At 44.1% G+C, this 72,089-nt stretch overlaps 2 protein-coding genes across 3 annotated transcripts; both read right to left on the bottom strand.

Moving 5' to 3' along the window:
* Nucleotides 1–12,775: 12,775 nt before the first annotated feature.
* BLOC1S5 (biogenesis of lysosomal organelles complex 1 subunit 5) lies at nt 12,776–43,840 on the bottom strand. The gene is made up of 5 exons (XM_004019141.6): nt 43,699–43,840; nt 42,807–42,889; nt 34,248–34,377; nt 28,153–28,211; nt 12,776–20,839 (listed from the first exon to the last, which is right to left on the bottom strand). Exons 1-5 carry the CDS (start codon nt 43,817–43,819, stop codon nt 20,660–20,662), a joined length of 573 nt encoding a protein of 190 aa, XP_004019190.2. The 5' UTR covers nt 43,820–43,840; the 3' UTR covers nt 12,776–20,659.
* Nucleotides 43,841–44,756: 916 nt separating this feature from the next.
* On the bottom strand, nt 44,757–69,100 carry EEF1E1 (eukaryotic translation elongation factor 1 epsilon 1). Of its 2 annotated transcripts, none has more exons than XM_042237500.2 (4): nt 68,994–69,100; nt 64,569–64,769; nt 60,122–60,217; nt 44,757–45,545 (listed from the first exon to the last, which is right to left on the bottom strand). In XM_042237500.2, exons 1-4 carry the CDS (start codon nt 69,078–69,080, stop codon nt 45,516–45,518), a joined length of 414 nt encoding a protein of 137 aa, XP_042093434.1. In that variant the 5' UTR covers nt 69,081–69,100; the 3' UTR covers nt 44,757–45,515. The 2 variants fall into 2 exon arrangements, with proteins under 2 accessions (XP_042093434.1, XP_004019189.2); XM_004019140.6 differs by lacking the exon at nt 44,757–45,545 and adding an exon at nt 53,851–55,125.
* Nucleotides 69,101–72,089: the final 2,989 nt, after the last annotated feature.

Below are 72,089 nucleotides of genomic sequence, written 5' to 3'. Positions count from 1 at the left end.
TTTGGTAGGTGAGGGAGGTCAGGGAGGGGAGGGAGGTCAGGGAGGGGAGGGAGGTCAGGGTCCCTCGAGGGGCAGCCATGGCTGGGGCATCGGCAGTGGGACAGGGTCCCCCAGCAGAGACGGTGGCACCGGGAGCCCCCCAGTGCTGCCAACCGTGCACGGTGCTGACCCGTGCCAGATCCCCCCTGTGCCCCCCATGGTGCCAAGCCCACTCTCTCCCCGTCCTCGAGCTCCCTGGCATTTGGGGCCCCTGCGGCTCCCAGCCTCCACCCTCTGCCCGGCAGCTGATGGCCCTCAGCCTCGGCTTCCAGCACTTTCCCCATCACCCCCCTCCTTCACCAGCCCAACCCCCGCTCAGGCAGGAGGGGGCTTCACCTCTCTTCAGCAGACATGTTGCTTGCACTGATTCTGTCTGGATTTCCTATCTGCTCCCTCTGCAAGGGACAGGCTTTAGAGACAGACAAGGTGTATGTGTGCATCTCACTCCAATTCTCTCTATATGAATTTTTAAAACATGTATGCAGTGGATACCGTATGTCAGAAACGGCTAAGTTCTTGGTCTCATTAGTTTACTCATCACACTAAATCTATGAGGCGGCTATTATTATTTCCCCCAGTTTACAGGTGGGAAAAAAAAAAAAAACAACTGAAGTTCCAAGACATTACGTACAGTCAGTCGTTTAGAGGAGAGGGGATACAAATTCCAAACTTCCAGGAATTCAGAGCCAATAAGCTTAACCACCATTTATTAGCAACCCTAACCTAGTTGCAGGAGCTTGAGCAAGCTTTGTAATCTCTCTAATCCTTAATACTCTCATGTGTACACAGGGATATAAATGTCCACTTGGCAGGATTAATGACATTACATACATGAAGCTACTGTCTAAAGAGTCTGGCGTTCAGAAGAGGCTCCTCAATGTTTTTCCCACTTCTCTTTTCTGGCCAAAAACACTGCCCTCATCTTTTACATCCTGCCTCTTCCATGAAGGCTCCTTGGAAGGTGGAACGAACTGTCAGCCCACCGTGGTCTCTCCCTCATGCACAACCCAAGAGGTCTAAAATTTAGTTCTGAATTGTTTTGCAACCACTTTGAGTAAGGTAGCTTTTGTTTTTCCACCGGAAGTTTGTATAAGCAGCAGCACCATTATACTTCACTTCCATCTTCTGTTCTTCGAAAAGTAAGCTGTAAGAACTAAATAAACGTGGACTGGGTGAGTGATGCAGCTCCCAGATCCAGTCCAAAATAGATTTTTGCTTTAGAAACATTTCATTCTATATTTTGAAGTAATTATTAAAAAGGTATTACGGTAAAAGCAAATTCATAACCGCTCCTTTACCCAGCATGGTAACAGCGAACTGAAAACAAGGCGCAAGCTGGAATTTAACCGTGATCTACCTTACGGAACTGCTGCATTACCAAGGAGATCACGGGGATACTAGAAAACATTAATGGCATCCATCCCTAAATGTATATGGCAGCCGTTAGGATTTAGGTGTTTCGATGTGTTGATTACTCACAGCTGGTTGTTAGAAAGACGATGGAGGTAACTGGGATTTATACAATGGCCTAATGGTTGCGCTGAGCCAGTCCTGGGAGTGAGAACAGGAACGCCTCCTCTGACACAGACGAGAGCCAAACGCCAGGGCAACTGACTCAAGACTCCAGACACAGTCTGTTCTCCATAAGCTCCTGAACTGCGCCGAAGACCACTGGACCTGGCCCAGCAGACGCCACGGGAGGGACAGGGTGCCAAGACCTTGCCTAGTCCTCTTCCACCCGCCCGATTGACCTCACCAGGACCCGGAACCGCACGGCCTGCCGCCCACCGGCCACCCCGTCCGGGCATGAGCCCTCGTCACTTAGCTTCATCACACTCCTCGCTAGGCATTCTGAGTGTCACCTGCTACCTCTTTAATGAAACCAACTGACCCATTTCCACCTGGAGTTTCTCAATTTCAGTCTCTGGACTTGAACAGAGCTTTCAGGAGTCCAAAGGAGACAGGTCCACAGCGTGGACACGTGCACCACTGGGAGCCAGGTGGAGGCTGCCAACAACACCGTCCAGCCAAGTGAGGTCAGGCAAAGTGGAAGGATGTTTTAAAGGAAGAAAGTCTCAGGTGAGCTACTTCCACTATTTCCAAAGAATCAACCAATTTCTGATATGGTCAGAAAAAAAAAAAAAAAACATTTTAAATGCTGGTTTCACACTGTGTTTTTAAAAGTTACATATTTCGTTAGAGAAAAAAGTCAAACACTTTTGACTCAATGTATCTGAATGAAAGGGGACTTCCCTGGTTGCTTAGTGGTAAAGAAACTGCCTGCAAGTGCAGGAGGTGCGGGTTCAACCCCTGGGTCGGCAAGATCCCCTGGAGAAGGAAATGCAGCCTGCTCCAGCCTTTTTGCCACGAAATCCCATCAGAGGAGCCTGGCGGGCTGCTGTCCACAGGGTCGCAAAGAGTTGGACACGACCGAGAGACTGAACAACAACAATAATTTGAAAAGACACTCAATAAATCCCTAATATTCCAGGCAGGGAGAATACTTAGGAAACCCAACCAACCAGACTGAATATAGCCTACCTTTCTGTGACAAACTTCTGAAGACAGCCTCTACAACTTCCCTGAGTCCTCAGCGGCTCAAGTTTCTCTTCTTCTGCTGCCGCTCTGGGGATACTTGCACACAGTATATTACACCTTTTATTTAGTAACGAGGTGTGTCAGTACAAACATTCAGATGCAATTCAAGGCAGTTAACCCCCTGAAGTGTCCAAATACCTCTCAACTGGCATCATCCAGGATCACCATCCAAATGACTGTGCCCAGTTTTGTCTCAGGACATGAAGAAGAAAACCTGTGTGTGTATCCCTGATGTAATGTGTTGCAAAGGTTTCTTTCAGATGAGAATTCCAGAAGGCATGGTCTGAATATTCATCTCAATTGCTAACTTTTGCCATGAATATCATTAGGCTACATCGGCGATGCCCTCATGGTTAAGGATCACAGAGAAAACAGCTCTTGTTATGAGTATTTATCAATCAACTGTGGTGTTGGAGAAGACTCTTGAGAGTCCCTTGGACTGCAACGAGATCAAACAAGTCAATCCTAAAGGAAATCAACCTTGACTACTCATTGGAAGGACTGATGCTGAAGCTGAAGCTCCAGTATTTTGGCCATCTGATGTGAAGAGCTGACTCACTGGTAAAGACTCTGATGCTGGGAAAGATTAAAGGAGAAAGCGGCTGCAGAGGATGAGAGGGTTAGATAGCATCCCTGACTCAATGGACATCAATTTGAGACAACTCCAGGAGATAGCAGAGGACAGAGGAGCCTGGCACACCGTAGTCCCTGGGGTTGTAAAGAATCAGACACAACTTAGCAACCAAACAATAATCACCACCAATCTCTATTCAAGAAAAAGGAACCAAAGGGTTGAGAAAGCTCTCACAATACCATAAATTGTATTACACTGATTCTTTCTAGAGAATATACATTTCTTATGTAGAAAGTCTGAAACAACTGTCTCAAATTCTCTTTAGGAGCAAAGGGAAACAATGTCATTAAACAAGTGTAGTTCCAGGAACTGCAGGTCCTCTCTGGGATGGTTCCCGTAAATGGACAACAAATAGTCCAAGGCCATCCCCACACAAGTACAGGGTTCCTGGAGCAAAGATAAGCAGCTCACTGGGCCAGAGCCCCTCTCAGTAACGCCAAGTGGGTAGGAACTCATTTCTGCTGGTCACTGGGCTCCCGTCAAGGAAACTGAATTGTCACACCTTCATTCACAACACCGTCTCATGGAATTATTTTTTCCGGATTCCTTGGGAAGTTAAAGTATTTGAGAAGAATATCAGGAACTGTTGTTTCAGCCTGTTTTGTGAGTAGATAATTGCCTTCCAACTCCATTACTGCAGGAAATGATGTGTGTGGCATTGTTCCTAGTTGGGGGGAGCGCTGTGCTTTAGCCAGACCGATACATGCTTATTAATCAAAGCAAGAGCGTGCAGCCCGTCACTTCGATGAACTCAGACTTTTTGAATCTGGTCTCTAGATAAGAAGCTGGCCCCAGACAACCTACCCACATACCAGTAACATTCTTTTGAAAGGGTGTAAGCAAAACTTGTTTTGAGAAATGAAGAAATTTCACCAATATTACTAAATGTGGTAACGAGTAACTCCAGTACATTAAGTGCTATCAAAATGGGTTCGGCAGAGACCTATTTGCAAGGCTAGAGTTTTCCCCTCATCTGAGTCCGAATCAAGACCAGCCTGGGAACTAGAAGTCAAACACGTTTCATCCTGAGAAGTCCCTTTGAGTCCATGGAATATATTAGCTGGTCTTCCTGAAATGTGACATCATTTGTGGTACCAGCTGTTACGGGTGTGCCATGTAAGGATTTACAAAACCAGTATTCCTTTGGCTTTAATACGTATTTTGGGATCACACAAAGTAGTCTAATCGAGCTAAATACTCCAAGGGGAACTGCTATGGACTTCACTTGAGGAAGCTTAAACCACTTATGATCTTGACCGATCAACCTTTTTACGGGTGGATTACAAAGAGTAATCTCCTAGTGGACATCTAGAACCGATGGTGATGATAATAAAACTTATAAAAGCAAATATTAAACACAGCACTTACACGTCAGGCTCTGTTTAAAATATGTGATGAAAGTTAACCAATGAATCCCTGGAACAAAGCGGGTAGGTTTTGGTACTTTTACTACTGATATTTTAACAGGTGAGGATACTGAGACAGGGAGGTTAGGTAACTTGCCCGTGGTCACCTAGTTACCACGCAGCAGAGGCAGAATCTGAGCTGACGGTGAATACTCGGACCCCTCAACTATCCCAGCGCTCATGATTCTCAGACTCTTCTGATTCAGCTATGATAAAAGGATCGTACCTCCGAGATGATTATTTGGACGGTTAATGATATGACAAGTACTGAACATTTTAGCAGTATAAATATTTTTTAATAGAAACATCACAGTTCTATTACAATTCAATTTTAGTTTTCAATAGCTGCTACAGAAAGATTTTAGCTTTCCTTGGAACAGTATGCCACAGTGCCATATAAGGCACATGAATGAAGAGGAACCCATCTCTATGGAACATCTATGCTTGGCACCGTCATTCAAAAGTTTAAGGATCTTTAAATGATTTTAAAAAATCCATTACCAAATGTAGAATTAAGCTCTTAAGAAATACCTCAGCTGCTTCATGTTACACTTTTAAAAACCCAGATGTAAATAAATCCAGGTGAAAGGGTGCTAGACTACAGCATACCCACCCACCCACTGGTCCATTCACTGGTTCAATGAATAAGTCCCACATGCCTGGATTACATATGGGAACACAGAATGGATAAGCAACCAAGCTTCCTGCCCTCAGGACTCGTGTTCTAGTCAGGGAAACACTAGGTCCGAAGGGAAGGTGCTATTTTCCAGAGTGGTCGGGGAAGACCTCTCAGGGGAGCGGGGAGGCGTATGAACAGAGAGCTAAGCAGAGCGGTGAGGGAGCTGGTAGGATCTGTGGACACAGCATGTCAGGCAGGGCGCCCAGGTCAGATGTGTCTGAAGGACAGAGAGAACCGCGGTGTGGCCCGAGGGGACTCGGCGAGGCGCGCGGGGAGGGAGACGAGCCGTGACACCGACAGGACCCCGGCAGCCACGGGTCGGGGCTCTGGGTTTCACTGCGAGCGAGAGGGTGTCAGCAGAGGGTTTAAGGAGGCGGGGGGGAGGGGGGCAGATCCGGTTCGTGCCTTCTGAATGATCCACGGCTGCAGCGAGAAAAACGGACTGGGTGGGGCTGGGGCAGGGAGGGCCGGCAGGGAGCAGCGGCGCAGGGGTGGCGGGGGCTGCCGAGAGCAGGGCTGCCGCGGGAGCCGGGAGAGCTGCGGTCACGGCGAGGACACGCAGCGAAGGTGGGCTCCCCGGCGACAGAGCAGGAGCCGCGCAGCGAGGCAGAGCCGACGGGCGAGCTGCTGGGTCGGGCGTGGGGTCAGGGGGAAGAACCCAAGTCCAGACTTTGCTTCACGCAACTGGATGAACAGTTGACGCTGCACACAGCGATGGGAAGCCTGGGGGAGCAGGCGGGAGAGGAACAGGGGTCAGGAGGTTCAGGCACTGGAGCCTGACAGACATCCTGGATTCCTAACTGGAGATGCAGACCAGGCAGTGAATCTGTGAGGGCGAAGTCAGGCCGCAGGTACAAGCTGGGGCGTTGACAGAATCAGGGCCTGGCTGCGGGGCAGACAGCAGGCTGGAGACCTGACGGAGGCACGGCAACGGTCTGAGAGCAGAGGGGTCCACACAGCGGGGGGGGCAGGGCGGCACTGCGTCCACCAGGATGCCCAGGGGAGAGGGACCCCCGAGGAGGAGGGAGGGGTCACCTGCTGACCGAAGGAGGGGGACAGAGGACAGAGCAGGGATCTGGCCCGATGGCGGCTGCTTGGGGTGCTGACAAGAGTGGGGTCAGTGGAGGGGGGGACTGGGAGGGGTGCGGGGCTGGGCTCAGGAGGAAGGCAGGGAAGGGAAGAGCAGACAGCACCGAACATCCAGAGTCCTCCTGGGCATTTCATTCTGAGCATGAGCAGGTGGACCGAGCCGCAGCTAAAGGCAGGGCCAGCGTGGGGCCTGGGGGAGGCTTTTCCAGCTTAGGGGTCAGTTCCAGTACATTTGTAATATGTTAATGATTCTGCATGAGCTGTAAGTTTGCATCTTTTCATCTTCTGAAAAATTAAAGAAAATTAATTTGAGTCTAACTAATGTTTGAAACATGCATTTTTTCCTTCTGTACACATTCAATCAAACTCTTAAAGATTCACTGGGCACCTAGGTTTGGCTCAGCCAGTCCATCAGCTGCTTCAACCATGAATATTGCCTCTTACTTTTGGACTTGCTGTAACCTTGAGTTTTCTTTTCCCAAACACTTAAAGAGGAACTTGCCCTTTTCTTTACTAAAACTGAAACCAGATGTTCCCAGGCAGGCACAGGTACAGTGCCCGCCTTCCCCTCGGGGAGCTCTCTCCCTGCGGTCCCCACCAGATACCTGAGGTTGAGGGCCAGGTCCTTCCTTAATTCCCGCCACTCAGCTGACATCATCTTGCAACATTCTAAAGATTGGGGGTCACAAAACAGAAATAGTCACAAAAGTAAAATATAACCAGGTCAGCTGGTTTATAAAGCATAACTCACGCATCTTTGACCCTGGGCCTCCTATGAAGATGACACCCTGACCACCTCCATGGCACAAGGTCATCTGCAGCCTGCAGCCACTAAGAATGCTACCAAGTGCGCTGAGACTTCTGAAATTCCACGAGAGTGGGGGGTGGGGGAGGGAAGCACCGGGGGCGAGAGAGGTTCTCACACCCACCTGGTCCCAAGAATCACCGTGCCTTCCACACTCCAGGGTGGTCTCACTCTGTGCTTCTCATCAGCCACCCCCATGAGATGGTAAGACCATGAACCCAAGATTAACACGAGAGACCCAGGCAAACCGCGTGTGTCTGGTGCAGAAAAGAGGAAGGCGCCTTGCTCTCCTCCTTGGACCGGAGACACCACGGGGGGCCCGGGATCTCCACCCAGAGATTCACTCACGTCTGTGAAGGGGAGATCTGCTGGGGCAAGAGAGAAGGAAAGAAAAGAACCGAAAACAGAGCCTTCGGGCTGCTCACCCCAGCCCTCTGTCACTCCTCCAGCCCCAGTGCGAGCTGGTGGGCAGCCAACCTCACGGCCAACTTGGCAGCTCACAGCATGTCCCACCTTAGAGAACCAGGGCACTAACGCCGTGGGAGCTTTTGGAATCTGCAGATGGAGACCCCTTTCTCCAGCAGTGGGTTTAAAGAATTACCACCGTCCCGTGAGAATGTTAGACATGTGTCTGTGGGCGGTGGTGAGAAGGAATTCTTTCATCTTACTTCTTATCCACAACAAATCACTGAAAAAAAACTTCAAAATCTCTTCAGCACCAGACCAGAAACTGAGCCTTCACTGGGGAATGGGATGGAGAACCCTGTTTTGAAGCAGTAAGTGTAACAGCAAGGAGAGAAGACAGGAGAGAGGCCACAGGGGGAACCAGGAAGGGTGGGGCCTCAGCCTCAGAAGCCTCCCTTCAGCAACAAAGGGGTTCTGCCTTCCCCATTTGGCCACCTCTGAAGGGGTTCTGCCTCCTCCCCTGGCCACGATGCTTCCAGAGCTACGTGCCAGCTCCCACGAGGTGAGACTCAGATATATTTCTCAAAAAAAAAAAAACAACATTCAGTACAGCGGCTGATCCCTAGCTTATGGTGAAGGTGAAGTCGCTCAGTGGCGTCCAACTCTTTGCGACCCCGTGGACGGTAACCTACTAGGCTTCTCCATCCATGGGATTCTCCAGACAAGAACACTGGAGTGGACTGCCATTTCCTTCTCCAGGAGATCTTCCCAACCCAGGGATCAAACCCAGGCCTCTCGCATTGGAGGCAGACGCTTTAACCTCTGATCCGCCAGGGAAGCCGCCATGCTTACAACATGACGTATTACTGGTTCTGTGGCTGGTACTGTGACATTTTGAGACTGTGACACAGTCTTTGTGGGCTAGAACAGCCTAATCACTACCTATATCACTGCTTCTATCGAAGATTCATTCCAAGTTCCAAGTAGATGACCTAAATTTTTAAAGGAAAAAGGGTCGTCAGGAGTCATTGTTCTTTCTCAGGGAGATAAAACGTCAAGTTTCGACTTTCACAGTACGCGGTTTATCTTAGAAGCTTCCCTAAGAGAAAGAGCAAATATTATAAGCTAGGTGACGACAAAGCAGAAACCTGATGATGTAGGCTAAAAATATTAGAACATGTTCGTCCAGTCTTTATCTTCATAGTCAACCGCTGTGAAACAAACGTGAACAGAAATAGCAAGGGCAATCCAAATCTCCCTTAATCAAACTCATCACTGAGCCTGATACTATGGAGAGAACTTTCCTTTTTTAAACACACAGCACAAGTCCTAAGCATGGGATATGAAACAGCATGAAACACGTTCTTTGTTCTTGAACAATTTAATCTTCTGGGAAAGGAAATGGGAAATCCTTAAATAGGCGTAGCTGCCTACTAAAAGCCCATAGTATTTTCTCACTGATTACACAAAAGCAAAATATTTATCTAAGGCAAAGATATCTTTTTGATATCTTAACATCTTTTTGATCTTAATAATAATGATGGTGTTCTCAAAAGCAAAAAAAAAAAACCAGTAACTTTAGTCACTTGAACTGATTATGAACACATGTTAAAAAAAGCAACAGGGCAGATAATCTAAATTTTATTGTTGAAAGAAATATAAACAGTATATACACATACCTATATATGGATGTTAAAAATTCCCATGATCTTAAATTCCAAACCAAGCTCTTCATCACTATCCCTGCCCTGTCTAGACTAGGAATTGCTATTTTCAGCTTCGTTCTCAAAAACCCACGTGCTGGGTAGCAATTTCCCCTATCAGTCACACAACTGACTCTACAGAGCAACCTTCCTGTCACGTGGTAGTCTAATTAAACTACAGGGTGAACACAAATTAATAAAGTCGCAAATGTGAAAACTAAGTGACATTAAGTCTGTAAATTTAGCGATGGAAGCAGAATTAAAATTTAGATCTTTTGACTCTCAAAGCCAGTGAACTTTCCAATTTTCAGTTTTATCTGATGTTTTCAACATCAAAGATGTCTGTTAATTATCACTGGAATCTGCCAGTATTTTCATCTGTATTTTTGATAAACAAGGGCAGAAACCAAGCTTTATTAGTTTTTTTTTTTTAATCCCTACCATTTATATAGGAATATAAAGTGACTGGATCACATGTGCTTCATAAATGCTTACTGAACTAAACCAAACCAGATATTCTGCCCTTTTTTCATTCTCTAAACCCTACTAAATTCGAATTTTATCTTTAATCCTAATGATTCTCTGACAGTAACGTACACAGATAGTTCCTAGTAGGAATTCCCTGATTTTAAGCATAAACTGCTCGCTTATAGGGCACGGTCTTCGCTGTGATACTGTGTAATATTATAGTCCTGGTCTTTCTATTTCATTATTACATGTGCACAACTAGATTGCAAATCCCATTAAGATGGAGTGCCACTATTGACTACAGCTCTCTCTGAATACAACCAGACGTAGTACAATGCTTCAGTGAGTAAATGTGTATAAATTCTACCTTGGATCCCATCAAAGTGTCAGCTGCTTACTCGTGTCTGACTCTTTTTGACCCCGTGGACTATGGCCTGGTAGGCTCCTCTATCCATGGAATTCTCCAGGCAAGAACACTGGAGTGAGCTGCCATTTCCTTCTCCAGGGGATCTTCCCAACCCAGGGATTGAACCACAGTCTCCTGCATTGCAGGCAGATTCTTTACAGTCTGAGCCCCCAGGGAAGCTCTTGGTTTCCATACTTAGTAGGAAAAAGATACCCTGACAACTAGCTCTTTAATTCTTATTATTATTTTTCACCAATTACCATATTTTTGTCTCTAGAAACTTCATATTAGTTACATAATTTAAAGATCTGCATGTATTAAATATGAAGAAAATAAGAAAAAAATACAGTTCTCAAAAGTACTACTAACTCTCCAGAGATACTGTACATACTTTCCAAAATTTTGACATCTTTGCTTATATTTATTATTTCTTACACATCTTTATACACAGACGGTATGCACCCATCTACACAGAAGTGCTGAGAGAGGGGAAAAGAAAAAAAAACAAAACTGTCACCATAGTGACACCTGCTGGTTTTTAGCTGTAAATTTTGGATCCTAAGTAAAAAATAGATTCCTCAGCATCAACATTTTTCTTAGTAAAGTTAAATGCTGTTTTCCATTTTAATAATTTACTAGATATATAATTAAAAACAAATTTAGTCTATACACAATCGACCACATCAGGTTTCTGTTTGTGTGTGAGACCACAATGTCACTGTAATTTTATGAACTACTTTTCTAAAAAAGATACATCTCCCAAAAAGGTGCTTAGGCACTTCAGAGTACCGAAACTTAAAAAAAAAAAAAAAAGATTTAACTTGTGGTTTTCTATTAAAATCTCTACAAATTCTATTTTAAGGGACTACATTATAGTAAGCCTTAGAAACATTTACAAAATTATTTCTCTGCAGAATTATAATTTTAGCAATACTCTCATTAAAGAATCTGATCTATGAAAAAGAAAAATTTTAACAATCTAGCTATCACTGAGATATAACATTGTATTAGTTTAAGGCATACAATATGATGATTTGACGTGTGTCTATCAGGAAATGATGACAATGTCGAGTTAACATCATATCACAGTTACTATTTTTTTCCTTGTGATGAGAACCACTCAGCACTTTTCAAATACACGATGCAGCATTGCTAACTAGTCACCACGCTCTACATTACACCCAAAACTTGTAACTCGGTATTTTGTGACCTTTGATCCACCTTATCCATCCCTATACTCCTGCTGCTGGCAATCATCAACCTGTTCTTTTCTATGAAGTTTTTGTTTCAGGTTCTAAATATAAGTGAGATCATTTAGTGTCTTTCTCTGACTTATTTCACTCAGCATAATACCCTCAAGGTCCATCCATATTGTCATAAATGGCAAGACTTCTCATGGCTGAATAATATTCCATTGTGTGCGTTTATACACACACATCAGTTTCTTTATTCATTCATCCACTGATGGGACACTTAGGTGGTTGTTCTCAGCGTACATATCTTTCATCTCTTTACACTTATTCCTAGGTTTTTTACTCTTTCTGATGCAACTGTAAATGAGATTTTCTTAAATATTTTTAGATTATTTTATTTTTGGCTGTGCTGGGTCTTCATTGCTGTGGGCGGGCCTTCTTCAGTTGCAGAGCGCGGCGGCTGTTCTCTAGCTGTGGGGCACAGATGTCTCACTGCGGTGGTTTCTCTAGCAGACTCTAGGTGTGTGGGCTTCAGCAGCTGTGGCGCACAGGCTTAGCTGCTCCACCGAATGTGGGATCTTCCAGACCAGGAATCGAACCTGTGCATGTCCCCTGCACTGGCAGACGGAATCTTTACCACTGAGCCACCAGGGAAACCCCCTTAATTTTTGATGGTTCATTGTTAGTGAACAGAAACAGCAGAATTTTTGCATGCTGATTTTATATCCAGCAAGTTAACTCCGTTTATTACTTCTAAAAATTATTTTTCATGGAGTCTGTGAGAGGTAATATCACAGAAAAAGTAAAACTCTTATTTGCAGATGACACTGACTTCTATTATAGTTGAATTTTTCACTCATAAATCGTGTTAACACTTCTATGGAGATTAACTTTTCCATGCCCGCCTGATTTCAACTAGAACTGATTTAAGTTTGGGGAGGAAAACAATTACTCCAAAGGAACAAATGAAGCCCCATATTCTCCATTCACTTTAATTTTTTAAAGGCGTAGTACTTCCTGTGTTGGCTGCAAAGTGGATCTGCTGGCCCCAGACACATCGCAAGGGGCTGGACCGCACACTCAGCCCTTTTGCTTTAAATGTTAGACCTCTTTCATCCGGTGATGGGCCATGTACTGGTCTCTTTTGAGTGGCATTCCTATTATATTCCAGCCTAGGGTGCAACCTGACCATCCAGCAAATAGTGACATAGTTCTTTCTTAAAATAATTCAGCATATTTTAGAAGACTCAAATTCACATTCAGGAATTCCCTGCTTTCTGGAAGCTCACTTCATGCTGTTTGTCATGGTGCGTACGTGGGTTGGAAAAAATTTCCAGATATGAGACAGAATGTGAGAAGAGAGTTTATTAGAGTCGGAGACACTGTTAGAACAGCAGGCGGGCTCATGGGAGAGCCGACCCCTTTCGAGGGCTAGTAGCCAATGTTTATAGCCTCGAGACAGAGAAAACTCCTTCTGGAAGGGTGGCATTAGGTGATGGGTTAGGATGCTATGGGGTGGGTAACAGGGTGGTACTTCACCTAATACGGCGTCAGGAAACTGGTGGGTTTAGATCTAGAGGCTCAAGGCAACAGTTGCTATGGCAATGGGTCAGTTCCAGAGATGTTTGTCCCAAGACCTTGGTATAGGGTGCCACGTTCTTCACTTTCACAAGACATATATTAGTACTTGTTTTTGCTAACCAAAAGAAATCCAAAGAGGGTTTTCATTTTTATGAAAAAAGGTAGAAAACACATAGCTTTCAGCGTTGATCTTACAAATTGTTATAGAGGCAGCGTGTACCGAGTAGCTCCTTCACTCAGCATCTCAGCATTAAGCTGCCACAGCTTTCAACTCTGTCTGGGAGCACTTGGGTTTTATCTCGATTTATCTATATTTTGTGCGTCCATTAGCAAGATGTGCTCTAACATCACTGCTTCTTCACTCTATGCCATCTGGCTTACAAAAGGCTGCACAGTAGGGAAGAGCCGTACTGACGTCTTAAGTGTTTGTAGTACTTGAGGTGTTCTTTAAAAAAATACAACTATGTAATTTCGAAGAAAAATTGGGGGACACATCTGTACCATGGATTTTATTACTTTAGGAATTTTTTTCATTAAAAAAATTATTGGTATATAGTTGATTTACAGTGTGTTAGTTTCTGCTATATAGCAAAAAGTGAATCAGTTAATACGTATTAAGGAGTTTTTTTCTTTGAACCATAAAAGTACTGTTTATCTGATGTGTTGCTGCCGGTTCAACATTAGGTGAGCACAACACTAAATTCCCTATATTTCTACCGTCTTACTCTTTCTCTAAAAACAAAGTGAGCACATCTGTTTACAAGGATGAAGTAAGATTACATTATGTAAGGCACTTAAAAAGTACACTATAAGCTGTGTTATACAGATCTAAGTATTGTATTTACTTACCATAAATTGATTTTGACTATTTCCACAGTTTGAATCCTGACTTTAGTGTAATTATTAATTTATTGCTCTGTTGAGTGCATCATGTTTGAAAACCTACATTATTTTCCTCGTTTATGGAACACAAATATGAAAATATCAGAGAAAATACGGCTTTGCTAAGGCAGACAGGCAAGTCACAAGAAAACATGGTTTTAGCAGTTAAAAAAATAAGAACAAGAAAGAGCAGGCAGTAAGTGACATGACTAATTACCATCTGCCGGAGAAGACTCATGAGTCTCTTGGACTGCAAGGAGATCCAACCAGTCCATCCTAAAGGAGACCAGTCCTGGGTGTTCACTGGAAGGACTGATGCTGAGGCTGAAGCTCCAGTACTTTGGCCACCTCATGAGAAGAGCTGACTCATTGGAAAAGACTCCGATGCTGGCAGGGATTGGGGGCAGGAGGAAAAGGGGACGACCGAGGATGAGATGGCTGGATGGCATCACTGACTTGATGCACGTGAATCTGAGTGAACTCCGGGAGTTGGTGATGGACAGGGAGGCCTGGCGTGCTGCGATTCATGCGGTCACAAAGAGTTGGACACGACTGAGTGACTGAACCACACTGATTCACTGTGTGACTTTGAGTTACACTAAGTCAATAAAATATTAATCTCTGCATTTAATTGGAGTTCAAAATTAATGAAATAATTGTAAAACCTTTCTGAAGGACTAAAAAAAGCAGGCTACTAAAAATGCATTCTCTATGATGATCTAGCTTCAAACAGTTTGACTGAATTAACATTTAAAATATTTTTTCTGATATTTTTCATCCCGAGATAAAGACTTACAGCTGTAAAATGACAGAAAAGAGGCCCGAGGGTACAATTTCAGAAAAGGCAGTCATTACGCCAAATTACAAAGCAATAAAACCCTCTGCCTTTTAATTTGCAATGGCAACCAAAACCCAATGTATTGAAACATACGTACTGCAGAAGACAGTTCAAGAAGTAAACAGAAGTGTTCAGACTGAAAAACCTATGTGTGACAGAAGCAAAAAGGAGAATTCAAAATGTACACTGGAGGCCTCCGTGATGTCTCCAGATTTTCATGGAGCTTTGGGGTTAACACTACAAATCTAGTACTTCTATCTACATACTTATAACAGGGACCTGGCACATTTTCACAAACTACAATAATGTCCTAAAAAGAAAAAAAAAAAATTCCAAAGTGAAGTACTCAGGTAAGAGTCATGCAGGTTCAAAACAAACCTACTATGCTCGTATCCGCTTTTATTAGCTCACAAATAGTAAGGAGAATTCAACAGAACAGAAACAGCCGCATTAGCTCACAGACAACAAGAGACCTAACAGTAATAAAAAGAAACTACCAAATAGAAAACCTCAGGCACAATGACTGAAAGAAAAGATGCCATCCTTTATACTAGAATATGGACATGGTGTTTTAGGAGGGAAATTTGAACATAATAAAATCAACGTATACCTATCTAACAGGCCATTTCTTTTTTTCTGGTAACTTTATTTTTTGACATTTCTAACTTTTTGCTTTGTACTGGGGTATAGCCGATTAACGAACAATGCTGTGATATTTCCCGGTGAACAGCGAAGGGATTCAGCCATACAGATACACGTATCCCTCCTTAAACTCCCCTCCCATCCAGGCTGCCACTTACCACTGGGAGGCGTTTCCTGCGCTGTATCGTAGGTCCCTGTGGTTATCCATTTTAAATAAAGACGTGTCACACACTATTTCTAACTACTGAACACCTGAAATGCTAGAAAAAATTTTAACTGTATATATATATATTTTAATATATATGGCTGAGTTCATGGCAAATTAATGAAACAACTGAAGGCAGACTGGGAAAAGGTGAAATGCCCTAAGACAGTATGGCTGCGGAACTGGTGACTGTCCCAGGTCCCACCCCTGGCGCCTAGAAGGACCCAAGTTTTAAGGACTACACCTGCACGGGGGCAGGAATCATTGCCTGGGACTGTGCTGGTCTGCTCAGGCCACCGTAACACAACTCCACAGATGGGCAGCAGACACGCAAGAAAATTATTTTCACATGGTTCTGGAGGCAAGAAGTCCACGATCAAGGTGCCAGGAAATTCTGTCCCATTGAGACCTCTTTTCCTAGTTCGAAGACAGCCGCCCTCTCTGCTGTGACCGTTTATGACCACATGACTGTGTGCACAGGAAGAGAGGGTCTCTTCTAAGAACACAGGTTCCGTCAGATCAGGGCCCCACCCTTCTGACCCCACTCAACCTTAATTACCTCCGTATAAGCTCCATCTCCAAATACAGATGCACTGGGGGCTGGGGCTTGAACATATGAATTCAGGGACACGGCTCAGTCCGCAGCAGGGACTGAGTGACTCCCCAAAGGGCACCTCTCAGGGAGTGAGCGAGGAAAACACTGCAAGTTACTCGTCTGTGTTCCAAGTGGAGACATGAAAGATGAAAAAAGTCTCTAGCCACGTCTTATCACAGCCTGACACTGTTGTACGTCTGAGGAGGAAATTCACAAGGCTTTTGAGTGTTGGTGAGCGCCCATATACACTGAAGGACAGCGAGGGAGCAGGGGGAAACCCAAGGGGAACTCTGACTCTGAAGTGGTCCAGGGCTAGTAGGGCCAAAAGGAACAAAATGGAGGTGCTAGAAAAAAAAAAGTTAAACAAACATAGCAAACTTCCCTGTTGGAATGTATCAAAAATTCCCCTAAATGGAGTTCAGAGGAATGCCAATTCACAATGAAAATTCACTGATCACATCAGAAAACAAGTCATATACTTATTTCAGACAAAACAAACTATAGATTCAGATCCACAAAAAAGGATAAAAATATTGAAATTATATACAGAATGTAAACATTGAAATTATATACAGAACATTTAATATGTTAAAAGAAAAGAAAAAGAGAAAATAGAGGAACTACCCCAAATGACCTAGAAAGTTTGAGGAAGAACCAAACAACATTTCTGGAAATGAAAAAATATAATCACAATTAAAAATGATAGATAGGTTAAGGAGAGGACACAATTAGTGAACTGGACAATGGATGTAACGAAATTATCTAGTGTTCAACACAGAGATAATGAGATAGAAAAATATGAAACAGAGATTATGAGATATAAAGAACAGAGTGAGATGGTGAAACTTAAGTCTAATTTGATTTCCTAAAGGAGAGAATTGAGAAAATGCAAGGTATATTACTCAAAGAGGTAAAAGCTGAAAATTTTTCATAATTCATGAAAAGCACCAATTCTCAGATTCAAGAAGCTCAGTGAATCTGAGTAGATTAATAAAAAGAAATCCACAGCAGACAGGTTGTAGTTTAATGACATTTGATTGCAGAATGTCAGAGAGAAAGAACTTAAACATAACCTGAACGGGAAGACTCACTGCCTAACAAAGGAATACTGATCAACTGACAAGTGTCATTTCAGAAGCAACAATGGAAGCAAGACAACGGTGGAACAGTATTATTATAGGATGAAAGAAAATAACTGCCAATCTAGATTGTATACCCAGCTAACTTTCAAGGGTAATAAAACGGTAAACTTACAGGTAAATTTAAACAAATACTGACGGTATATAATAACTATTTTGGAATTAAACTGAGATGAAACTAAAATTCCAGAGACTTATAAATTAAGGGAAGGCAATCAGATTTTGTTAAAAGTCTGATGTTCAGCATAAGAGTGAAAATATAAAACTTTAGATTCTGTTAACTAGGCAAACTAAAATTCACGGTAAGCATTAAAAAGACAAAATTTTAGTTTTACCTTTTAAACTAGCAGAGAAAAAGTAAATGGAACAACAAAGAACTCAGTGCGGAAGATGGGGGCGGGGACACCCAAGGGCAGAGAGGTAACAAACGGCAGAACAAAAGCCACAACAGGATGGTATAAACAGACCCTAGAACGTCCGCAGTTCCTACAGACGTGAGCCGATGAACGTCTCCAGCTAAACGACAGACAGACAGAAAACAAAAACACCCAGTCAGCTTTCAGTGGGTGCATGAAAACACATCATAAAGGTCTGACTGAAGAACAGAGAAACACACCGTACCAACACCAGCTGGTGTGGCCTATACAAATATTCCCTTCAGCAACATGAGATTTTAAGGCAACAGAAAATGATATAAAAACATTGTTAGAGATAGAAGCTGTGACAACAAGTGTCGTGGAAGATAAACAGTTCTAAACTTGTAATATACTGAATAACAGAGTTTCAGAATATATAGAACAAAAAACTAACGTAATTACAGAGAGAAATTAGAAAATCCATTAGAACAGAAAATTTTAACCTCTTAGGATCTGAAAGATCGAGAAGAAGAAAATTAAAATAGAGACAATTTGGCCAATACAATTAACAGTTTGGTCCACTGAACACCCAACAACTGGAAATATGCGTACTTTCAAGCACTAACACGACGTTTACAAAAACTGACCTTATTTTAGGTCAGATGGCAAATCTCAACAAATTGGAATATTTCAGTCTTATATGAATCTATTTTTGGACCACAGTCCAATGAAAGCAGAAATCAATAAGAACAGAACTGAAAAGTCTACATTAGCAAATTAAAAAAAAAAAAAATCCACATATGCAGTTTAAAAAAAAGAAATCATGACGAAAAATAAAAGAAGTTAGAATTTTAAAACAAACATTTGTACAGCACTTTATATTGACAAAACATTATTTCATTTGCTCATTAGAAAGTAATCCTGTGAGCCACTCAGAAGCTATATTCTCTGCTAGACAGCGTAACAGCAGAAATGCTGTTTATTATGTAACTACTAAAGCAAAATTTTATATACAAATAAAATACATATCAAAAGTGATTTAGAAACTCAAATATAAGTGAAAGTGTTCACTACTAAAAATATTAAAAGGAAAGAGAACCAACCATCTCTTTTAGAAGGTATATTAAATAGCTAAGAAAGTTACAAAGAAGAAATAGAGCATCAAAGTTTAAAGCTCAAAAAGTTCATAAAGTCATTTTGGTTTAAGAAGGCCCTCAGATCCTCATATAATATATACAAACTCATATGGTAAAGTCTTCATTATTCACACGAGATGAATGAACAAGGTCAAAAATCTGTGCACAAGTGGAGGCATCGTTACTGCTCACACACACGGTCCTGGTTTCCTGGTTCCAGCCTCTGTTCAGTGGTGCACTGGCAATTAATAGCTCTTCTGAAACTGCCTAGAGTACAAAGGGAATTTTCATTTAGGGTTCCCCTCCCTTTTCATGTGCAGGATATTTTTGGAAGTATGTTTTCTTTTTCCATCCACTGAAAAGAGAATTAAGAAAATTCCAACATGCCTGCGTGTCAGCAAGTACTCTTTTTGGTCCAGGTACCAGAGGATGATGGATGAGCTTGTCAAGCCTACAGTAGCGGACAGAGGGAGTTGGCAGAAGTTCTGTGTTATTGAAAGAAATCTCAAATACTTATTTCATCTCCTCTATTAACTTTAATCACATTTTCAACATGCAGCCAAGAATGAAGCTTTGACAGTAAGCCATAAATTTACACAGGCAGGCATTGTCACTTTTCTGCAGGAGCGAAACTAAGATAACACAAGCGAGCTGGGTATTTTCTTTCTTGTGCCTTTCTTCACTGAAGAGCAATGGAAAAACACCTGAAAGTTCTATCCATACCTCACATTCATTTGCCATAAATCTCTTGAAATTATTGCATATAATTCTGCTTGGTTCATGGTAAATAAAAAAAAAATCTATTTAGTTCCTCAATTAGACTGTTAAATGCAGACTTTTAAAGATCACAGTGATGACAGAATTGGTACATGTTTCATCATAATACACCTGCTTATGAGAACAGACGTTCAACACTAAAAAGGATTTACATTTAACATGGATCATTTGCCGTGTGGGCAAATACTTCTGGTTTACTCAGAGCCAGATCTTTATACGGTTCCAGAGGGAGGCCTTGGCAGAATTTGCTGATTACTCATTAAATGGCTGAAACATGTAGAGACATTATTTATCTTACAAAGCTTACCCACAGCAAAAACAGACGTAAAAATGAGGTAAAGACTATGGGCAAGATTATGGTTCTTGGAAAGGTTAAAAGTCAACCGTGTTTCTGGTAAGCTTTTCCTTGTAAGCATGTTTTAAACAAAGCTGAAAACATGAAGTGTTGGAAGGCCACAATCTTAACAAGCATGTCTTGTTGTCCAGAGAAAACAGCATTATACCACTTCTCCCAACAAGCCGCTCAGAGACCAGCGTGGCCCCATGTCACAGCAGAGACGCGGTTCTGACGCTCCTCTCTCTTCAATACGATCTCTGCTCCCGGGACAGCTGTTTCTGTCTGCATTACTCACGGAATAACACGGTATACCTTCCTTCACGAGCCAAGGAGGCCACGACAGGCAGACACCATCTCTGCCTTCTGAGCCGATAAACCAGTATCAACCTGCCGAAGGATGAATTAAATTGCTTCCCCAAGAAGCCTGTACTTACAGTTAGTTCTCTGAGAAAACCAATGGAAGTAACATTGGCCCACATCACCCGCGAGCACGTGGACACCGCTTTCCTCCAACTCCTTCCCCTTCGGATGATCATTTAGAGGCACTTGAAACTGGAAAGACGTGGCACTCCTCTAGGAAACAGGGAAGACTCCAGGAGAGGGCTCCGCCTTCCGCCAGAGGAGTGCCGTCGAATATATTGCTAAGCTTGAAGCGGAGGCTAAATGGTTTGGTGGGAGGTGTTTCTGGGGGGGGCAGGGGATGTCAGTTTCTTCTCGTTCGTTCGTCGCTGCCGCGGCCCGCGTTCTCAGAAGGCTGAGAGCCTCGCCAGGCCCCGCTCCATCTCGGCGTACTGCGCTCGCAGCTTCTCCACGGCCTTCCTGTGCTCCTCGTCCACTTCCGCCTGCTTGCTGCGCTGCTCTGTCATGAAATCCTCCCACTGCGTCACGTGCTGTTTCTCACGAGCTATTAAAAGGTCACTATGAATCTGGGAAAGGAAAAGTTGAAAGTCACGTGACATTTTTTAGACAGTTATTTTGCCATGCAGGGAGACAAAAATAATTTTATCTCTTGACATTTGCTCACTGCAGCATGACAATCAGCTTGTAAGTCGCAATGATAAAACTCCCCTAACAGTTTTAATGTCCAACAAGAAAACAACATATCAGATACATCTAAGGCTTCTCTTACTATGCCTAAACGTGGGCATTCACATTTCTGAAATTTCAAAAATATCTAATATTTTAAACAACAGATCCAAACGCAATCCAAGTAAATTTACATACCTCTATTTCTCAAATTCCATTTAACTGCATATAATTTAAAATTAAAGAATATATGCCAAAAGAATCACTGTTGCAAGAAATTAAAATGCATGTCTTACACAAAATATCTTTTAGACACATTTAAAAGAACCACAGATTATTAATCAGTGGGCAAGAACTCAAGCAATCTCTTTAAGTTCAGTTCCAATTCTTAAACCAAATAAACACCAAAAGTATCTGGATCAAATATCTTAAGTTCATTTTGAGATGTTCCTTACTATTTCTGGATGAGGACACTTGATGTTCTTCATGGCCACTGAGCTCCTAAATCACACATGCAAAGGCAGGACTCGCTGACACCCAAACCTACTCCTTTTCTATCACAAATGCAAATCAGATCATTTCAGGGAAGTTTTTACACAGATGGCTCAAAGTCTTACATACACACACATACACAAAGCTATTGCAAGAGTATTTTTCTGCCAATCTGATCCAAAGTTCACCAAGGCTTTCCAAGTAGAAAGAGGTCAGGAGTGAATCTGAAGTTTCAGTTAGAGTGAAACAACCCCCTCAAGTATGCCCCTCGACCCACGGGGTCTGAGCAGTGGACTGTGGTGCAGAGAAACCAGGGTTGGGGTTTGCCGATCCCATGCATTGGGGAAACAGGTTAGACAAAAGGCAAAACATGACTTTTTAACCTTTCAGCTTCAGAGGTGGTCATTCTTCAAAAGATAAATAAAACATTAAGAGTTCATTAAATTCTTTTCACGGAATTTTGGCAAAACTATTATATTCTAAGAGAAAAGCCATAGTCAGATAAGAAAAATGCAAATAAACTTTATCAAAATGATACCCTGGCATTAGCTGGAAATTAATTTCTAATAAGCACAGAGCATACTAACTAACCCTGCATGCTCAGAAGCAGGTTGAAAAGTATTCTAAGCTGACAGGAGTGAAGGCCATCTCTCCCAGCTGTCAGGAAATGCAGTATGCCTAGCTACGACTTCCCGACTTCCCGACAGGGAGCCCAACTGCTCCTCCACCTGAAGCAGCAAAGATGCCCCCAAGCACATCTCAATAGGAGCTCGGCTCCTGGCCTAACAAGCCTGTGACTCTGTTTACAGTTAAAAAGGACTCTCCCAAATAAGGGACAGGGTGGGTTGGAGGCAGGCTCACGAGGGAGGGGATATATGTATACTTATGGCTGATTCATGTTGTAGTACGGCAGAACCAACAGAACATTGTAAAGCAATTATCCTCCAATTAAGGTCTCCCCTGTGGCTCAAACCGTAAAGAATCTGCCTGCAATGCAGGAGACCCAGGTTTGATCTCTGGGTTCGGGAATATGCTCTGGAGAAGGGAATTGCAACCCACTCCAGTACTCTTGGCTGGAGAATCCCATGGACAGAGGAGCCTGGCGGGCTGCAGTCCACGGGGTTGCAGAGAGTGGGACATGACTGGGTGACTCACACTACTGCTACCCTCCAATTAAAAATAAAAAAAAAATTAAAAAAAAAAGGAACAATCTTGTAAACAGTGAGCTAACTTCAGACGACCATCTCCTGCGCGCAGTAATTCTGCTTTTAAGGTCAAATAAAGGGACTCTGTGTCAGTCTGAAACAAGGATTCCTTTAGCTGAAACACTCTTGAAGAATCATAATCTCATCTGCCCTTATGCTCAACAGATTCACACACAACCAACAGAAGAACGCAATATAGGAATCAAACTATTTACCTGTAATAAGTAGTTAAAATTACCTGTAATAGGTAATTATGGTTTGCAGTTAAAATTTCTAGCAGCTACCAAAAATGTGCATCTTAAATTATACATTCAAAAGTTGATGTTCATGGTGGTGGGAGTAATTAGTATTTTTGGCGAGCAATCTGCAAAAATCTATCAAAACAGAAAGTGTAAATATTTATGGCTCAGTAATTTCTCTTGGATTAGCATTTCCCCTTCATTTTTATTAAAGAAGTATTACAGAGCGTAGAAACAAATTCAAACACAAGAATATGAAGGGACAGTCCCCCTCCTCTACCCCACATGCACATCAAATCCATTTCCTTTTTTCTAGTGCTGTTACTAGTCAGATGGCTACACTTGTAGACTTTTTCCTATGTTGATACAAACATTTACTTAATAACAAAAGGGTCATATCACACGTGCTGGTCTGCAGGTACAATTTTTCAGTAATGATACAATCCATACTAATGGCGCACCCAGCAGGAGCAGGGAGAGCTCTGCCTGAGCAGAGGCAACAAGAGGGCGCCCTGTCCGAGCAAAGTTTACATCAGTGACACACACAACAGAGACACTGGATTTCCTTATCACCAGGCACTGGCAGCACTGAGTAAGGTCAGTGACACAGGACTCCTCACCCCCAAATCCTTCTTTGGTCTAAGTTCTAAACAATTGCTGAGGTTACAGCTGAAGTTCAGTAATACCCAAGTTTCAAACTAAGACAGTTTCATTGTTTACCCTTTAATAATAAACTCTGAAGTTAATTTAAGGGACTTCCAGTTTCAGAGCCAATCCTGGACAAACTGAGTCGCCTACACACGTTCATTTCCAAAGTAAACTCCAAGCAGTTCAGAATCATGTCACACGCTCTCCTCAGATGCTCAGCCCCTCTAGCCCCTGGGCTATTCAATATTCTTGCGTTCAAAAAAAAAAAAAAAAAAAAAGACAGCAGAGCAATTGCAGAAATAAAGCCTGAATTAGTTCAAATCTAGAATTCTACACGACAATGTTTACCTAAGTTCACATACTTTTACTCTGTACTTAAAATTTTTACCCTGTGGAGACTGGGACCCACTACAATAGTTTCCAAAGAAATAAAGATAGTATTGCAATTTCTAGAATTTACTGTGAAATGTGCTTTTAATGAATCTCTTCCAGACTTATGTTTAATACTTCCCCAAACTATGTATGTGTGTATTTTATCACAATTTAAAAAACGTCAAGTTTTGGGGTGGGTGGGGTTCCCAAATGAAATCAACTGCATACTCAAAGATGTAGACATGTTTGTTTTCTCAAGGTAAAAGAAAACCCCATTTTAAAAGAAAATAAAGGAAAAGTTTACTAAGGAGCTGTAACTCGGTACTAAAAGTAATCAGCTGTAAAGGTTTGTTTCTTTCTACAACACAGAAATAGTAATAATAACCCAGCTTCCTTATGTCCCCTTGGAGATAAATGTGAAGTCAGTCCTAAAGGCAAACTGTGTCCAGGACCAGGTCTATAAAAGAAGTGATGGACACATAAACATTTTTGCACGCTTTACTCTAAGTTGGTAATTCTCACCTGGGGGGTGACTCTGACACTCCTGTCTTCTGTCCCCCAGATTTTTGGTTATTACAATGCAGGTTGGGGGGAAGGGGTTATACTGGCATCTGGGGGGTAGCGGCCAGGGATGTGCTAAACATCCTACATAGACTCTACAACAGAGATTTATCTGCTCCAAAATCTCAACAGTGCAGAGAGTGAAAAGCCTGGGTCTAAGGGAAAACTCTGAATAAACCAACGGCTGTCTAAAAGGTTCTTTGGAATATCTGTAAGCAATACATGTGCCTTTAATCTTACATATGCCTTATGCAGATAAATGAGAAAGTATTAACTGTCAGAATAACAAGTGCAGTTATTTTCAGTACTTAAAACACTATGTACGGTCACCCTGAGGGATCTATGGGGTGCTGATTCCAGGACCCTCACGGATACCAAAGTCCGCAGATGCTCAAGGCCCTTAGAGAAATGGTACAGGACACAGCATGTAATCCGTACGTAATCTTTTCACACATTTAAAGTCATCTCCAGGTTATGCATAATACCTCATACAATGCAAACGCTACGCAAGTACAACGTAAGTGCTATAGAAACAGCGGCCGGCATGTGGCAAATTCAAGTTCTGCTTTTTAGAACTTTCTGGAATTTAAAAAATATCCATTTAAAACATTCTGGTTGAATTGAGAACCAGTGGATACAGACAGCCTAGTGTACTAACCCACTACCTGCCCTCTCCAAACTCTATCAAGAGAAATATGTAAGCCATACTACCTCGCTGCTCTCGTAACAAAACAAGAAGACAGACTAAATCTAGTAAGTACTTGTGGACAAGATGAATCAAAGGATTCACATTCACTTTACTATTATCTCTAGTCTGACTGAACAGAACTTCAAAGGTGACGCTCGTGCATGAACCTCAGTGTAGACGAGCTTTCGACGGCTTATTTAAGTCACTGAACTTTATCAGCCACGTGTATTTTCATTTCACTACTCTTATTGGCGGCAACTTGCGTTAGTTACTAGTTTTTAAGGCCGATGTCAAATAGCTGGGGAATGCGCATTGGTTGTTCGGAGTGTACTTTTAGGTATCAATTGTGGGAAATGTGACTTGGATGAATGACATTTATCATGATTTACTTCCCACAGAATTCCACAAATTGTCTCGATATGAAAGCAGTGACGATTAAAGGCAATGGTCCATTTTATCCCATTACTACTCCCATCTTTCTTGTTCTGAGAGCCATTCAAATACACAAAATGCAGCCAAGGGAATAAGCAAGGCACGGTTCACGTTAGACTGTAAAATGCAGCTAGAGGTCAATTTTGCTTGGTACAGACTTGCTAGATGAGAAATTAAGCCTCACTTCTCTGTCTTGTATATATGTAGTCCCAAACCTCTGCCACACACAGTTTTGGCAAAACCAGGTATAACGGTTGAAAAAGAAAAAGACTTTAAGGATCCGTATTTCAAATGCTCTGCTAACTAGATAAGTACAAATAAAGATATTTCAATGTATTCTAAAATCCTGATTTTTAATGTGTATTCCATTTTAAAAGACAGTTCAATGACAATCTCTGAGATAATACCTATACTTAAGAAGAAAATCCCCAAGGGCTTTACTATTTCTTGAGGCTCTTTTTTTTTAAACCAAGGGACAGTATCTTTTAATTTAGAAAATTATCAACAGGCAGGATTCTCAAGAACTTCACCAACTCTACAGACCACAACAGGGCTCTTATCCACAGAGTGACTGCCTGCATCTTAACCAAAGGATCGAGCTGCTGGGGGAAAAATGCCACCTGACATTTGGAGAGTAACACTATTTCACATAAATTACACAATACAATGTATCAGGTACAGAAACCATCAATCCACCCCGTGAGAACAACCAGCATTTGTGTTGAAGCTCAAGGGCTTACCCAAGGGCATATGGTTAGCTAACAAAGGCAAGCACCTAAAAATAGAAGATACTATGTATTTTTTTTCCCCAATCTGGTAATTTGCCTCCTTAGACACTGTTAATACACCAAATGTGAAAAAAGTTCAAAGAATCAAGAAGAACCATCCATCCCCAATATAATTTAATTTTAGGTTAGTTCTGCTCAAGAATGGCAAGAATTGCCATTTTATCAAAAATCAGAATTGCTCTGAGAATGTCTTAGAAACGAAGATCAATAACGAGTGCGCAGTCACATTAAAAAAAAGACCCTCTTTCGTTTTTATTTTGAAAGCCCTGAGAACTGCGTATGCTACAGCCAGGGCTCTATCACAGTCTCCCCGATTCTCAAACACAAACACGTCCCCGGTGCTTCCGCAACAAACTGCTTCACGTCTCACACCTGGTTCTCCGCACTCCTCTCCGCAAAGACCCACGTGGATACTTCACGCGCCAGCTCCCTGGACCCCTGACCTCTCCCATCCACTGCTTCGCTCCCCCCGTCCCATCCTACAGTATCTTTCTTCCCATCTTCCATCACTCGCATTCCTACACACGGGTCAAGGTTGGGCTGGGGCACCCCCATACTCCTAGTAAATACACTTTTTGCCCGGACCATGCACAGTTCCCCACAACGTTACGACAGGTCTCAACTTGATCCTACACTATATTAGTGTCACTGGTTTGGGATTCCTAGATCTTTAGCTTCTGTGTGTACAAAGCGCCTTAAACTAAAATCTTTCAGCCCCAATGGCACCTAGTCAAGTAGAGACCAGAGCAATACCTGTGGTCCAGCCGGGCCCCGCCCACCCCCGCCATGCTCTCTGGATACCGGGCGGTACGACGTCCTGACCCGCCCAGCCAGCATGGCCCTGCCAGGTCACAGGTGTGCTGGCGAGAGCCCGGCTTCCCCTTGGCCCACTGGGATCCTGTTCCTCCCAGGCAGCCTTCCCACCTGGCTTAATCATCAAGTCCTTTTGGTAAGGCTTGATTCATCAAACTGCTGAATCTTTAAACTTCGTATCAACATTAAGAGTTGAACAGTAAGTTGAGAAATTTAAACCTGGGCAAGGTTCTTTTTTTTTTTTTTTTTTGCAGTGGCAGATCCATACCATTATCATGGATTAACCAACCACACACTGCAGAGAAATGGAGACAGTAATACTTGCTGATATACTACATGCAAAAAGGCAGTATTTTCCATATTTCTTAACAAGTATATTTCTACTGGCTTAGAGTAATAAATAAATTATAAAAATTCTTTAACTGAAAACACCAAAGTATCACGGGAACTTAAATGCTTGTTTTTTTCCACACCTGAATTTAGTTAAGATATAATTTAAATAAGCAAAGCACTACCCAGCAAGCGATTCACACACTCTCAGATTAGTCATTAAGGAGCCAGTCCACAGGCAGGAATGCCTCCTTCTCTAGAAAAAATATACATCATACACTCAAGGCTTCAGGCTCAAAGACTGCTGTTTCCAAGCTGGTGGGTATTTTCTGGTCCATGTAAAAGTCCTATTCTTTCTCCTCCTAGAGAGAAATCCATTTTCAGGGAAAAGATGGAAATGTTGAAAAGGGAAAAAAAGAAGTCTGCAATCTGAATTATAAAAATACAGAGTGCAACTATGTGACTTCACTGACTCAGCACATCTTCAATGAATCAGCCATTTTTTAATCTTTAAAAATCACTGCACGAAAGAAAACAAATTCAGAGGTGTGTGGTTTTTTTTTTTTAACCCAAAGTAACTGCTAATAATATGATGATAAAAGCCCTGGAGTTACAGGCTCCACTATCCAAAGGTTCCACTTTTACCTTTTTTCGCTCCTGTTCCCTCTGCTGGAGTCTACAGACGGTGTCAGTAGCTGCTTGCACTGAAATAAAACAGACAGTGGATTTTCAGTCACCAGCCCTTACTCAAGGGGAGACTTATCTGGATTAAAAAACAAAAGAACAAACAAAAAAACATTTGGATTGTCTTAGATCTCAAGAAACTACACCAAAAAAGCTGGTTTTGTTCATGGCTCGGTGGCTAAAAAGTGAAAAAAAAAAGAAAGGATTTGGAATGGCATAATGAGAACCACTATCATTTGTGAGCCAAGGACATTTAGTACCAATTTCGATGACAAGTCATCAACAACCTCAAGATTCTCTGAAAAGATATAAAACACCTGATAAACGTATTATTCCCTTCCGATGGAGGCAGCCTTTACAGCGTCTCCGATTCGTCCACTCCCTCTCTCCTTTTCCTCATCCGTCCTGCTGCTCCCTTGCAGGCAGGACGTGATAGATACCCAGAGAGCTCCAACGACCCTCTGCTAGTCTTCTCGCCTCCTCTCCCATCCTTTCACTCACCCTGGCTGCCACTGCCAGACCCAGGCTTCTCTGGCCTGCTTGCTCTCGAGTCAGTTCCCTTTTCAATGAATTGCAACAGCTGGTAATAATTACTGCAGCTAATTGCTGAGTATGACTGTGCCCAGAGCTGTGCTAAGTACTATCCATGTTTCACTCCTCTCCACTTTCCTACTAGGTGAGGATCACTGTCCCATTTTATAGATTTTTGGCATCTATAAAAAAACTGAGGTGTGAAGAAGTGAAATGTCCGTAATGGCAGTAACGTGACTAACAGACACAGACAGCAGGACCTAAAATCAGACCCCGACTCTGCAGACTCAGCTCTCACCTTCAACACTCTACCCCTCTTATGGTTTCACTAAGGACAGTGGTCCATCACGCCAAACCTCTTCATTTCCCAGACCCATTTTATTTCTGCACACACGTTTCACTTACTTCGCTGGCTGGCGTGCAGGCTGAGAGTCAGCCTCCGTCAGTTGCACCTAGAGCTGAGCTCTTATGCCCTGTGTAACTGCTCCGGGGCGTGTCTGCTTCCTCACTCACTCAGCCGTTTGTTAGGTGACTTCCTGAGCACCTACTAGGTGCTACCGCTGCTGCTCCTCACCTCTCAGAATCTTAGTTCCTCATTTGTGAAATGAATGTAGCGACTGGTGAGAGGACTTAAGAGCTGACAGGAGAAACAGGTAACAAAGCAGACAGCATGCTTAAAACCCACGGAGATTAATAGTAAAAGCCACTCGGAGCAGAGGTTCTTGCACATAGTGAGCAGTCAAGAAAGTTACTGCTACTATTATCCTACACCCTGGCCTACACCCTGGCCTCTCCCTAGGCAAAGTGCTTTCCTTATTCTTCTCCTCTAGTTATAATGTTTACGTTTCAAAAGCCTACTCCCACGTTTAGGCCCTTCATAGAGCCCTCCAGATGAATCCCTTCCCTATGTGGATTTACTCTTATTTGAAATTCTTTTATTAGGCAGGTGTATATCCTACCACGTGACCTTGCATTGCCTCAAACAGAGGCTTCCCCAGCTGTTTCACAAGTACACCTTCCACCCACCCTGAGCCAGCCCCAGGGAGCTCAGAGCTCTGTGCAGGGCAGGCGCCGGGACTTCCTTCAAAAGAATGTTAGGCCCCTCCCTGGGAGAGCATGGCCAAAGAGGAGGATGCCACTGTTAAAAAGTCAAGTTTTTATCAGTAGCCATTTGTTCTAGTCAAATCAAAGATAACACTGAAGTACTAAGAGTGAAGGTTCCCAATCATTGTTCTAATAGGAAAGCTGAAAACAAAACAGGAGTTGATTAGATCTGCCTTCTTTCTGTGGTATATTAATATTATATCATCTCTCCTGAGCAGTGGTTCCATCATTTCCTGTCCCCCCCCCACCCCTGGTTCTGAACATAACTTTAAAAAAATCCATTTTATGGACTTTGGGTGCTTCATCGTTTTCTGGGCTTAATCTAAGAGTTACAGGAACGTGACATTTATTTTGCCGTTTAAAAACTTAATTAGAACGCATCTGACGAAGGCACACTTTTCTTATCACAATTATCCTTGTACTTAGAATATCCATCTGTAGAAATCTCAGTCTCTGAAGTAATGTATTTTTTAACTTTTCATCCACATAACCAAAAAAAAAGGTTTGCTTTCCGAATTTAAGGAAACCTGCTTCCCTAAAATCTAAGAAAACTACCTTAGAAGTGACTACACTTTTCTTTTCCCTTTCCTCACAAGTCGAGATTCCACGAGGAAAAGGCTCATTTCCCTAACCTTTCCCGTCTCTTCTACTCCACGTTTAGGTTGTTCCTAATTCAGCAGAAACAGGAACAGACTCTATGAAGAACCGAGACGCCTCACCCCACCCCGAGAAAGAGAAAGTGGGTTGACAAAATTCTTAGAACTCTAACACGCTTTAATTTGCAGAGAAACAGAGCAGGGGAGTAGGGAGAAAGGGATTCAATATGGGAGAGGCAGGTAAGAGAACGCATCCATCCTAAAAGAAAGCCTCGGCATTCTCCACAGATGCCAAGAAAAATAATCATACGAGTTTATTAAAAGACATCAGACACACGGCATGAAAAGTGAGACCACAGAGCTAAGGAAACAAACAGAACGATAATCACATCATTATAGATCTAAAAACCAACCAAAACAGAGAAACTGAAGGAACCATGCTGAAGCTGAAGCTCCAGTACTGTGGCCACCTCATGCGAAGAGCTGACTCACTGGAAAAGACTGATGCTGGGAGGGATTGGGGGCAGGAGGAGAAGGGGACCACAGAGGATGAGATGGCTGGATGGTATCACTGACTCGATGGACGTGAGTCTGAGTGAACTCCGGGAGATGGTGATGGACAGGGAGGCCTGGCGTGCTGCCATTCATGGGGTCACAAAGAGTCGGACATGACTGAGCGACTGAACTGAACTGAAGACTAAACAGTTGGCAGCATTATTACTGCAGAACGGAAAGCAAATACTGTAAAGCCTCACTTGTAAACAAAGTTAGGGGTCACAACTGAGAGGCTGGAGGGGGAGAAGCAGAGGGAAGGGTGAGGTCCTGAGCCTCCCCGCCCCTGGCACCTAATTCGGAAACAACGGCGCTCTAACTTCTGCCCGTCTTTTAATCATTGTTTTTCTCTGAGTGATCTTTCAGTAACAACTCTCTCTTACAACAAAGAAACAATTATTTTAATGTATTTCCTTCAGTTTTACTTGAGATTCTGTTCTGCTAAATTCAAGTAAAATTTAAAAATTAATACCGTAACTTAAAAATTGCCCGAGCCCATTCTTACCAAAAGTTCTCTTCTGCCCCCCACACCTTCTCAACTATTCATTCAGTTAACACCTCCACTCAGCCTTCTATTTTGATACATATATACACAAAGATGTCGGCATGATAATTCACCAAAGTTAAAAACCAACGGTTATCTTTAGATAATTAAACTGATTTATTGCTTTCTTCTTTTTCTTTTCTTATTTCTACTTTCTTGTTACTTAGACATATATCCATGTGTTTAAATAATGAAAAATAAAGTTTTAAAAAGAGAGAGGAAGGCAGGCAGGGAGAGAAAATTCTTTTACTATGGCCTTGTTAGTTAACTTAAATTGAGACACACCCTAGAGACCTTCTGTCCTTACCCTCTCAAAAGGAGGCCTGGTTCCTGATTCTAAGCAAGAACAGACACTCAGCAGTGTCTTTGGGATGGAGAAACGTAAAGGCTGTGTCCTGATGACAGGGTGCTGCGTGGGTCACTCTCCCCGCTTACACATCCTCCCAGAGCCCAGGGACTTTCCGGGGTTAAAATTTCCAGAAGCCACCAGTGATTCTTGGCTCTGTCAGCCCTGCTCACCCAATGCTAAGACGCTTGGCTAGGATTCTGTAACCGGCTCCATGCCAACAGTCCAGGATGCGCCCCCCCACCCCCCAATGCCCTCCTGTAGCTCAGTTCCACGCACAGTGTTAGACCAACAGCTGAAGGTCCGCACACCAAGTTTTGGGAGTCTCAGCTGACCGAGTGCCCAACTCAGCTCTCAGATGTGCAGAGCTAAGACAGGCCTGACGGGCACAAGACAAAACTCCACCGTCACTAACCTTGTAGCTTGACTCTAATTTACTTAGATGAGAGTATAACCCATAGATAAACACAAGTCAGCATCGCGGCTTAAAATGTCAACTTTTCAAACATGAAATTCCCCAGGAACAGCAGCTGGGCCCAGGCCAATTTTTAAAAAACTATGCTGGCTCTAAAAGCAAACGATTATCTCCATTATACCTGTGACGTTCGTGATAAGAGATACAAGGCCATCTTTAGGCTGGAGCCTACTGGGGAAGCCATTCCTGTTTCTAGCAGCAGCAGTACCCCCAAGGCCGCTGTGTGATTCTAATGCTAAAACTTTCATTATCGCCTCACGTTTTAATTCTTCCTTTTAGGAAAATTCATTTACTGTCTGGATTCCCTGTGACCTCTAAACACTTTGCTATTTCATTGTGAAGACTATGCTTAAAAAAAAAATTTTTTTTTAATTTACTTTTGGCTGTGCTGGATCTTTACTGATGCACGTGGGCTTTCTCCAGCTGCAGCGAGTGGGGGCTGCTCTCTAGTTGTGGTGTGCAGGCCTCCATTGTGATAGCTCCTTTTGGTGTGGAGCACGGACGCTGGAGTGTGCAGGCTCAGCAGCTGCAACACAGGAATGGAGCTGCCCCAGGGATCGTGGGCCAGGGACCGAACCTGTGTCCCCTGCACTGGCAGACAGAGTCTTAACCACTGGGCCACCAGGGCAGTCCCAAGACTATGCTTTTAACATGAGGCTTCCCATCAGAAACAGCAATGACCCAGGAATTAAACGGATTGAAAAATCCGTTCATAGTTTTTTTTTTTAAAAAAAAACTAATTATAATCCCACTTATTTTTATATACTCAAAGTGTATAAAAGGAAAGTTACAGCGCATCTCAAAAGCATACACAGGCATTCTGATCAATAAATCTGAGTTTTATTTCCAGTGTAATGTCTACGACAGCTTCTCAAGGTTAAGGAATTGACTGTATGAAGGAGCAAGGGCACGTCTGCAGCGACATAGAAAGCCCGAGATCAGGTTTAGACTCTTCCCTCTTCCACTCAGAGAAACCACGTCGCCCGGTCCTCTGAGCATCCGAGAGCGCAGACTCACCGGGACTTGCACACATATCCTCGTGTAACTCGGTCATTAACCAAGCCCTCCCACCTTTCCCCTCACAGGCCACTATGTCACCAGCCTTCGCTTTCTTAAAAAAAAATAACAAAAAAAACTTGTTTATTTGGCTGCACCAGGTCTCAGCTGTGGCATGCGAACTCTTAGTTGCGGTGTGTGGGATCTCTTAATAGCTCCCTGTCTAGGGATGGAACCCAGGCCCCTGCGATGGGAGCTCGGAGTCTCAGCCACTGGGCCTCCAGGAAAGCCCTGGTGCTTCCCTTCTCCCCTAGAAAGACGCTGCTTTGTTTTCCGCCCCTCATTATTTTCGAGCACCCTCTGTCCCTGGACAAACTGAAAAGCATCAATGTGGGTTTGAGGGGAAGCCCCGAGTTTCTTCTAACACCTCTAATTTTAAACTCAGTTACTCATAAAACTCCTTTGATTTTGTAATTTGATGTTTAAAAAATATTCTTTTTAGCAAACATCCTTCCACATTAAAACATTTGGCTTAATGCAAAAAGTGATAAAACACAAACATTTACGACTTTTTTTTTTTTAAGTTAAAAACTCTGGTATCCTGCTTGGCAATGAAGCTTGATTCCATACCCTAATTCCTGGCCATCAGACATTTTCTTGCAGATACATTTTTTAAGGTACAAAAAGGTTTCAATTTTCTTACACCCTGGAAGGGAAATCCTGCACGCCCACCTTGCTGGGGAGGCTGATGCTCTGAACATCAAGGGCGGCACACACCAGTCACCTGACTTCTGAAGCTGGGCGGCTTCCCTCTCGCATCTCCACCTCCCACCAAACATCCTGGGAAATCCGTTTGGGCAGAGTGTACGTTATGAAATAAAGCAATATTGAAAAAAAAAACCACTGGCTTACATCTCTGGAGAACTTGGTTTAAGCTGTCTTGCATTGTTGCTCTACACGTCGGAAGAGTATGTTCATTTGTCTCATGGATCATATTCTTCAGATTTTCAAGAACTCGCATTTCCCGAAGACCACGTTTTTCCTTTTAAAAGAAAAGTACATATTGTGCCTTAAATCTTAGCAATTACTTTCTGAGACTTCCACCCAAGTTCTGGTTGCTATGTTACTACTTATTACTGAAATTCATATAGCCTTCTTCTAATTATTTGGCGATGACTGAGGTCACAACCTGGAGGTATTTTTTTTTTAATTATGAAATGCTTCAAAAGTTGCAAATATGAGTCATATTTTCATACCAATGTTTAAAAATGGGCGTAAGAAACACTAAAAGAATAAGAAGAGAGACCTAGATTCCATGCATTTCATCTGTGGCAAAGAAATTATCAGACTTTAAATTACATTTTGTTGTTATCATCATAAAGCTTCTATTATTATGCTCTGATTGCACTTCACTCAAATAAAAGTGTATGGAAAAAGTAGTAACGTGGGTTCTTCCCTGTGTAGACGAGAGTTATCACTCAGGGCCGGAGACCACCTTACAAAGGCCTGCCTGCATGGCTGGCCTTTGTGGGGACTGGGAATTTGACCAGTCAACAGCCACCAAGCAGGTAACACTTCCCGTGAATGACAAGACACCTCCCTCCTTCCAGGAGTCCAGAACTCTGATATGTGCCAGGCAGAGGCTGTCTGCTTGTTGGGTCCCCAGTAAGAACCCTGGACCCCCAGGCTCAGATGAGCTTCCCTGGAAGACAACACATCACATGTTGTCACAACCCACTCCCAGGGGAGTGAAGCGTGCCTCGTATGACTCCGCCGGGTGAGACACCCTTGGAAGCTTCTGCTTGGCTTCCTCTAGACGCCTCCCCAGGCACCTGTTCCCTTTGCGAGTCTGCTCTGCCTCCTTCAGCCACGATAAACCTCGGGCACCAGCCTGCTGATTAGTGCTGGTGAACTGATGCACTTGGGGGTGGTCCTGGGACCCGGAGTCCAGCCGCAGCTTCAGAAAGCTGAGCTTAACCCACCTTCCCACTTGGGTGGGCTCGACTGAGTGACTCGCTTCCAGAGAATAAAGCGGGGAATGAGAAAAACATAGACTTCAGGGTGGAGCCAACAAAGGTGACCTCGTGAGTGACGTCATGACGACGGCATGCACCTCCCGAGGTGACGTGACCAGAAGGACGTGCTCCCTCGACGGGACGCCTTCCCAGAGTGTGTCAGCCCCGTCTAATCCTAAGGAAAACATCAGACAGACCCAGACGGGCCACACTCTGCAGGATACTGGCCAGAACTCAAGACTGTCAAGATCAAGAGAAACAAGGAAAGCCCAAAAAACTGTCACAGACCAAAGCGGACTAGAGAGACATGACGATTAAAAGCAGCGTGCTGCCCTGGATCAGGTCCCGGGACAGGAAGAGCGCTGTAATGGAAAACCGGTGAAGTGTGCGCGAAGTCTGGCGTTTCATTAGCAGTAATGTTCTGGTGTCAGTTTCTTAGTTTTTACCGATGTAGCACAGTAATTAGTATAAAAGATTAATAATGGGAGAAAGTGGGTGAGGGGTACATGAGAACTCTGCGCTGTATTAGTAAGTTTACTGTAAATCTTAAAATACAATGCAAAAAGTTCACTGAAAATGAAGCGTGGTAAATGTGATTATGAGGAAATAATGGTATAGTAGTTACTAGAGGTTTTGTTTTGAACCAGCTGGGGTAAGATATTTTACTCTAATTTTAAACTTATACAGAAGTTGAGAGGGAATGAAAGAATGAAGCTTGGTTTCTGATGTATAACACCCCATAAAGTTACAGATCTGGTGAACTTTTCTCAAATTGAAACTGATAACAAGTGCTCATATAATGTGCTTAAGACAGCACCTGGCACAAAACACTTAAAAATGTTAGCAATTATTCAGGGTATTAGTACAGTTATTATATTTTTACATTAAAGACGTAATAGTATCAGAGAGGAAATGAGAGACTGATGTAATATTTAAATTTTTCTTTCCTTCAAATAATAGTCCCACAAGTCCTAAAACCATACTGTGTATATATATACATATATATAAATTTATGTCATATGGGGGATAGACTTTTTCCTCATATTTAATAATGTGAGATACTTTTACACCCTAAACCAAAATGAGAGATCAGATGTCAAGTGAAGTTTTACTTTGTCCTGCCTTTCAAGGGATTTTCTCTTTAATAAATCAACATCCAAATGCATCAACATGAACCTTCCCAACTCTTCTCATCACTGCACCTATCTGAACAATCTCTTTTCCTCCCTCCAATCTAACCCACATTTTGCCTCCACTCTTTCTGTGTTTCTCTAGCATCTATGCATCTATGTTTCTTTCTCAGGTCAAACATCAGCCCCTCTTCTGAAAAGTTCCCTCCCAACTCAGTTGAGAGCTGTTCCCTCATGAGATCTCAATCACTGTGCTGAGTTTATCATCATAATCTCATCATCACAATCTGCTCTCTGCAGCTGGTAAACCCCTGGAGGAAGAGACTGTTTCTTATTTCTGTTTGCGTATCTGCTGAGGCAGACAGTTCTGGATCCGTTCCCCTCGTCTCTCTTCCTCTGAACACGCAAGTACCATTTGGTGGTGATCACCAAGCATTCCTGGAGTCACTGCTGCGGCAGTGTGCCTGCTCGGTCATGTTCAACTCTTTGCAACCTCAAGGACTGTAACCCACCAGGCTCCTCTCACCCTGGGAACTTTCCAGGCAAGACCACTGCAGTGGGCTGCCATTTCCTCCGCCAGGGAATCTCTCCCACCCAGGGATCGAACCTGTGTTTCTTGCATCTCCTATGTTAGCAGGTGGATTCCTTACCACTGAGCCACCTGGGAAGCATTTGGTGGTAAAGGTGCCTGTAGAACAGATACCACTAGCCGCTTCCCACTTGCCTTCCCTTCTGCTGCAAGAAACACACACGTGACCGCTGGCCTCCTGAAGCCACCCTGTGAGCAGCCCTGCTGGAGGAAAGGCTGAGGTCGCGGGGCTCTGGCCGCTGTGGAAGGAAAGGAGAGCCACTCTCTTCAGGGGTCTGTCCCTAGGAACCAAATATCTTCCTTTAGACACAGTCGGGTACATTCGGGAACTCTTGAGTAAAACAGAGACTGAAGCTTGCTGAAGGTGAAGCAAGGAGCTGGCGCAGGACTGCAGGTCATGAACTGTGACCTGCATGGGCCTCCCCTCTCAGAGGTCTGGCACCTCCTTACTCGCTGAGACCACCAGGCGGATGTGCACCCGAGGGGCCCCGCCGGGATCTCTGTTCACAGCACTGACTGGAATCGGGGGAATGAAAGTGCTGTGCCAAGTCAGGAGCAAGACAGTCAAGGGTCCTGAAACACGAGCAAACACAAAAAGAGGGCCTGCAGTATTATAGCAGGACGCCAAGAACTGAAGCAACGCTGCCACCGTGTGGCACTTACTCCTTTCTTTTGGAGACAAAATTTTATCAAGAACAAGATCATTGTTGCCGGGTGCATTAACTTTTAAAAATACAAAAACTACAAACAAGCTTCCCTTTAAACGTGAGTCAGTTTGCTTCAAGTGAACCACATTTAAATGGCCTAGAGAAGACGAAACTCAAGGAACCATGTTCGACGTCATGTAATAATCTAATGGAAAAAAATCTGAAGAACAATGTGTGTGCGCGTAACTCAATCCCTTTGCCGTGTGCCTGAAACACTGTTAATGACTGTACTTCAATAAATTAAAAAAAAAAAAAAAAAAGATGGGAAACTTCCAGGAAGCTCTGACAGCGCTCCTCACCCTTCCTCCTGGCTCAGCTGTGTGACTCAGGGAAGATCGCTTTCACTAAGTAGAGGAGGGTATTATTTGGGCCAAGGAAAGAGCTGTAAATAGCGCACATATCTAACTCTAAATCTCAAACACTCTCAGTGTCTCCCTCACAATTTGAAGGGGAAAGGTTAGAGTGTAACAGAAAAGGCAGCTGAGCCCGATGCAGAGGAATTTCCACTGACCTCCCAGAAAGACCGCCCCGGAGGTGACTGTGGGAGAGGCCAGGACCAGGGACCTTTCCTGAAGATGAGTGACATGACAGGCAGCTGCAGAGCGCGCCAGCACAGTAACGGACACTCTGAGCCCTTCAGACACCATTCTTCCGTGAGGACAGGAGTCAGCCCGGCCGCATGGAGAGGCCCGGGTCTGTCTCACCCACAGATACAGCGCTGGTTCCTAACTCGAGGTCTCCCGCAAAGTGCGCAAGGCACCCTGTTGGACCGTCTACAACAAGCTTACGTCTACCATTTCCAGTGTGAAAATGTTCTTCTTTAGTAAACAATCTCCTTCCCAGGTGGTGCTAGTGGTAAAGAACCCACCTCCCAACGCAAGCGACATCAGAGACGTGGGTTTGATCCCTGGGTCGGGAATATCCCCTGGATAAGGGAGGCAACCTACTCCAGCATTCTTGCCTGGGGGGAATCCCATGGACAGAGGGGCCTGGTGGGCTGCAGTCCACGGGGTCGCAAAGACTTGGACACCACTGAGTGCACACACACACACAGGTCTTTAGAGACACATTTACAAACTTAAAAAAAAAACCAAAAACTATTTAGTATTTCAAATTAGTCAGCCTGGCGCAGCGGGGAGAAAGATGACGTATGGAAAAACCAATGCATGTTGGAAAAGCCAAGTTTCAGTCCAAGCTCTGCCAGCTGCTCCCCTGGATCATACTAGGTACCTTCAACACACCGGACACTCTTTCAGGCACTTGGATACAACAAAGCATAAGAACGGTTAACTGTCTGCATTCTCATGAAGGGCAATAGGCAATAAACAAACAGAGGGTAAGAAAAACATAGGTAGTAATAACAGCTTATGGGAGGCAGAAGTCTAAGGTGGTCCCTGAGACCCCCACCTCCAGATACAGCCTGTGCTGTGCTCTAAGCGGCGTCAACAGGACGAGAACTGAGAACTTCCTGATGTTCAAGCTGGATTTAGAAAAGGCAGAGGAACCAGAGATCCAATTGCCAACATCCACTGGTTCATAGAAAAAGCAACAGAGTTCCCGAAAAACATCTGCTTCATTGACTATGCCAAAGCCTCTGACTGTGTGATTCACAACAAACTGGAAAATTCTTAAAGAGATGGGAGTACCAGATCACCTTACCTGCCTCCTGAGAAATCCGTATGCAGGTCAATAACCTCAAATGTGCAGATGAAACCACCCTTATGGCAGAAAGTAAAGAGGCACTAAAGAACCTCTTGATGAAAGTGAAAGAGAAGAGTGAAAAAGTTGGCTTAAAACTCAACATTCAAAAAACTAACATCCTGGCATCTGGTCCCATCACTTCATGGCAAATAGATGAGGAAACAGAGACAGACTTTATTTTCTTGGGCTCCAAAATCATTGAAGATGGTGACCGCAGCCATGAAATTAAAAGACACTTGCTCCTCGGAAGAAAAGCTATGACCAACCTAGATAGCATATTAAGAAGCAGAGATATTACTTTGCCGACAAGGGTCTGTCTAGTCAAAGCTATGGTTTTCCCATAGTCATGTATGGATATGAGAGTTGGACCATAAAGAAAGCTGAATTGATGGTTTTGAACTGTGGGGCTGGAGAAGACTCTTGAGAGTCCCTTGGACTGCAACCAGTCCATCCTAAAGGAAACACTGGAAGGCCTGATGCTGAAGCTGAAGCTCCAATGCTTTGGCCCCCTGATGTGAAGAGCTGACTCATCAGAAAAGACCCTGATGCTGGGAAAGATTAAAGGCGGGAGAAGGGGACGTGCCACAGTCCTTAGGGTTGCAAGGAACTGGACATGACTGAGCGACTGGGCAACAGCAACACTGCTCAGTCCTGCTGGACTCTGCGACCCCACGGACTGTAGCCCGCCAGGCTCCTCCGTCCACGGGATTCTCCAGGTAAGAATGCTGGAGTGGGTTGCCATTTCTCACTCCAGGGGACCTCCGTGACCCAGGGTCAAACCCGTCTTCTGCATTGGCAGGCAGATTCCTTATAGCTGCACCACATGGAAAGCCCACAGACACCTGTCAGCTATTCAGTCACACCCTAATGGAGGTCCTGCTGTGAAGCTACTCTACGGTTTCCTGCTGTGAAGCTACTCTACGGTTTACTTAAAGTCTCACATCAGCTGACTTTAAGGGAGATGATCCCAAGGAGGCCTGACTTCATCAGTGAGTCCTTAACAAGGCCGGGGCTCTTCTAGGCAAGAGACTTGAAGCATTAAAGGGATTCCACCTGATGGGGTCTCCACTTGTTAAGTCTTTGAGTGAATGAGTGAGTAAGTGAAGGTCGCTCAGTTATGTCTAATTCTTTGCGACCCCATGGACTATACAGTCCATGGAATTCTCTAGGCTGGAATACTGGAATGGGTAGCCATTCCCTTCTCCAGGGGATCTTCCCAACCCTGGGACTGAACCCAGGTCTCCCGCACTGCAGGGGATTCTTTACCAGCTGAGCCACAGGGAAGCCCGAATCTTTGAAGAGGAGACCATATGGCAAGGAAGGTGGGCGGCTTCTCAGAGCTGAGTGACTCCCAGCTGACAGCAAGCAAGGAAACGGGACCTTCGTCTACCTCAGTGAGGAAGTGAGTCCCGCCACAGTCACAGGAATCGGGAGGACCCTGAGCACCAAGTAACGATGGCGCCTGGCCCAGCCCCGGATTTTCACCTTGTAAGACCTCAAGCAGAGTACCCACCACACTGTACCTAGACTTTCTTCTCACTAAGGAACCACCAACGATCTTTACATAGCAGGATAAAGGGACAGGATCTAGCGAGTTTTCTGTGTGAGGGATAACTATTCTTATCCTGCAACAAAATAACGATGACGAAGAAAACCAACAGCCACCTTCAGGTACCAGAAAAGATTCCAAGAGACACACACCTTTCATCTTCACAGCAACACTGTGAAGCAGGTGTTCTGCAGACTCTGTGTCTGCTGAGCCCAGAAATGGTGTCCAGGGCCTCCTGAGTGCTCTGTACCAGAGGCTTTCTGGACTTGTAAAGGGTTTATGGAAACCTTTCCTCCTTTTGGCAGACCAAAGACTTCCTGCTTGGAGTCTCACGTGAAAATAAAATCCTGACTCACAGAGAATCACAAAATTGTTTGTGTAACACCATTAACCACCACCAACCTACGAGGAGCTTGGGGTGTTACTATGCAATGCACAATGAACCAATTATACTGTGCAAAACCACAATCAAATGCAACAGGACGGCAGGCTGGTGCATCACGACTGTGGGGACAGAGCGTAAGAGGCTGGGTGGTAGATGGTCCAGCTAGAAAGACAGGGGCCAGGTCACAACAGGATACTGGCCTTTGTCTATAGATAGAAAATGACATCCGAGGGTTTTAAACTCTCTGGCAGAGTTTCTTCGCCTGTCAATCCTACAGGAAATCAACCCTGAAAATTCACTGGAAGGACTGGAGCTGAAGCTGAAGCCGAAGCTCCAATACTTTGGCCACCAGATTCGAAGAGCCAACTCACTGGAAAAGACCCTGATGCTGGGAAAGATTGAAGGCAAAAGAAGAGGGCGGCAGAGGATGAGCTGGTTAGACAGTATTACTGACTCAATGAATTTGAGCAAACTCTGGGAGAGTGGAGGACAGAGGAGACTTACATGCTACAGTCCATGGGGTCATAAAGAGTCGGACATGACTGAGCGACTCAACAACTATTACTCTGGCAGCAGGGTGAAGACTAGATTTGACTGGGTTGATAGGGCAGGCATACCAGTCAGAAAGGATACATTTATGCAGTAATGTCTAGAAACTTGATCGCTGAATGTGACCTACAGGAGAGGGAATAGCCAGGGGTAATTCTCATGTTTTAACTTAAGAGCTTTGGGTAGATGCTGCTGCCTCAAATGAGAAAAAAAGAATACAGAAAAGGGGTCTGGAAAATTGACCCATCCATCTTTAAAATTTTTCTCTCTCTCTCTCTCTTTTTTTTTTTTAACTATACCTCATCTTACAGACAGAGAAGGCAATGGCACCCCACTCCAGTACTCTTGCCTGGAAAATCCCATGGATGGAGGAGCCTGGTGAGTTGCAGTCCATGGGGTCCCCAAGAGTCGGACACGACTGAGCGACTTTACTCTCACTTTTCACTTTTATCCATTGGAGAAGGAAATGGCAACCCACTCCAATGTTCTTGCCTGGAGAATCCCAGGGACGGGGGAGCCTGGTGGGCTGCCGTCTATGGGGTCGCACAGAGTCGGACACGACTGAAGCGACTTAGCAGCAGCAGCAACATCTTACAGAAGAAAAACTGAGCTCAACAGACAGTAAACAAGCCAAAGCAGACCCCAGACCTGGTGCCCGAGGCTCCTCCCACCTACACTTGTGCTCCCTCTATTCATGTCAATGTCTCTTAATAAGTTTTACATTGTATATTTCATGGACACAAGAACAGAAATCAGAGATTTTAAAACTAGAGAATTCCCCTTCTGTGTATTAACACACTAGCAGATCAGGGTGGTATTTTTGCAAAATGAGTTGCAAATACTCACTTCAAATTCTTTCACAAAATAACGGGTTTCACCTTGGATAACTGGTCTGTGATCTAAGAGCCTTGAATGAATTTCTCCAAGATCTGTAAAGAGAAAATGAAATTCACGGTCAATGCATTCTAAGTGGCACAATCTCTAGCTTGTTTCACACTTCCTGTTCCCCATAAACATATGCAGGTTAAAATTCAGTTCAGACCATGGATTATCCGGTTAGTAAATTGGTAAAGCCGTTTTGAGAACAATTAGGCAATATCTAATAAAGTGAAGGTATATACACTCATCAATTTCATGCTGAGATTAAAATCCAGTTCAGACTATGGATTATCTGGTTGGTAAATCGCTAGTTTTGAGAGAGCAATTGGGCCACATCTAGTAAAGTTAGAAGACATGCACACCCAGCAATTCCATGCCTAAGTATGCGCCCTTGAAAAACCTCTTATACAAAAGACAATGTATGATTGCTTACTACGGGACGAGTATAAGGAAAGGAAAAAAAGGCGGGGCGGGGGGAACAACCTAATATACTCATGGATACTACTAAGCAGTGAATTTAAATGAATACAGTGGGGTAACATTAAATTAACATGGACAAATCCCACAAATAAAACGTCAAGCACAAAGGCAAATTTCAGAAGGATAAAGCGATTAATATAAACTTTCAAAACAGGTGGCTTCTACAAGGAAGCAGGAGGGGCTGGGTCGGTTTGCCGTTGCTGGGAGGCACCAGGCGCGGAGAAAAGGGGCACACCCGGGCCAGGGTCCCCCACCCCCAGCCTGCCGCAAACCCGAGGCCGCCGGGGCTCGACCTGCGGCTCGGCCCCGGGTCAGAGGGCGCCGCCTGGTCGGTGGGGCTGCGCTGGGACCACCAGGCGAGAGCCCCGCTACGCCATACCCCTGATAATGAGGTGCGCCGGCGAGGCCGCGAACCCCAGAGAGTCCTTCTTCTTGCCGCCGCCGCCGCCACCCGGGGCGGCCTCGCAACCCACAGGGGTCTCGGTCCCACCGCCGCTCATCCCGACCAGCTCCGCCCACCCGCGACCGCGCTGCGCCTGCGCACACCTCCGCGGACTACTCTCCCTGCGCGGGGCTTTTGCGTCATCAAAGGGTGTCGGGGAGCCGAGTCAACCCAGGGGCGGTTCCCGTAAGGGCACTATGGTGTAGCCAGTGACCTGACCTTGAAGGAAGCCGGTGCCGCCATGCTTGTTTAGGTCAGGTGCTGCCGGCAGAGGATGTCTGAAAGTTAGAGCTAAACTTATTCCTTCTCCTTAAACCCGCTGGCAATGGCAATCCACTCCAGTACTTTTGCCTGGAAAATCCCATGGATAGAGGAGCCTGGTGGGTTGCAGTCCATGAGCTAAGAGTCGGACACGACTGAGCGACTTCACTTTCACTTTTCACTTTCATGCATTGGAGAAGGAAATGGCAACCCACTCCAGTGTTCTTGCCTGGGGAATCCCAGGGACGGGGGAGCCTGGTGGGCTGCTGTCTATGGGGTCGCACAGAGTTAGACATGACTGAAGCGACTTAGCAGCAGCAGCAGCAAACTCGCTGGAGAGGTTTGGAGAAGTTGGTGGAGAGGGAATTTAGTTATAGAATAATATTAATCTTGTGTGTGTGTGTTACTCAGTCGTGTCCGACTGTTTGTGACCCCATGGACTGTAGCCGGCCAGGCTCCTGTGTCTACGGGATTTTCCAGGCAAGAATACTGGAGTGGGTTGCCATTCCCTTCTCCAGGGAATGTTAATAATAGTGGCGTAAATATATTATGCGTACTGTTACCAGCCACCAGCATTTACAGAGGGTTTTGACGTGCCTGCTTTGCCACCTTGGTCATCACGGCAACCCTGGGGAACAGTTTAGTCATCTCCAATAAATGAGGAAATAGGTCTAGAGATTAGTTTGCCCAAATCACTTCTCTGAGTCATTCATGCCCATGTAAAAAGCAAAAAGTGTCCGTTCTTGGCATCTGTATTTACAAAATCTCAACCAGTTGTTCTGTAGGCTAAGAGAAAACGCGTGTAATTATGGAAGGGACCGTTTCTGGCTAGGGTGCTTTGATTTGTAGTGAAGAAACAAATCCAGTGCTGACAAGAATCTAGTGCTGCTGTGTTCAGTTCAGTTGCTCAGTTGCGTCCGACTCTTTGCGACCCCACGAATCGCAGCACGCCAGGCCTCCCTGTCCATCACCAACTCCCGGAGTTCACTCACACTCATGTCCATCGAGTCGGTGATGCCATCCAGCCATCTCATCCTCTGTCGTCCCCTTTTCCTCCTACCCCCAATCCCTCCCAGCATCAGGGTCTCTTCCAGTGAGTCAACTCTTCACATGAGGTGGCCGAAGTATTGGAGTTTCAGCTTCAGCATCAGTCCTCCAATGAACACCCAGGACTGATCTCCTTGAGGATGCACTGGTTGGATCTCCTTCCAGTCCAAGGGACTCTCAAGAGTCTTCTCCAACACCATAGTTCAAGAGCATCAATTCTTCAGTGCTCAGCTTTCTTCACAGTCCAACTTTCACATCCATACATGACCACTGGAAAAACCATTGCCTTGACTAGACGCACCTTTGTTGGCAAAGTAATATCTCTGCTTTTCAATATGCTATCTAGGTTGGTCATAACTTTCCTTCCAAGGAGTAAACGTCTTTTAATTTTATGGCTGCAATCACCATCTGCTGTGATTTTGGCTGTGTGGTAAACTTTATAAAGTTCATTTTGTAGTCTCAACAAGTCTTCCTGCCTGTTGAAAGGAGAGGACAGTACAACTTGACAGTGTCTTCTTCACCTCCTATATTCATCCACTGTTTCTAAGACTCATCTCTTAATCCCTCCCTTTCTCCCTCCTCTCTTCCTGCACAGTGCTTACCCTCAAGGGCTTCTCTAGCCACCACAATTTACAACCTAGGGCGTTATAAACGATAGTGTGGAAGGAGGCGCGGCACAGCTGGGACCCCTGGGGACAGGAGGTGGTCAGGAGAGACTTCCCAGAGGAGGTGTATTGTGTCTTCAGATCTGAAATGAGGTGTTAGGTGGGGTGGGGTGAAGATGGAACTTAGGAATTTCTAGCAGAGGAAATAAAGAGGCATAAAATAGATGAATTCATAAACAGAATGTGAACTTGGCTTATTGCAAGTTATTGAGTCAGGCTTCTAACTTTTCATTTCCCTCCCTTTGGCATCCACCTCCAGAAAACATAGTTATTTTTAAAGCCCTTAATTATCCTCCGCACGTCTAGGCACTTCTCTTACTCGTTTCCTTCTGCACCCGCAAGACTAAGTCCTCTCTAAGCTTGTCTCTTAGTGTCTTTGAACGACTGAAAAACCTGGGCAGGCTTGATATCTAGCAGGACCCTGTGGGGTTCCTGGGCACAAAACCTCTTGGTGGCCCCCATTTCTTGATTACAGGGAATAGAATTCATTCAGCCTCCATGACCTTCCCTGAGTTCCAAGGAGCAGGTTCAAACAGTTGTTAATTAGTAAAGGGAGGGGATGTGGAGACAAGAGAGGAACAGTTAACAGAACCAATAATGTCTAGAGTTCCCTAGTGGTCGAGTAGTTAGGACTCCGTGTTCTCACTGCGGTAGATAGACAGTGAAAGTCGCTCTGTCATGTCCGACTCTTTGCAACCCCATGGACTATACAGTCCATGGAATTCTCCAGGCCAGAATACTGGATTGGGTAGCCTTTCCCTTCTCCAGGGGATCTTCTCAACCCAGAGATTGAACCCAAGTCTCCTCCATTGTAGGCGGATTCTTTACCAGCTGAGCCACAAGGGAAGCCCAAGAATACTGGAATGGATAAATTATCCCTTCTCCAGCGGATCTTCCCAACCCAGGAATCAAACCAGGGTCTTCTGCATTGCAGGCGGATTCTTTACCAACTGAGCTCTCAGGGTAGCCCCTCACTGCTGTAGTCTGGGTTCAATTCCTGATTGCGGAACTAGGGACCCTGCAAGCTATGAGACCAAAAGAAAAAAAAAAAATAGTGCAGCCTTGGGGCAGGGCGCTGGTTCCCCATCAAGGGATACACAGAACAATGTCCTTGAGCTTTTCTGCAGATACTGAAACCCCTACCAGGTGGGAGAAGTTAACTGAAAGCTGCCCACAAGCATGTGTAGACCCCAGACTGGTTTGAAAACAGAAGGTTGATGATGCTGACTCCCGCTTACCTCATCACCAGCCCATCAGAAGAGTGTCCACGAGCTGATCACACCGTGTTTGAACCATTACTATAAAACTCTCACTACCCCCTCCACGTTGGGACACACAGTTTTAAAGCTGTTTTTTCTACTTCACCCAAAACTCTCTTTCCAAGGTTTAATTCGGTGACGGGGCACAGAGGCTGGATTCGCCTTCGGACTCCCTCTTTATGAGTGATCGCTTCTCCCACATTAATGTGGAGTTAAACGTGAACATTCCGGGTTGTGCCTCCCCAAATTCTGATTTAGTGGTTCTGGGGTAGCTGCTCCTCCCCTTCTCCAATTGCCAACTGATTAGGAGATAAGCGATAGAAGAGCTCCAGGTGCAGTAGTTAACACTCTGGAATCAGACAGCTGCTGCTGCTGCTAAGTCGCTTCAGTCGTGTTCAACTCTGTGCGACCCCACAGACGGCAGCCCACCAGGCTCCCCTGTCCCTGGGATTCCCCAGGCAGGAACACCGGAGTGGGTTGCCATTTCCTTCTCCAATGCATGCGACCCCATGGACTGCAGCCTACCAGGCTCCTCCATTCAAGGGATTTGCCAGGCAAGCGTACTGGAGTGGGGTGCCATTGCCTTCTCCATGGAATCAGACAGAACTGGGTTCAAATTCTGGCTGTGCCACTTGCTTGAATTTCCTTTTCTACAAAATGGCTATAAAATATCCATATTATAAAGCTGTAATGATTAAAAAAGATTAAACTTGTAAAGTACTTAGAACTGTGCCTGGAACATACCAAATGCTCAATAAATATTATTTCAATAACCTCCTGCATCTTCTTTTACAGCCCTGTATAATCTGCGCTCATTCTTCCAGCCTGCCTTTAGCTGCCACCATTATAATGTCTCGTGTATGTTTTGCACTTTACGATTTATAAACTGTTATCACACATAACATGGGTTTCCCAGGTGACTCAATGGTAAAGAATCCACCTGCAATGCAGGAGATGAGGGTTTGACCCTTAGGTGGGGACAATCCCTTGGAGAAGGAAATGGCAAACCACTCTAGTATTCTTGCCTGGGTGATCCATGGACAGAGGAGCCTGGTGGGCTACAATCCATGGGGTCGCAAAAGAGTTGGCCCAACTGAGCAACTAAACAACGACAACACATAACATACCACATTCTCAATCTTCACATTAATCTATTTCAGGAAATATTAAAATACCCATTTTCAGGACTTCCCTGGTTGGTCCTGGGGTTAAGACTTTGTGCTTCCAATGTAGGGGGGATAGGTTACATGCCTGGTTGAGGAACTAAGATCCCATGTGTTGTAAGACGTGACCCCCCCAAAAAAATAATTTTAAAACCAAAATACCCATTTTTTAACTACAGAAACTCATGATTAGAGAACTTGGGTGAGACTCTAACATGTCTACAACACTTCCTCCTTGCCCTGTATACTCGGGACAGCACACTGCTCTGCCATCAAGAGAAGGACTTTGTTCCCCTTCCAGGTCGGTCAGTCTGGATTGATCTTGTGACTTCCTTTGACAAGTAGAACCTATTTTTGAAGTGGGTTAACAAATTAAAAATGAAAGAAACTGATGAAAAGAAAGAAAATATTAGATGGTCTTTAGGGGTAATGGCAACCCACTCCAGTGTTCTTGCCTGGAGAATCCCAGGGACGGTGGAGCCTGGTGGGCTGCCGTCTATGGGGTCGCATAGTGTCAGACACGACTGAAGCGACTTAACAGCTTAGCAGGGGTAATATACTTAATATTACTGTGTCTTGATCATATAAAGTTTTGGAAAGGCCTCTGGCATGCTAAGCCCAGAGGCAGGTGTGTTGTGAAATAACGCTCTGCGTGTTGGTATCAGCTGTCTTCTAGGAGCAGCTTTACAGTTCTGAGCTTTCCTGGACCGAATCCCGGTTGTTGCCCTGAGGGCTGCTGTCAGCGTAGCTCCGTCACTTGAGAACGTGCAGTGCTTTACCGTGAGAGCTGCTGCTATGAAGCTGCTGTTGGGACAGAGACAACCGACGGGAAGTCAGGATGCTCCGACAGCACACTGGGCCCACCTCCAGAAAACTGGACTCGGATGTGAAAAACCAGAGAACCCGCTTGTGGATAAGTGCAGCTGCTCTGTGGCACCCAAGCTTCCGACAGGTGGTTCTCGTGGTGGGGTTGTCACACCAGAGCTGTTGAATCAGAAACTCAAATGGGGACCCAGCAATCTGTGTTTTGGGAAGCCCACGGTGATTACCACTCACGATCAAGCCTGAGAACCACTGCATTCATGCCGCTGTCTGTTGTCTACGCCCCAAACTTCTGACAGTGACAGTTAACTCCAGTGTCCTTTCATACAAGTCACGAGGCTTGAGTCAAATGTCCAACAGTCAGGAACTGCAGAGCTGGTGAGGCCAACCAGAGGGCTATACATTCCCTGGTGGCTCAGATGATAAAGAATCTGCCTGCGATGAGGAAGACCTGGGTTTGATCCCTGGGTCGGGAAGATGCCCTGGAGAAGCAAACAGCAACCCAGTCCAGTATTCATGCCTGGAGAATCCCATGGACAGAGGAGCCAAGCCTGGCAGGCTAGAGGCCATGGGGTCACAAAGAGTCAGACACGAGTGAACGACTGTATGTGTGTTGCAGGAGGTCGGGAAAAACTGGGCTAGTGGAAGAAGGATAACCCATTTTTGCACAGACTAGTTCGTGGACTGCACCAAAGAAACTTTGTAATTTGTAATCAGATGGCTGGAAGTTTGTGGTCTTGTGCAAAGCAGGCCTGGGGCCTTGCTGTTTAGAGCAATGCCTTGTCAGGTTAGCTGTCTGACTATTGTATTTCAAGCTTAACTTGGACAGACAGGCCTGCCAGGCACAAATTTCTCAAGCAGATGATGTTCGGGGTGGGGGACAAAAATTATCCAGAGCAAGGCCTCAAGCACAGATGACCCTCAGCAGAAATGGCAAGCCTAGTCCGTGGGATCCCTCCTACAGCTCACTAGCCCTGGGGACCCAGCCTCTCTGAAGTGGAAGAGACAGCACGGATGGGCCATCACATTAACTCGGCAGGCTGGAAGAGCTGCGGTGCTTTCATTCTCCCCACAAAGAAACGCAAGTTTAAAACATGAAAATATTCCTAAAGGAATAGTGCTAATGGAAGAAGAAACCCTTGAGCCACAGAAGCAAAAGTGGCCAGCATCTCAAAATCTCCTGACTTCCTGTCTCCCTACTTTTGGTCTCGCTCATAAGTGAAAGATGAGTTTTGCTAGGTAAGGTAGCAGTTGGAATTAGTTTTATTCATCAGCAGGAGGGAGAATAAGGCAGAGCCTGCAGGAATATGGGCTCCAGCAACAAGTAATCATTATTGCAAAATCAAATTCCCCATCTCATCTCGGATATGCCTGTATGTAACCCTGGAGCTGGGCTTCAGTGTTATAAATCCAGACCTAAGACGTGGAGGAGTGGGATGAGGAGCCCCTTGTGTACCGAGAACCTCTGCCCAGCAAGAGATATATGATGGCAACTTTCCCCCATTGCTTTTGCAGTAAAATTCACCCAGAGCTCCAGAAAGAGTTGGGAATGTAATTCAGCTTCAATAAATCAAGACAAAAATTAAGATAGCCAGATATGTAGCGGCCTACTCAGGTGCATGGAGAATTTGAAATTTAGTGCCCTGGTAATGGGTCGCAACAGATATCCAATCATGGAGAGAAGGAAGAAATATTGCTCTCTGGGGTTGGAAAGCTAAATGCTCAAATCCATGACACCACCACATCTCTGCCAAAGCTAGATTAATATTAAAGTTTGTGTAACATCTGATTCTTTTTTTAAGTAATGAAGTCAAATGATAGGAAAAAATATACGTACATGAAAGAGCTATACTTTGTAATCATTCTAATTTGACTCCTTGTCAAAGAACTGTGTCTTTCATCTCTTGGTGTGATGTATGTGTAACTGATTGTTACAGTTCTATTCTTAAATTGTTTAACTGATTGTTATTCTTTAACTGATTGTTAAAGTTCTATTCTTTCCTAACAATACTTCTGTTTAAACTTTCATCAACACATCTTGAAGCCTTTCTGGAAGGACTTTACCAGGGCTCTCACATTTAGCACCAGGAGAGGGTGATCTGCCCATTCATTCCACTTCGACCTCCCTTGCCTCGGTCCCTGAAGGAGACCTAATGTGCCCATCGAAGACTGTGGGGACCATGGCTTCAGACTTAACTGGGTGGAGTCAATGGGGGACCTATATGCTTAACGGGGAGTGAAAATGAGAATGCTCACACTTGTTAAAACTCCTTGGTGTGGGGCTTCCCTGGAGGTCCAGTGGTTAAGAATCCACCTTGCAAGGTAGGGGACACTGGCTTGATCCCTGGTTGGGAAGATCGCAGATGCCATGGGACAGCTACGCCTGAGCACCACAACCACTGAAGCCTGCATGTCCTAGCGCCTGCTCACTGCAACTAGAAAAAGCCCACACGTAGCAATGAAGACTCAGTGCAGCCAAACACAGATTAAAAAAAAAAAAACAACTCAGTGCAATGATCTTATTGCTGAATGCGGATAGTGATGGGATAATTTAAATTAGGTCATTTTTCCTACCATCTTGGGATAGTATCTGCCTGCCAGGGACTGACAACCACAGAGCTCCACAAATCACTTCAAACCCCAGTGTGTGCAAGGATGACAGGTGATGTCCTCCAATTCTGCAATTGTATGATTGCCATTCAGGCCAGCTGTGGTCTCACTGGGTGATCAGCATGTCGGTCAGTCTCAGCCTCTGCCACGGTTCCTAAATTAACATGAGATAGTGTGTATGTTGTAAAGGGCCTGGTACAGAGCCCAGAACACAGACATGACTACGGTTGTCTCATTATTTCTATTTACTTTCAGAGAATCCACAGGCTCTGGGGATGACACAATTACACACTTGCCCTCACAGAGTTTCCAATCCAATCGTCTGTAAACAAATTCCAGAAACAGCACGTAAAGCGTTCTTGGAGAGGCTGCCAGCTGCTCAGCACCCCTTGAAAGTATGTGAGAACAGACTTTCCTGCCTGCTCGCTGTGACAGAGACAGCCTTGTGCCTACCCATCCCTTCTTCCCTTCCCTCACTGACAGAGCCCAGGTTTTACTCTGGCGGGCGATGTGTGCCCTGAAGAACTACATTTCTGGCCTCCCTCCGGGCAGGGAGGACCAAAGTCGTGAAAATAGATAGATATTGTTGAACAGGGCTTCCAGGAAAGGTCCTTCGAATGAACTGACTCAGCTGGGAGAGGAGTCTTCTTGTCCTTCCTCCTGGCTTCCTTCTCAGGATCTTAATCATGGACTTAATCTGGAGCCAATCGCCAACATGGACCATGAGGTGAACTTGAGAAAACAGGAAACCACTTGTTTTGTATGAAGCAGCAGCTGGATGCCTACCAGCAACTATGGACTATCTTCTTTCACATGAGAACAAAAGCAGTCCCTTGGTTTTTCTGCTATCCACCTGCACCTAATTGCAATTCACACTTACACTTTTCTGGGTTAGCTCAAGATGTACTTAATACTACATTCTTTCAACAAACACACCCAGAATCTACTGTTATGTGCCACTCATTGTTTTTGACGGCTGCAAAAAGTACAGCTGGTGGGAGACAGGCGATCAAAAAGAGCACAGTGACGTTCAGTGCCAGAATGGGAGGTGGGGCAGATGGGGTGGTCAGCATGGACCCGATTTTCAGGACATGACAAAGTTGAATACGGAAGAGGTTATCAACGAATGGGCATTTCAGGCAGAGAAGTGCCTGACGGAGATGACCAGAAGCCCAGCAGCCTAAAGGGAACTGAATGGTTTCAATTTAGACGCTAAGAGCATCATTTAATCTCCACCTGGGGTAACAGGTTTTTCTCTTTTCTGCCATCCTCTCACTGTCCAAGATCATCCTGGCATGTAGTACGTGAGAACCTGTTTGTTTTTCATTTGATTGCACTGTGGGGCTCGCAAGATCTTAGTTCCCTGACCAAGGATGGAACTCAAGTCCTCGGTAGTAAGGCGTCGAGTCCTGACCAGTGGACCTCCAGGGAATTCCCTGGTGATAACCTGTTGAAGCAACGTTGAACTCTGCAAAGAAGAACTGACTAGCAGATATAAGGAAGCCCAGAGGGGTAAGACTCACAAGGCACAAGTGGGAAGAGGGTCCATTCAGCAAAGAGGCGTCCTCCGCCCCTTTCCTCACAGCGGACCTACACTGAAGTAAAAATGAAATGCTCAGGATGGGAGGGCTGGCTAGCCCATCTCTCTTCTATCCTGTCTGTCCTGCTTACCTCCCCGGGTCCAGGGGAGACCAGAGAAGTGTTAGGGGGAAGTGTGATTCGCTGTAGTTGAATTTAAGGTGGAAGGCTTACAGCAGACCCAGCTGGGGGAGTGCTTCACCTGAAAAGTCAGACCGAGCAAGCCCACCTCTGTGGTTCACAAACTCCCAAGATGAACTTGAGCCCTCCAGTCTCTGAATATGCAAATATAAGTTGACAGTTTCTAATACAGAGGCTACTTTGTAAAAATTAAAAATGCTCCAAGTAGCAATGAGCTGTGAAATCCAACCCTGTATAAACTGTCTTCATCTAAGGGCTTCTTTGGTGGTTCAGGGATAAAGAATTGGGAAGATCCCCTGGAGATGAAAAGGGCAACCCACTCCAGTATCCTTATCTGGGAATGCCCATGGGCGGGGGAGCCTCTCGGGCTACAGTCCATGGGGTCGCAAAAAGCAACTACACAACAAATTCCAGTATACTCAACACTCTTGCCCATTAACTGTCTTGACTCAGGAGGGGTGGGGCTCTTATAAAGGGAAACCTTTACCGACAGCCAGGGGCTGCATGTTAAGGCTTTTCCACACACATTGTCTCCACGAATCCTCAGAGTTTAGAGTCATCTTTATTTTTACATTTTATTTTTACATATTAAGAAAACGTGGCTACCTGATTTGCTTCAGGTCACGCATGCAGCTAGTCTGTGATCAAAGCAGCGCGAAGCCAAAAGGACGTGATGGACATTTCCCAGGTCTCTGCTCTTTGCACTTGAACTTTGAATTGTATTCTATGGACTCGGAGGGGACACCAAAATATTACATCACAATAAAGTGCCCAAAGACTCCGCTTTTCCTACAGTTTGTAAATGTAAGCTCTGTAGCTCTCAATCACTGATTATTTATTGACTCAGCTGCTAAGAGTTATAAATTATATCGGTTTGTTAATAAAGTGTGAGTTTTTGTTCTTTAGGGCATTGAGGCAGCCTTTCTGTGTTGGTTTTTATTAATAGTTTAGAAAAATCTAGTAGTTGCAGAGTCCAAAATTAGGGGGATGGTGGGAATGTCCCGTCCCTGTTTAGCTGCTGCACATTCCGATACGCCCAAGGCCAGCAAAAGAACCATTAACTTGAGGGAACGTATTTTATCCCATTTCCCTCTTGGGCAGAGCAGCAGTTGGTTTCACTTCAATAAATACTGACTACAGGAAAGAAAGAAACAAAAAAGGTTTTTCTCAACCACCTTTACTGGCTCACATAAATATCGGAAGACAAATCCATCTGTCTCCCCTTTTGTCTCCTTGGCGACAATTTACTCTAGCTGTTAATCAACAAACTACTAGAAACACGCAGAAGGGGAAAATGAGTTTTACAAGATGAAAGAGGTCAATAACCAGTCAAATACATCAATCCCTGGAAGGACTTTTTTTTTTAAGATTAAACCACTGATTTGCAACTTTTATTAACAGAAATTTCATCTATATCTCTAAAAACCAAGATAATTGATAACTTGATTTCAACTCAAGTTTTGACAGCAGCTGAAGTTTTACATTAAAAAAAACTGCAAAATGTCAACTAAAAAAAAAAAACAGACAACACGCTGGGACATGAGTCTGTACTTAAATTCTACCAACTTCAACAAACAGAGAATGGGTGCGTATCAGTTCACGTCAGTCCTCTGGTCTGAAACACACTTCCCACTGGACATGGGTTACTCCCTCTTCTGGGCGGGGCGCGGGAGGCTTCTACTGGGAGTTAGTATATAGTCTGTTCTTGATGAAGACAACACTAGACAGATGCTGCCTAATGCCTGGACAGTGCTGAATGTGACAGAACCAGCGCGACACGTTAAGGTATTTCTCCTTCTCTTGAACTGTCAGGTCAACCTGAGTAGAGATGGAAAACACACACAACACAGACATTACACGAGTGCAGCTTCAATATCACTCGAGTGGGAGACAGACACTGGGGGGAGCCTCCCACCTGGATCACAGCCAACCTATTCAGATAGGAGTGAACCATCTCAGCCACTTGGACGAGCTCTCCCTTTGTTTAACAGGCTTTCATATTCCCGTCAAGACCAGACGTGCTTCTGAGCAAAATCTCAAGTTTTCAACAAATGAAAAGTCTATATTAAGTCAGGATCTGGAAGACCAGAGGGTTTTTTTTAAAAATTTTTTTGAAAAGGAAGAGAATAGCTTCTGAGAGACTAAGATATGGTTCTTTCTCCAGTATTTTTCGCAAACCTAAAATAAGGAAGGTTTATCGGCATCTAACATACTTAACAAGGGAATACAAGGTAAACTCATATACATACACATCTACAAATGCACATACACACATTTCGGGATGGCTGCTGTATATTAACGTGCAGACAGCTGCTGATTTCTACTAAACTCTGGAGAAATACACAATGACTCTTTTACTGTTAAGTAATTATTGCTTAACAGAAGAAGGAAGGGCTATTTCCAGGGTGTGTGCCTCGGATGAACAACAGGCATGCTGAATTCTCTTTGCAGTCAAGCTGAACTTGGTCTTTAGAGGATGTAGCAGCTCTCGGGAGAAGGGGATGGCACCCACTCCAGTGCTCTCGCCTGGAAAATGCCATGGACAGGGGAGCCTGGTGGGCTGCAGTCCACGCTGAGGGTCGGACCGAATGAGCAACTTCCCTTTCACTTTTCACTTTCACACATTGGAGAAGGAAATGGCAACCCACTCCAGTGTTCTTGCCTGGAGAATCCCAGGGACAGGGGAGCCTGGTGGGCTGCCGTCTATGGGGTTGCAGAGAGTTGGACACGACCGAAGCGACTTAGCAGCAGCAGCAGCAGCTCTCAGAACTGACTATCCCGCTGCCAGGAGGCCCAGAGACTTGGTTAGGGAAAGATGCAATCAACACCGTGGGTCAGACCCCCGATCACTTCACTGGGCTCAGACCCCAGTGCAGGCAACTTGAAGCCTTTTCTCTGAGCCAAATGTTGGACTGGATCATGAAGAGGTGTCAGGCAAGAAGAGGCCGGCAGGCCAGCCACAGACCACGCAAGAGCGGTACAGCTCCTTCTCCTGTTATTAGTTCATGTATTTAACACACTGCGAGTCTCCATGAAACTGACTAGGAATGTTCACAAACACACAAAATCTCAGTCACCCTCTGGGACTGCAATCCCATTAGCCATCTGCTTGTCGTGTATACCTGTGTCCACAGGCAGATACTCTCCTAAGGCACCAGTTCAGCAACACTGAAGGACAATCACTCTGGCATTTGATAATTATTACCAAATAGAAAATATTATAAAGGTAGCATTTTCTCAATAAATGTTTAATTGAACTTGTATTTTCCTTTCATGTTTACTACCAGGCAATTTAAATAGAAAAGCGGATAGAAGTCATCCGGCCTTCCTTTTTGCCTTCATGACATTAGGATACAATTGTACTAATATCTGATCTGTTAACATCATCTTTGATGTCAAATGTCTATCTCTGTTGGACCAGTTTACTAGCAGTGAGAGTCTCACTGCTACTGTTACATAACATTTCACTTTCCGGTTTAAATCCTATATGCAAAGTGCTATTCATTGCTGTTTTGCTGATAGGCTGTAGTTGTGTCTGACTCTTTCGTGATTCCATGGCCTGTAGCCCGCCAAGCTCCTCTGTCCATGGGATTTCCCAGGCGAGAACACTGGAGTGGATGGCCATTCCCTTCTCCAGGGGATCTTTCCAAGCCAGGGACTGAACCCAGGTCTTCTGCATTGCAGGCAAATTATTTACTATCTGAGCCACCAGTGAAGCCCAGTTTCACACAAACACATACATATGTACATATATACATAATAAAATTCAAAACCAGCTTCAGCAAGCCTCTGTACTGATAGCTAAAGCAAACAGAAGTAGCAAGTATTACCCCAACTTGATTTGACGTCAGCTGTTGACACATATGGTGAGTCCAATTTGACTGCTTACAATCTGACTAATTTCAGAACTCTTTCATTTTAAAAAGCCTCTACTCAGCTGTTTTGTGAGATGTTCCTGTTCAGAATGAATTAAAATGCACAAAGAAGGCATTTCCAAGCAGTAAGGCTTGTCTGATCCAGGCTCAAGTTGTCCACCCAAGTTTTGACGTGGGGGGAAGGGCGGTGTCTGTTTTACAGTCAGCACTTCAGAAGAGCCCGAGCTGTCAGAGGCTGGCGGACACCGCCACCAGGTCTGCTCCCCAAGAGGAGCGCCACACACACCAGCGCACGCAGCATCAGGAGGTCACCACCTAAAAACTGCAGTGTCCAGCCTCCAGTGTCAGGAAGACAGCAGACCCACAGCATCACGTAATTTTTATTCCAAGAGCTTCTGAAGTTTCTACTAACATTTCCTAATTGATTCTTTTAATTAGATGATCTATGTTAGAGAATGTAAATTTGTTCACTTTCCCTCAGGACATTTTGCTAGAATACAACCTGTTTCCAGGAAGCTCACGTTACATTTAAACTTTTGGTTTCATTACCACCACTATCCTTTCGGAAAACATACTGACTCTCACCAAACTTACATTCTTTTAGAACTTTCGGGGTGGGATCCCCATCAGCTATTTCACTTATAACTGGTTTTCCACCATCCCTTTCTAGCTGAATTTTTCTTTCTCCTTTTTGTTTTAATAATGGGAAACACAATGCGATTGTTCTAGTTAACACTTCCTGCTTCTCACTGGCCTGCATGCCAGTGTGTCTGCAGTGATGTTCAGCCTTCCTAGTGAACCATTCCTTCTTATTTACACTGGCGCTCTATAACCAGTTTGAACTGTAAGGCCAAACAGATAATTTCCTTAGTCACTAATTTTCCATGAAGACATGTGAGAAACACTCTGAGCGACCCTTTCCAGATCAGAGGAAATGCCGGTCTGCGAGCTTTCTGGCAGACTCCACGCTGCCCCTGGGACACTCTTTATAGCTGGCGTTCCTGGATTGTTCGGTAGCTATTTCTTTTTAACTTTCTTTCTAAAAGAATGATACCTCCACTGGTGTTCTAAACTCCAAAACAACTGTATTTCAATTGATAACAATCTTACAGTTGAGCAGCACGTAATGTTACAAAGGATTTTAATAATCTCGAGTAACAGCCTGTTCATGGGGGCTGCTGTGTACTGGTGAAATCACTTCGAGAGAGCAATGAGTCACTGGGCTAATCACAAACGGCCACAGGAACTGGCAGTGCAACAGAGGAACAACGTAATGCTCCCCAGAGGGAATTAAGAGACCAGATCTCAGGAGTGACTCGGCCACAGCTAAAAAGCGGGCTCGCGCTGAAACAAAACACAGCGGGACCATTTGATGACTTGAAGGTTCCCTGTTTCAGGCATGGTGCTGATTGCGCTGATTACATATAAAGTATTTAATAATGTGAACAAGGAAATGAAGGAACATATGAGGGTAAAAACAAACACACAGCCAAGAACAACAAACAGCTATGGGATGAACTTGAGCATGGAGCTATCTGAACCTCCCATCGACCCTGCCTGAAATTAATACCTGGAAATCACTTTCCTCTCACCTGGGTATGTTTACACCCAACTCAGCAGGGGTGTCATTCAACACCACAGGGCAACACGGCCACAGCACAGGCTCCGTCTGTGAGGCCTGTTCCTTGAGAAGGTGTTTCCTGCTCCGATGTGGCCTGCCTGCGTGTGCAGCAGAGTGGAGGCTTCGGTTGTGAACTCATTTGATGAACCCAAAGGGACGGTGACGTGATTTACATATTATTCCAGTCAATTTTGTTTCAGAAAAAATGAGCATGAGGGCCTTAATCATAATATTGTAACCATATAAAGAGGACAGACATCTCAAAACAGAGATATAAATAGGCAGGGATCACTGAGCACTGTCAGTGGAATTGACAGGTTTCTGGGTGTTTTGAAGCTTTACTGCATTTCCTTACTTTTGGCTGAGCCACATGGCTTGTGGCATCTCGGTTTCCCCGAATGGGGACTGAACCCAGGCCGCAGGACCAGAATAGTGACCGTTCGGCCACCAGGGAACTCCCAGAAGCCTCGTTTTCCCACACGACATTGAATGAAACACTTCCAACCGGCTTGAGAACCACAGGCCCTTGTGGGCGCCTAGAATCAGTGAGATAGCCTGGCAGCTGGTACATTAGGCAATGAGGAGCTTGTTCACTCTGCTGGCAAAGATTTCCACCCAAGCTCCCTCCTTCGGAGTACCTGCTCTCCCTACTGCATGACCTGGATAAGGCACGGCGAGAAGAATGTAACATGAGCACTGGTTTGCAAGAGTCACACTTCCTTATAGCCTTTTATTTTTTTAATTAGAGGGGAGAAACGCTCATCTTCTTAAGGACAGCTTGTGTGTGACTTCTCTGACACAGCTCAGTATGGAGACAGGACTGAACGCGTGCATCTGGACTAACCAAGAGCTAAGGATTCAAGTTACACATCCAGCGGTCTAGGCGGGGTGGGGAAGAAAGTGTACAGGCTTGTGAAAAGGGTAGAAACGGAGTTACTGCAGGTAACAATGGGACCAGGGGGTAAGACTGGAGTAAAAACGGAGGTCGCACAGAAGGTGGGGTACAAAAGCAGGAGAGGACAGGTGATGGCGGGGTCCAGGTGAGGAGGACAACCAAGTCCAAAGGGTGCCAAGAGAAGGAGCCACAAAGAAAAGTAAGACCAAGAACAGGAACAAAACCACGCATGTCAACAGGAAGCTCCTCTGTGTGATGGATCCATGGAAGGAAGGAATATTTGCTTAAGGTACCTTATATAAAAATAATCCCTTTCATTTGATAAGGTGAAAATGCAAATTTGATTTAAATTCAAGACAAATGAAAAAAAAGGCATTCTGAACACTGCGAACAAAAAGAGCCAATAACTATCTGAATACTCACAATAAAGCGATGGAGCCCATAATACAACAGGATATCTGCTAATGTGAAGTTATATCCTGTAAGGTAGACTTTATCTTCAAGGTATGAATTAAGATCCTAGAAAAACAAATAACAAAATGTTAATTTAAAAAGCAATAACAATAAACTTAATTATACATTTGATTTGAAACATTTAGAAAGCTATTAGAAAGCAAAACACTGACACTGAATAAATCCAATCTTTGACAATAACAGAAATTTATTTGAAATCACAAATCATACATCAACTCATTTTGAAAAGCAGTATAATTATTAATCTTATTTCATTTTAAAGAAATTAGAAAACATTAGAAAATGATATTCACAGTGCCATCTGTGGTAATTTCAAAGACCCCAACTGTTTCTTTGGGGAGATGGAGGGACATTTTGTAAATCATGCTCATGTTAGATTTATTTTCTCCATTGAAATATAAAAAGCTCAACAATTCCTACGTCTTAAGAGAATTATAATGTATTGGTTTGTTAGATTTTTTAATATATGTATATTTCTAACTTCTTAATTGAGAATAAATACATGTAACATGTTAAAATTAATCAAATTTTTATTATCACCACAACCATTTGTAGGTGCATAATTCACTTAATGTTAAGGGTATCCACACTGTGGTGCAATCAATGTTCAGAACTTTTTCATCTCAGAAAACACTCTGTAGTTTTTAAAACAACTTCCCCTTTCTCTCATCCCCAAGGCCCTGGGAGTCACTATTCTGCTTTCTGTTTCTATGAATTTTATTCACAGAATTTTGTATATGCTGTATATAAGCAGAATCATGTACTATTATTTGTCTTTTAGTGACTGCCTTATTTCACTTAGCATAATATTCTTAAGATTTACCCATGATGCAGCCTGTGTCAGAATTTCCTTCTTTATTAAGGCTGATTAACATTCCTATGTAATCATTCTAGAAAAACTTCTTAAGCTGCAGAGAGAGCAGTTTGTTTTCATTCTCAAATCATATGCCACATGCTTGGCACACAGTGGTTCAGTAATCAGTAAATGTTAGCTGAATTGAATCTGAACTCTTTGAATTTGCCCAAGCCTTCATTTAAAGATAGTAATTTTCAAAACTGTATATGAATATGGGATTGTAAGGGGTGGTACAGATGATGACATTAAAAAAACATGTACATAGACAGGAAACAAATGCGTAAGAATCAAAATAAAACTGGGCAGAGAAGGTAAAACACAAAGGTATGCACAGGCTATCACTAATCCCCTAGCAATCTGTCGGATGGAATGCTTTTCCCTCCTAATGTCTTCGTATGAAACAAGTTTGATACAGCATAAGAATAAAATAATCTACAATTAATTTTAAGAACCATCTCTAAAAGAATCTGAAATAATAACTTAACACTGCTTTGTATAGTGTATATATCCTTAAAATATTCCATATCTATGTTTTAGTTAGGGCTTCCCTGGTAGCTCAGAATCCATCAGCAATGCAGGAGACCTGTGTTCGATCCCTGGGTTGGGAAGATCCCCTGGAGGAGGGCATGGCAACCCACTCGAGTATTCTTGCCTGGAGGATCCCATGCACAGAGAAGCCGAGCCTGGAGGGCTCCAGTCCATGGGGTCTCAGGAGTCACAAAGACACCAACTAAGCGACCAAGCACGGCACAGCACATTTTCGTTATAAAGACTCTTTCAAGGTGACACTCTTTAGTTATAAAAACTTTACAATGGAGTTTCAAAAACTATCAAGAGTTAATATTTTTCTGATTAGTGATATAAATCAATATTTTCAGAAATTTTGATTTTTCAGAAATTGAATTCTGAAATTTAAAACACAGAATTTCACACTCAAAATATTTGTGGAAAAGAACTAAAGTCTGATATTCATTATATATATATTTTTTAAACAAGTATTTCTGATACCACTGCCAAACTGGCATCAGAGTTCTATCTGATTTTTCTGTGTAACTACTATTAAACTTACTCCAGTATTCTGGCCTAGGGAATTCCATGGACCTTATAGTCCATGGGGTCGCAAGGAGTCAGACCCGACTGAGGGACTTTCACTTCTTCACTTCACTTCATTGATATTCTTTATTTGGTTAGACATTGCTCTCAGAGGGCTGCCAAACAGATTAATAGTGACAATTCTTTGGGAAGATCCCCTGGATAAGGGAAAGACTACCCACTCCATTATCCTGGCCTGGAGAATTCCATGGACTGTACAGTCGATGAGGTCGCAAAGTTTCAGACACAACTGAGCGACTTTCACACATCCTTCATCTGGATCCAAATGTTAGTGTATCATACTGGCTGCTTTTTAAAAAAAAGTAATTTTATTCATTTTTGGCTGTGCTGTGCGGGCTCTGCTCTGGTTACAGAGAGTGGGGCTCCTCTCTAGGTGCGGCACATGGCTCTAGGGCACACAGTCTTCAGCAGCTGGGGCATGTGGGCTCCGTAGCTCTGGAGCATGGGCTCAGCTGCTGCCCAGCATGAGGGATCTTCCTGGGCGTGCTTAGTCTTGTCCGACTGTTTGCGACCCTGTGGACTGTAGCCCACCAGGCTCCTCTGTTCACGGGATTTTCCAGGCAACAATACTGGAGTGGGTTTCCATTTCCTACTCCAGGGATCTTCCTGGACCAGGATCCAACCTGTTTCTCCTGTATTGGCAGATGGATTCTTCACCACTGAGCCACGGAGGAAGCCCAATGCCTGTTTTTAATTACATATTATCTTAGCTCTGAGCCACTGTGGTTTTAACTTGAAATGGAACTTTAGCGAGTTATACTTTTACAATATCCTTATAGCAAGACTTATCAGTTTTTGGCTTTGTCATGAAATTGGGGTGGTATAGGAGGAAAGGGGGTAACATCTATGTCAGCAGGGGTTTTTGTGGAAGAGGCCTCAGTCATCATATACTGTCAAACTACAATAAAACACTTTCCTGGAAGGCAAATGAGCAACAAAGCCTTAGAAATGTATATAGCTTTGGTCCAACAATTTCCCTTGCAGGAGTTTAACCAAAGGAAACAAACGGAATGCGGTAAAATATTTAGCCACAGTCTGGTAATTACACGGGTACAGGCTAAATGCTGGCACAACCGCATGACAGAATACTAACAGGACCATCAGAGAGAATATAAGTGCGCATTCATGGGCTTGAGAGGGCTGCCCTGGTAGCAGAGTGGTAAAGAACCTGCTTGCCAGTGCAGAAGACATGGGTTCGATCCCCGATCTGGGAAGATCCCACATGCCTTGGAGCAACTGAGCCCGTGCGCCACCCAGGTTGAGCTTGTGCTCCAGAGCCTGGAAGCTGCAACTCCTGAGCCGCCAGGCCTGTGTTCCATAACAAGAGAAACGACTGCAACGAGAAGCCTGCTCACTGAAACTAGTTGCTCGATGCAACCAGAGAAAGCTGGTGTGGCAACAAATACCCAGCCCAGCCATAAAAAAATAAATAATATTAAAACAACAACAAACAAACAAAAATACTTAAAAAAAAAAAGGATAGTTGATCATGATAGACCTATAAAGGAAAAAGATCTGGAATTTATTTTCTACCAGTTCTATTGATGGTATCTGTCAGGAACAGAATTTAAACCATTTCGCCCAGAATGATACATGAAAAGCTTTCAGTACTATGAGTTCTTCTTGTACAACTTACATTACCAATTTATAATTGGCATAAAATTAGGAAACAGAAAGGATTCCTACAATGATGTGGTTGACTGGGTGATGTCTAACGTTCCTTCAAATGTTAAGCTTTTTTAAAAAAAACTGCTTTTTTATATAGGTAACAAAAATAATTTTATTTAGAAACTTTCATTCTTGGTAATTCTAGAGCCATATTTGGTTTCTACTTTATAACAATAGATTCTTTAATTCTAATTTGATTTCTTTAGAAAGAAAATACAAATCCTAAAGCATTAAGTTTCAAGGGAGGGAAACGGGAATTCTCACATCAATCTGACAGGCTTTTCTCAAACTACAACCCCCTCAAACTCTGATTCCTTCTTTCCTTTAAGAAAGTACTTTGTTGCTTAGAGAATCAGAACTACTGACTGGGGGAAGTATCAAGCAATCATATAAAAGAAAAAGTCATAAAAAGCTATAATTATTGACTGTGATGAGTGCTACAAAGGAAAGGCACAGGATGTTAGTGAAGAAAAGCATTTAAACAAGAAAGTGCATCTGTGTGAGAAAGTGTTAGTAGCCAAGGATGTGACTGAGGAAGGGGATCTGAGCTGAGGCCAGAGCTGAGGGGCGGGCAGAATCTGTTCCAGGGAAAGGCAGCAACAGCTACAAACAGGGAAAGATAGTAACTGGTATAAAGCATCCCGAGGTAGAGGAAACGGTAAAGAGACCAAGAGCTTTAGTTACTGCATCTCAGGGAAGACAGATCCTGGCTATTCATAGTTCACACACGTCAGCCCATGAAAACAAGTCTCGCCATACCTTCAGGATAGTGTGGATGTCATCTTTACTGGAATGTCCATCCACTCGAGTTACCCTGTATTCTAACCACTGCTGAACCACGGCTTTTTCCTCTGCCGTGCTCCCCAGCAAGTATTCCTTGTTGGCCTGCTTGACTAGGTGAGCTGCTATGGTAGTCAGTCCCGTTAGACTTGGACCATTGTTTGTCTGAAGAACTGGAATCTTAAACAGAAAGAAAAAAAAAATCTTAAAATACCATCACAACTGCTAAGTTCTAAATCCTAAGCTTTTTTTTTTTTTTTTTTTTTAATACTCAAGTTATTAAATAGGCTTCTCTGGTGGCTCAGTGGTAAGGAATCCACCTGACAAGGCAGGAGACACAGGTTTGATCCCTAGGTCTAGAAGATTCCCTGAAGAAGGAAATAGCAACCCACTCCAGTATTCTTGCCTGGAAAATCCCATGAACAGAGGAGCCTGGTGGGCTAGAGTCCCATGGGGTCGCAAAGAGTTGGACTCAACTGAGCAAGTAAGCATGCATGCACGAAGATATTAAATTATATACAAATCCAAGTCAGGAAAATAACAGTTATATTAGTTTACATTTGATAATAGTTGCTTGATGTCATGAAACTGGTGGTAACATTGCAAAAATGAGTAATGATATTTCTACCTAATTTATAACTACATATGTACAAAAATAGAAAATGGAAATCCTAATAATACCACATTAATTTCAATCAAGATTACCCACACCCTATTTAGCAAGGTGAACAAATATGCTTAAACAAACCCAACTTTGTAATAACAAAACCAAGAAACAATTGTAGTGAACACTGAATTCATGTTGATACAGCTAGAAACACCAAATGAGTTGTAGCCTGGTTTAAGGGACATTCGATCTAATATAATTAGTTATGTCATTAACTAATTAGTTAACTCATTATATGGTATGGACTGTGATGGTGATTTTGCTGCCATGGATTGCACATTCATCAATTTGGGGGCAACTCTGAATGAGTACACTGATAGTAAAAGTCTATAATAAAGTCAGGGCTTCAAGTAGTCATCTGAAAAACAATTCTGCTTTTTAAAGTTTTCCTGATTATAACAGCAATACAAAGGATCAGATTCTAAGACACTGCTAATTAATTTAAAAGTTTCTGATGCACAACCAGGCAAAGTATTTTGAGAAATTTAAAAGAAAATGGGAAGTATCACCAATAGGGAGACTGACCAGTTATAAAGAACAAGCAAACAATCGAACGGACTTCAGGAAACCGCAAGGGGACATTTTCAGAAGACAGCTGCTCTTTCCTGCTCTTCTCAGTCTCCTGAACTCAAGAGTGACTTACTCTATACAGGGCCCTTTCACACTCGAACCTGGGTCAACAAGACCCTGTGAAGTATATGGGAAGATTAGCATTTTATGGGTACAGATTCAAAGGTTACCTCCTAAACAATAAAGGAAGTAACCAGAGGCGGTCTAGCCTTCCACTCCCTCACCAGCTATTTCCATTCACTAGCTAGCTCCCTGAACTCTCACTTTTGCCTTTACCCTCAAGTGAAACCATCACTTCTAAGATCACCAATAATCTCCTTTAAAAATGCATTAAAAAGTAAACATATGAAGCTCGCTGAGGGTGCTGCCAGTGTTCCATTCCCTGATGTGACTGTCTGCACTTTATGGCGGTGGCTTGATCACTAAGCCGTGTCTGACTCTGTGACCCCATGGACTGTAGCCTGCCAGGCTCCTCTGTCCATGGGATTCTCCAGGCAAGAATACTGGAGTGGGTTGTCATTTCCTTCTCCAGCACTTTATGGTAGATAAAGAGACGCCTGTGCTTCCAGGAAGGGAGGGAGGGAGGGAGGGAGGGAGGGAAGAAAGAGGAAAAGAGAGAAAGAGGGAGAGGGTGGGAGGGAGGAAGGAAGGAACAGAGAGGACAGAGAGAAAGAGGAAAGAAAAGAACTCACAATTGCTGAGCCTGGGAGGAAAAGGACAATTCTAAAGAGAACTATTTGTAAAAATAAATTATCCACAACCCCATCACAGGAAGTAAAAAATTCCTGGTTACTTTCTCATCTAATCATTACATCTTCTAAGATGTAAGAGGCAAGTAATTTCATCCTCAGTTCACAGATGAAGAACCAAGGTCACCAGGTTTGTGATGGGGGAGTCAGGATTTCAATGAAGTACAATTGGCTGGAAAGTTCATTTTCTTTCATTCACACAGTCTAAGCAGACAAACCTTATGCAGTTGCAATCATGGGACACGTACTATTTCACATTCATCTTAAGGTTCCATGATCTTCAAAGTAATCACTTTCAATGGCTACATAAATAATATCTCAATGTGCTGATGTAGTATAATTTAACAACGGTTCTCCCAGAGTTGCACTTCTGGATTGTTTTGAAATTTTAATTATTATTGATATTATTGCAGAGAATGCCTTACTGCTAGCTAATTGCTGGCAGTTGTCTTCCCCCCAAAAATGAATGAATCTTATTGTAGGTCATCATCCCTTTCCCCAAACACATCAACAGAAACCTTCAATAGCTGCCCTCTGCTTAAAAAAAAAAGAAAAATGTTTAAATTAAAATAAGAAACCACACTTTGAACTCCACAGCCCTCACAACTGGGACTCCAACTATAATTCTGGGTTTACCCTGTATTGCATCATCCATCACATTGCTCTACTTATTACCTCAAATTACCCAATCTTACATAACTTATTAGTTTTATACACTTTAAACACCAACTTTTCATGAAGTTTCCAAACTCATTTTAGAGTCAGAATTAACTTTCTCTTCCACACTCATCAATAGTGCTTTCCTCCACTTAGTAACTATTCTGCTGCTGCTGCTGCTGCTGCTGCTAAGTCGCTTCAGTCGTGTCCGACTCTGTGCGACCCCATAGATGGCAGCCCACCAGGCTCCCCCGTCCCTGGGATTCTCCAGGCAAGAGTACTGGAGTGGGGTGCCATTGCCTTCTCCAGTAACTATTTTGTTCTGCTTAAAAAGAGCCCCCATGACTTTTTCTCGTGCTGGATGGTAAACTCCCTGAAGGCAGGACTAATGTTTGGCAAGGGTGTGGGGGAAAAAAAAAAAAAAAAACAAATAAGAGAGAAGCAGCAGCAGGAGAGGAATCAGCTGGAGGCCGGACAAAAAGGAAAAAGCAGGTCTCTCTGGCTCCAGTCAGTGGGCTGGTCTTCTGCAAGTCACACATCTTTTCGTGTGTGTGTGTGTGTGTGTGTGTTCAGCTATGTCCGACCCTGTGAGTGTGTTCAGCTGTGTGCGAGTCTCTGCAATCCCATGGACTGTAGCCTGCCAGGCTTTTCTGTTCACAGATTTTTCCAGGCAAGAAGCAGGTTGCCATTTCCTCTCCCAGGGGATCTTTCCGACCCAGGGATCCAACCGGAGTCTCCTGCATTAGCAGGAGGGTTCTTTACCAGTGAGCCACCTGGGAAACCCTTTCTAGACTCCAGTCTAACTTGTAAAAAGTACAACACGACTGCTTCGGAGATGGAAGCAGTCTTCGGTTCTTCCGAAGAAGCCAGAAAAAGGAAAAAAAAGGAGAACCGAAGAAGGCAGAAAAGAAAAAAAAGTTCATCTAGAAAAAAATCTTCAAGGGGCAAAAACCTTATATAATCCAAAGTGGTTTTCCTACAGTCCCCTCCTCTAACACAGTCATTCGTCCTCCGCAACCACTTCGCTTTATAAAACACAGAAGCCCTTCAAAGCCCTTAGAAATCTGAGTTCCTATGCCTCACTAGGTCACCTCAGACCGCGGAACTTCCCCCCAGATCTCAGCACGTTGCACAAGGAACTTGATCAGACCTTAGAACAGGATTCCACTAAGGGATCTTGCGGCCGTCCACGCCGCAATGCAGCACTCTTCAGTACTGTAACCAAAATAGCTGCAAAATGTGTCCACTCCGCTGAAAACCAACCCTCTGGAGGGGACGGGAGGGGCACGGCCGCCTCGACCACCCCCGTACCTCCCGGCCTGGCACGGTGGACTCCGCACCCCGTTTGCTCTCTGAGGTAGATGCTGAATTCTGAATGAAAGGTACTGTTTACAGTAAGTGCTGTCACTGAACGCACACGTGGGGCCTCCAGCCTGCTCTACCCGAGGGCTCTCTAAGGAACCTCCGCCTTCCCAGAGCGGGAACCCGAGGGCTCTCCGAGGACCCCCTCGCTTTCCCAGAGCGCGATGATGACAGTCTGGCAGGAGGAAAAGTTCGGGGCGAGCGGAGCAGGTTCCTCTCGCTCCCTCCACTCCCTCCGGGAGCCAGGGCCGCAGAAGAAGACTGGGAGAGCAGACACGTGAGGAGAAGCCGGGCGGCATCCTCGCTCCGCCGCCTCCCCTGCCCGGCCCGGCGCTACCCAGCCTCAGCCGGCCGCGCTCCCGTCCCCCTCTCCCGCTCCGCGCCGCCTCCGCTTCTCACCTGGCGCTCGCCCTGAGCGCTGTACTTGTTCCCTTTACTCAGCCCCAGAGACTTCTCCAGCAGCGTCAGCTCCGCGGCCGCCGCCATTTTCCGGCAGAGCTCCTGGCAAGGGGCGGCACCGAGTCAGCAAGGATCTCCTGCATTGGCTGAGAGGGACGTCCCGCTCCCTCAAACGTCACCGCCTATTGGCTGAATGCGGGGGGCGTGCCAACACGCAGGAGGCGGGGTTAATGAGGGCGGGGCCGAAGGCGGCGTGTGTGACAGGTGGAGAGAGGCTGGCCAGCCTCAGAGATGCAGCCGGGGTAGCGGCAGAATTCTGAATTTAAAGATTATTCAGAGGGCGCTGGGTATGTTAGTGTCCAGTAATTTGCGTAGCCCAAGAAAGTCAGCCTTTACTTGTTTTAATGATCTTTACTTACAATACCTCTAAGATATAATAGTGATGCAATTTATGTATATATACATTTATGTGTATTACGTATATTTGTGGTTTCCCAGGTGGCCCTAGTGGTAAAGTAATCCACCTGCCAATACAGGAGATGCAAGAGACCTGGGTTGGATCCCTGGGTGGGGACGATCCCCTGGGGGAGGAAGTGGTAACCTACTCCAATATTCTTGCCTGAGAAATCCCATGGACATTTCAGTTCAGTTGCTCAGTTGTGTCCGACTCTTTGCGACCCCACGCCAGGCTTCCCTGTCCATCACCAACTCCTGAAGTTTAATCAAACTCATGTCCATCGAGTAGGTGATGCCATCCAACCATCTCATCCTTTGTCGTCCCCTTCACCTCCCGCCTTCAATCTTTCCCAGCATCAGGGTCTTTTCCAACGGGTCAGTTCTTCACATGAGGTGGCCAAAGTATTGGAGTTTCAGCTTCAGTATCTGTCCTTCCAATGAATACTCAGGACTGATTTCCTTTAGGATTGACTGGTTGGATCTTCTTGCAGTCCTAGGGGCTCTTAAGAGTCTTCTCCAACAGCACAGTTCGAAAGCATCAATTCTTTGGCGCTCAGCTTTCTTTATAGTCCAACTCTCACATCCATACATGACTACTGGAAAAACCATAGCTTTGACTAGACGGACCTTGGTCGACAAAGTAATGTCTCTGCTTTTTCATATACTGTCTAGGTTGATGATAGCTTTTCTTCCAAGGAGTAAGCGTCTTTTAACTTCATGGGTTCTGTCCTGGAAAGCTACAGAGTCCGTGGGGCCCAAGAGTTGGACACCACTGAGCATGCACGTGTATATTTATGTTTAACTTGTGTGCGTGTATTCAGTGGTGATACAATTTATGAAGCTTCTGGTATATAAATAAGCAATGCACACAACCTACTCTTCCTAAGTTGCTATAGTCTTACATCTTCAAAGTAGAAAATGGGGTAGTATATGTTGAATCTCAAATATTTCCAAAATATTACCGAAGATAATTTCCACACCATCGAATGAATAAACAATGTGTATGTTAGTCTGAGGGAAGTGGGAAAGAGCTACAAGACAGTTGATCACGAAGTCAGAAATACAGAAGTTTAGTGGGGAATGCTGTCACTGTGTGACACCCTCCCTACCCTAAAATATTTAATGAGTTAATTCTGGCAGCAGAGATAAAGGTAAGGAAAAGAAAAATTCGCCAAAAAGACAGAAACAAAAGACAAAGGAAATTCCCATGTAAGTGGATTACTGGGCATTAATTATCCTTATTTTCCTTATTTAGAGACTTGAATGACTATTTCTCTACTTCCAAAAAGGCCAGTCCTCTGATAAAATTAACTCATGTATTTTTCAGTGTTTAAGTATACTGCTTGTAATGAAACATTTAAAACATTTCTACAATTATCTAATTCCAATGGGTGCTATAGTTAAAACAGGACTAGATCTAAATCACCTAATCGAAGAGTTGAGGGCCTTCTCTGGTGGTCCAGTGGTTAAGACTCTGCTGTCTCAATGTAGGGCACCTGGGTTTGATTCTTGGTCAGGGAACTGGACCCCACATGCTGCAACTAAAGATCTTGAATGCCTCAAGAAGACCTGGAGCAATCAAGTAAATGAACATATTTTTTAAAGGTTTGATTTGAATTCTAGTATAAAGTATCAGGGGCTTCCCAGGTGGTGCTAGTGATGAAGAACCTGCCTACCAATGCCGGAGACATAAGAGATATGGGTTCACTCCCTGGGTCAGGAAGATTCCTTGGAGGAGGGCACAAAACCCACTCTAGTATTCTAGCCTGGATAATCCCATGGGCAGAGGAGCCTGGCAGGCTACAGTCCATGGGGTCAACAAGAGTCAGACATGACTGAAATGACTTAGTGCGTGTGTGCGCGCACACACACACACACACACACACACACACAGTATCAGAAAGGACAGCACCCAAATAAGGAGTAGATTGGACACATGAGTGAAATATCCCTTTGTAATTTATGCACTCCAATTTGAAATATTATAGATAGATTTTGTACTTTAAAAGAAAGCTGTTTGTCTTAGAGGAGTTATAAGTTTATTTCTTCCCTTCAAATTCTGAAGATTTTTAACCTCAAATTTCCTTTTCTTCCCTGATAGTCTTCCTTTTGTTGTGAATGTGCGTAAATAGGGAATAAAATTGGTTGACCACCACAGTGCTTCTAAGATGGAACAGAAAGCAGGTGGTGCCACGTTTAAACCAGACTTCAGGAGTCAGAGATGCTGGTTTCTCTGTAGCATGAACAAGCTGTGTTGCTCCGGGAAGGCAGGCAACCCTACTAGGACTCAGTTTCCCCAAGTATAATACAAAGGGCTGGGGTTAGATATCCTCTCTGGTTTCTTTTGGCGCTGACATCCAGTTTTTCAATATTTCAAGAATTTTGCCTTAAAGTGAACATGTATTTTTGTACCACTGTAATTTTGTCATTGTAATTTTGTAATGTGACTGCGCTGCTGCTGCTAAGTCTCTGCGGTCGTGTCCAACTCTGTACGACTCCATAGACGGCAGCCCACCGGGCTCCCCCGCCCCTGGGATTCTCCAGGCAAGAACACTGGATCGGGTTGCCATTTCCTTCTCCAATGCATGAACGTGAAATGTGCAAGTGAAGTCGCTCAGTCGTGTCCGACTCTTCGAGACT

This window comes from Ovis aries, chromosome 20 (assembly GCF_016772045.2).
Source record: "Ovis aries strain OAR_USU_Benz2616 breed Rambouillet chromosome 20, ARS-UI_Ramb_v3.0, whole genome shotgun sequence".
NCBI classification, from domain to species: Eukaryota; Metazoa; Chordata; class Mammalia; order Artiodactyla; family Bovidae; genus Ovis; species Ovis aries.
The sequence above is the reverse complement of the archived record's forward strand: the minus strand, read 5'-3'. Positions and strand labels throughout refer to the sequence as shown.

Bases quoted from the DNA above. Each gene is read 5' to 3' on its own strand.
- BLOC1S5 (XM_004019141.6), bottom strand. From the start codon at position 43,819: ATGAGCGGCGGTGGGACCGAGACCCCTGTGGGTTGCGAGGCCGCCCCG. The intron at 34,378-42,806 runs GTGAGTATTTGC...TTCTTTTAAAAG, and splicing joins ATTTTGTGAAAGAATTTGAA to GAAAAACGTGGTCTTCGGGA. The intron at 20,840-28,152 runs GTAAAAGTGGAA...TTCCTTTCCCAG, and splicing joins GGGAACAGGAGCGAAAAAAG to ATTCATAGTGACCTTTTAAT.
- EEF1E1 (XM_004019140.6), bottom strand. From the start codon at position 69,080: ATGGCGGCGGCCGCGGAGCTGACGCTGCTGGAGAAGTCTCTGGGGCTG. The intron at 64,770-68,993 runs GTGAGAAGCGGA...TTTCTGTTTAAG, and splicing joins GCGCTCAGGGCGAGCGCCAG to ATTCCAGTTCTTCAGACAAA. The intron at 55,126-60,121 runs GTGAGTATTCAG...ATCTCTACTCAG, and splicing joins ATGGGCTCCATCGCTTTATT to GTTGACCTGACAGTTCAAGA.